Below are 72,089 nucleotides of genomic sequence, written 5' to 3'. Positions count from 1 at the left end.
TTGTTCAAGAGCCCTTACCTCCCCTCCCCTGCCAAGAAAGAAGGAAAAATCATATATACTTAACTATGTGTTAATGGTGTGCTTGTGGTCATGACCAAGTCAATTTTCAGTATGAGTGATGGGTGGAAATAGCTCTTATTATTACCAGTTACTATGATGCTGGTTTCAGATAGAGTATAGAAACACATATGTAAGGTGATCTAACCCTGTTAAGTCTATAATGTTTCTTTTATTCAAAGAAAATGCCAAATCCTGGGCAGATAAATGCATTATTCTTTTTTTAAAAAAATATTAGATTAGGTCATTTGAACCCAATTAAAATCCTTTCTTTCAAATCAGCATGGACTATTGTAATGAAGGGTCTTTTTATCAACGGAAAATAAGACAAAATTTTCAATAGTGTTTAGAATACTAGGTTCAGTATAATATACATAGTGAGAAGAGAGTTACTGCTGTGGTTGGGCTGTGTGTGTGTGTGTGTGTGTGTGTGTGTGTGTGTTAAGCTGTGCCTCAGTGTGTATGTGATGTCTTCCCCTAAGAGATAGGGACTTGGGTTGACTTGGTCATGGTTCTGATCCAATAGGAAAAAATGGGGTTTCTAGCATGAAGAGAAATGAAAGAAAAATATTCCAGATAAGGCCCACTGTTGTGGAAAAGGAAGGAAGGGAGAGAGTGAACATTAGACTAAAATAAGAACCTTTGCCTGATCCAGCCCTGCCAAAAATTTGCTGTGTGATCTCTAGCTGCTTACTTCTCCTCTCTGGTACCTCCAGGAAAGTTACATTAGAAAACCTAAAGGGTCTACCAATTCTAAAATTCTATGATCCTGGAATATATGCTGAAACAAAAATGATAGGTCTTCAGGAAAAGCCGTCTGACAAACAGAAGGTGGTATCCAATCATCCAGTTAGGATACTACACACGACATAGAATGCCTGCTCCCCGTACTCCAGGATCATACCTAGCACGCGCGCTGAACTCGAGTCTTGAACCAGACTCCTCATCAACTTGACCCTTACTTTCAAATGGATAATAGGAAATGGATACAGTTTAAAATGACAAGAAGCTTTCCTTTGAGTAGCTTTTCTCTACAGGAAACTCATGGCAAAGAATCCTCAGTGACGGTACAGCTGTCAGTGTCCCATGAAAGCACCTGCAAGTAGGCTGCTGAATTGGGGTTCCTCTCCCTTGAGGAGAGCCGTAGGCAGGGTTATGGACTCTCTCACCCGCCCCGGCCAAGATAACCTACCTGGAACCCAGAGAACCAGCCATGTTCTCTTATACCTCCATTCCTTCTGTCCACCATTCCTTCTTCCTCCCACTATCAACCCTCTTCACCCTCGTCCTCCCACCCAGACCATGTATCCCCCAGATCTCAGTTTGGTCATCACCAACTCTCAGGATCCTCCTTACGATCTTCAAGCCTGCGTTTGGAGCCTCTTGTAGATTTGCCTGCGCTAGACCCAGTGTATCAGCCAACTTTTGCTATGTACATAAACAGTCACAGAATCTCAGGAGAATTCAACAAAAAGGATTTATTTCCCCCTCACCCATCTGCAAGATGGCTGGGCGAGCCCTCGCTCCATGTCTCATTCTGAGGGGCAGTGGTCCACCAGAGCATGTGTCTCTCATGGCGATGCATAAATTCAAAAACTCAAGCCCAGCTGAGCAAGCCCACTTCAAGCACCGGCCTGTGTCCCATTAGCCAAAGCAACGTGCATGGCCAAGCCCAGAACCAAGGCCCAGGAAAGTACACTCGACCTATGAAACTCCGCAAAGTGTGAATGTATAATACTAATGCTACGAGAAATTGAGAAATTGGAACCAACAATTCAGTCTGCCCACCTATATTAAGAGCGTCTATCACAGCATATTGTCATGTGTATGAAGTCTCCCTCTAGAATGAATACATGGAGATAGGTAGTACCATATCAGGCTCTGTCTCTGGTCCTTCGTAATGCTTCTCCTGTGTACCTACTGAATGTCCTTACCATGGTCGCCAAAAAGAAAGCAAAATCAGCATCGATGAGATCTGGTTCCTATTGGGGTAGACAGTGAGGAGAAAAAGGACTTGCATCCTAAGTCACTTGACCTAGTTTGGCCCATGTCCTTGAATGCCATTGGCAGCCTCCTTAAAGTGAGTTCTCATTATGTCTAACCCAGTTGGGTTATGAGGTCCTTCAGGATGGCAGCCTAAAGTGGTGGGGCTCTAGAACCCGTTTTTTAAAAATATTTCAGAAACGGATCTGCTGCTCAGTAATTTGATTTAGAACGAACAGAGGAAATGGAACACGTTTCGAAGCAAATACTTCCCTGATTACTTACACATGCAAATTCATGGACTAAATTTAGATGTGTAATTAAGCATCTAGTTATTTTTGAGTCTACTCTTGTAGGCCAAATCAGATGCCCAAAAGAGGCACATGGTTAGTTTATTTCTGTGTATTTGCTTATACCCTCAATTCTGGGCTCTCACCTGAAAAAAAAAGATACATTGGCCCAGAGGTCTTGGTGACCCAGTTGTGGGCCGGAAGAATAAGATAGCTCAAGGGCATGCCAAATTTTGTGATTCTAAAATATACATTTGACCAGAATAATGCTTCTCTGGGCAGAGAAGTGCATGGTGATGGCCCTCTCTCAGAGAGTGGGAGACAAGGGCAAAGTAGGTGCCACTGTCAGCTGTCACTCTTGTAAGGGAGAATTAATGGTCAGCTAGCCAAAGCCAATAGTGGTTTCCCATGTTGCAATTAGCTTTTAAATGTACTTTCAAGATCTAAATGAAAATATTAATGCCATGCAATTTTGTGCCAAATGATGTGTTCAGAGGCCAATTTTATAAATCTAAAACAGATGAGTGGTTTGGAAAGTTTGTGTTCATTCTTATTTGTGAGTACATGGTCTTACCCCCTCGCCTCCTCGTCACGGTGACCAGCTGTTCAACTTGCTTTTTGCCTTCAGAGTTTCTTCCCAGGGCATCTACTCAGTGACACTTTCATGACAAACAGAGATTTGTGACTGGGAGCTTGTCAATGATGGTCATGCACCTGCCCCTCTGTGGGCCCACTGGTGCCAACTTTGCCCTGACTTCCTGCATCAACATTACGGAGAACGACTTCCTCCCTCAGACACCCAGAGAGTGCCCTGTTATCTACTCGGTTTCCAACTCTCTGCCCTACTTCTCCCACTCCATCCTCACTGTCAGCTCTACGTGGAAGATGATTCTATAGCCTGTTATCTGCTGACTAGGAAAAGAGGTCTTCTGTCTCTAAAGGAGCCCATGTTGCAGGTGTGGGAAATTTTAAAAATAATCTTCCTTGAGAACATACTATGTGCCAGGTACTGTGCTGACATTCATGAACATACTCTTGGGGAACAAATCTAACAGCCCTTCGAGCTAGACATTATCATCTCCATTCTGCGGATGAAGCAAAGCAACGTTTCCAAGTCCCAAGTAAACAGAAGAGCTGGGGTTCAAGCCCACGCCTATCTGAATGCAAATTCCGGCTTTTAACCAGTTACGGCAAGCCTTTTCTACTGTCCCCGTGGAAACCTAGAGAAGCCTTGTAAGTAAGGCCCCAGTCCAATTTCAAATCAAAGTAATACTTGTTAATAATGCCTTCCTTATAAGACATTTGATTTCTTCATTGTGAACTATCATTGCCCCAATGATTAAAAAAAAAAAAAAGCAATGCACTCAATTTGACTGGGATATTGTATGAACATATACTTTTCCATGAATATCCAAAACTAATATTGCAGACCCCTGCTTGCCTGTTTTCCCCCAAGGTAGCAATAGTATACCCAAGTTGAAATCTTACGCTGTCTTACCCACTTAGCAGGGCAGAAGCAAGAAATGTGAGAGCATTTGACTGTCATCTCTGTGTGGTATGGGGCCTATACCTCAAAAACATCAACTGGCCTTCAGACAGTTATTCTTAGTGTGTTGAGAATGACGCCACAAGCAGAGAAACATAGAATCTGTGACTTTTCAAAGCATGATCTAGTTACAGATAAGGAGGCTTGTGTTCGGTTTGCCCCCATACATTTTTGGGTCCCTGGTAACTCTGTTATCTAACATAAGGATTCTTTAGAGTTCCCAACATGTTGGAATAATGAGTAGGAGAGGCTGGCCCTATCCCCCTGGTGTGTCAGGAGGATTTGCCAAGAGACACATGATGGCGACTGTTCTTCCAAAGCCTCCAGCATCCCTGAGAGCCTACCATTTTGTATGCTATGCCTGTCGGGGAAAGAAAACCTCACATATGTCAACCGCACTGGCAAAAGAAATGAGAGGTGGAGAATCAGAGGCTGATGTCCAATGGAAATGGAAAACAGGAAGTGCTTGTGGCTGAAGGAAGCATTCCTTTTGTCTCCAAAACTCGGGAGCTGGAAACGGGTCCACGTGGGGGACTGTTCTTGGAACCCCGGGGAACAGCTCTATCTCCGACCATCTTCTGCAGTTCGCACACTAACAACCCTCTTCCTGTTGAAGAGAAGTGGCTAGAACACTTCTTGGGTGAGTATTTGTGTGGTTTCGGGCTATTTGCCTTCCCCAGTGAGTGTGAAGGCGCTCCCTCTCCCCCATAAAGGTGTGAGGAGCGCAGAAGTGACACACGGTAATCTGCTGCTGAAAACCATGGACATAAAATTAATTCACGGAATGCACACTAGCCCAAGTTGGCCATCACCCTGCTGCTGGGGTTAAAAGAAAAAAAATCATTTTCCTTTATCCTTGTGACTTTAAACTTGTCTCTTCAACACAAAGGTTTTGTACTTCTAAATTTCATGTGTCCAGAAAATTGGCGGGTACAATGTACGCGAGCTTAGCTCAAGACCCGCCATGATGGTGAAATCCTGTTGCCGCTGCTTGGTTTCTTGGTTTCTCGGTTCTCTCACTTTGCGCTTCTATAAAAACTGTTTGCCCTGGGGCCTTGTCCACTTATCGACAGCCTTTCTACCATGGGTGTTACAAGCTGATACAAGGAAGTGCTCAGGCTTGCCTTTCCCCCCGACACTCACCGGAATTTCCGTTGGCCCCGCAGCGCTGGTGGCGGACATGAGAGAGTCCAGAGAGAGGACCAGCATGATCATCATCACACGTATTTCTTTATCATACGCCCTTCTAATTAATTTGTGGCTTTTTCAAGAATAGGCATAAGAGGTAGGGTGTTGGGAAGAAAAAAACCTTCTGTGGAACATTCCTTCTCATTTATTTCCATTCTGAAATATAAAAGCCTGCACCTCCTTCAAGGCCCAGTTTCAAATGCCACCTCCATCATAAAAGCCTCACCGATATTAGGTCAAAAGTTACCTCTTCCTCCCCTGGACCTCCCCGGCCTTTGGAGGGCACCTCGGTCACAGTACTCATCATACCGGGTCTGAGCCCTTTATTCTTGAATGACAAACCTGTTTTGAGGCTGTAACCTCTGGCTGGCAATGGTCCTGTTCAAATCTGTATCTGTGTTGTGTATGCAGACTGATGCCTTGCATGGAATAGGTTTTCAGGAGGTGTTTGCTGAATGACTGAATCTACAAAAGCTTTTTGAAATACCGTCTTTCGGAGATGCTAAGATGCGCCATTCTGGTGATTCTGAAACTTTATCATGCTTCAGAACAACTTCTGCGGTGAGTTAAACCCAGATTGTGTGCATCCCAGATCTGGGGTAAGCTGAGTAATTTGCATTCCTAACAATTTCCCAGGTGATGCTGGTGATTTTTATCCAGAGGCCTCTTTTGGGGGAGCACTGAACTCTCTTTTTCACATTTCAGTATCTCTGATATCAGAATATGTCTTAAATTTGTTGACAATTCGGTTTAATTGACAAGTTTTTGCTTTCATGGTAGTATATAAAATAATGGTTTTACATTGACAGTATCTTAGATTAAGTGAAATGTGGTAAGTTTCAGATTTGAATTCACATTATAAAGCATAGCAATGAAATGTTTAAAAAATTTAGACCAATACTAATTCTAGAGAACACATGAATTTGATTATGGGCCTTAATTTTTACAATGGCAACAGAGTAAATCGTCTTCAGGGCTTCATATGGGATCCATAGAATACCAGATTAGTTAGAATACCAGCATACCAGGGATAACAAGAAATGAAAGAAGCCATTTTCAAATTCATTTTTAGTGACTGCTAAGGCCAGTCTCCCTCTCTGGGAGTTCCACAAGGTCAGAGTTTATATCTGGTTTTGCTCATCACTGTAGCCTTAGTTCTAGAAAAGCTTCTGACTAGCACTCAATAAATATTTATTAAATAAGAAATTTAATTTAAAAAAGCTAGAGTTTCTTACTTGCAATAAAAGATGAATTATAAGACATATTATGATTTATTGGCAGAATACTCTTAAACCAATGCCAGTACTTCTGACCTTCTCTCTTCTCCCATGCTAACAACAACAAAACAAATCCAGAGCAATAATGGCCCAGGAAACTTTGAAATTGAAAATATCCCAGTTGAACAAGTGTCCCAAGGTCACAGGAGCAGAGAACTGTTCCACTGCTGTCCTGCAGGAATGGGCCAGGTTTGCCATCATCAGGAAATGCTGTTGCTGGGCAGTGGTGGGAGCACTGAACCAAACCTCGGCATATCAAAGTCAAATTGCTGAAAACAAATTCTAAAAGCAGCCAGAGGAAAAAAGGACACACTCTGTGTAGGAGGAAAACAATATAAAGGAAGGTTGACTTCTCAGAGACACAGTGGAGCCCAGAGAGTATGGAATGGCATTTTGGCATTGAAAGGAGAAAACCGTCAGCCTCGAATTCTATAAAAATATGTTTCACAAATTAAAGTAAGATAAAAGACATTTTCAGAAAGGCATAAGCTCAGAAGATTCACCTCTAGCAGACCTACACTACAAGAAATCATTAAGAAGAAGAAAAAAAATAGAATGAAGATCAACAGACAGGTAAATACCCAGGTAAACACGAAAGAACATTTTCCTTTTTAAGTGATATATATTTATATAGCTATGTAGATGTAGGTGTTTATATATAATATATACTTACTTATACATACATATATGTAATCCTTTAAAAGATTATTGACCGAAGCAAAACTAACAATGGCTTATGAGGTTTATCACATAAATAGAAGTAAAATGCAAGAACACAATATCACAGAGGGTGGGAGGAGTCTAAATGAGTTAGACAGTTGAAAGGTCCTACCCTGATTATAAAGGTATTATTGAGGATAGATTATAATTTAAAGATGTATATTGTAATATCTAAAATATAAACAGATCACTAAGGTATTACAAAGAGGCGGAATTTAAAGGTCAATACAGAAGTTTGAGTGGAGGGGCACCTGGGTAGCACAGTCGTTAATTAAAAATAAGTAAATCACCCAGAAGGTAGCAGAAAAAAGGAAAGAAAAAAGATGGGACAGAGAGAGAAAAAAATAGCTTCAAAATATATGAAGCAAAACCAGATAGAAGATGGGGGAAACGGGCGGAAAAGATAAGTCTAAAATCATGGTTAAATATTTGAGCATTGCTTTCTCAATAACTGATTGAAAATGTAGGGAAAAAAGATGGTAAAGTTTTTGAAGGTTTGCACAACACTATCAGCCAACTCGACCTAGCTGGCATTTGCAGAACACTACTCCCAACAACAGCAGAATGTACATTATTTGAACTGCACGTGAGCCATTAAGCAAGATAGACAAAATATACTGAGCCATAAAACAAGATTCATTAAAATTAAAAGGATTGAAATAATGCAGAGTACATTTTATAACAATAATGATATTAATATAAAAATCAATAACAATAAGATATTTGAAAAAAATTCCAAATATTTGGAAGTTAAATAATGCATGTTTTTTTTTTAAGATTTTATTTATTTATTTGACAGAGATAGAGACAGCCAGCGAGAGAGGGAACACAAGCAGGGGGAGTGGGAGAGGAAGAAGCAGGCTCATAGCAGAGGAGCCTGATGTGGGGCTCGATCCCATAATGCTGGGATCACGCCCTGAGCCAAAGGCAGACGCTTAACCGCTGTGCCACCCAGGAGCCCCAATAATGCATGTTTAAATAACCTGTGATCAAAGGAGAAATCATAGAGAAAATTAGAAAATATTTTGAACTGAATGATAATGAACACACAACATACCAAAATTTGTGCAATATAGCTAAAGGAGTGTTTAGAGGGAAACTGCTTTTAAATTTCTCAGAAAAAAAGGAGGGTATAGAATAAATGATCTAAGCCTCCACATTAAGAAGCTGGAAAAGAAGAACAAATAAAACTCAAAGTAGAGAAAAAAATATTGAAGGTGAGAATGGCAATCAATGAAATAGAAAATTGACAAATAATAAAGTCAATGAATTTTTTTATCAGAAGATTAATAAAACTCCAGGCAAGACTGATCAAGTAAAACAGATAAAATATTATTCTCAGCATTAGGAATGAAAAAAAAGGGGGCATGTCTACAGATCCTACAATTATGCAGAAGAAAGTAAGAGAACATTATAAACAACTTTAAGTCAATATTAGATGAAATAGAAGATTAATTTGAATAACACAATTTACCAAAACAGATATCAGAATCTATAACAAAATAAATAAGTAAATAAATAAATCTATGTTGATTGAAGTAACTGAATTCATTAAAAAAAATCTTTGTATCATTTCTCAGTCTTGGCTAAGGTCAAGTGTAAAAAAAAAAATCTTTGTACAAAAAAAAACATTTGAGACCTAGGTGATTTTACTGATGACAATCTATCATTATTTAAGGAAGAAGTAATGTTCAACACAAGCTCTTTCAAAAATGGAGGAGGTGGGAATAATTTCCAACTCATTTTATGAAGCAAACATAATCCCAATATCAAATACTGACAAAGACATAATAATAGGAAACTACAGATAATATTCCTCATGAGGACAGATTAAAAATTCCTAACAAAATATTAGAAAAATAATCCAGCTATACATTTAAAAGGAAAATACATCATAACCAAGTGAGGTTTTCAAGGAATGCAAGGTTGGTTTGACATTAGAAAATTAGTCAATGAAATTAAAGAATGAAGGGGGAAAAGTATATGATCATCTCAGTAGATGCATAAAAAATCTTTGACAAAAATCAACACCTATTCATGATAATTCTGAGAAATTAGAAATAGAAGAAACCACCTCACACTGCTGAAAAGGCATCTCTAAAACTCTATAGCAGACATAATACTCAATGATATTTCCTCCTAGATCAGGAACAAATTAAGGATTCCACTTTACCACTTCTATTCAATATTTTACTGAAGGTTCCAGCCAATGTAATAGGCAAGAAAAAGAAATAAAAGGTATGGAGATAAAAGGCATAAAGAAAAAGGTAAAGCTGTCATTCTTTGAAAATGACATGAATATATATGTAGAAAATCCTATGGACTGTACAAAACAACTATGAAAACCAATGAGTGAATTTAGCAAGGTCAATATACAAAATGCAAATCTATTTCAATATACCAGCAATAAACGATTAAAAAAATAAATTTAAATTTAAATGAAAAAATAAAAAATACCATTTGCAATAATATAAAAAAATGAAATACTTAGGAAAATATAATAAAAGATATATAACTTCTCTACAATATAAACTATAAAACATTATTGTTAAAAAAATTAAGGAAGATTAGACAAAATAGAGGGACATCATATGTTTATGAATTGGAAGACTTAATGTTGTTAAGACATTGATCGGGGCGCCTGGGTGGCACAGCAGTTAAGCGCCTGCCTTCGGCTCAGGGCGTGATCCCGGCGTTATGGGATCGAGCCCCACATCAGGCTCCTCCACTGTGAGCCTGCTTCTTCCTCTCCCACTCCCCCTGCTTGTGTTCCCTCTCTCGCTGGCTGTCTCTATCCTGTAGAATAAATAAATAAAATCTTAAAAAAAAAAAAAAGACATTGATTCACCAAGATTTATTTATGGATTTAATACAATCTTTATCAAAATTACAACAGGCTTTTTTAGAGAAATTGATAAGTCAGGTCTAAAGCTGTTATGGAAATACCGGAATAATTTCGAAGTAGAATAAAATTGAAAGACTTATAATACCTGGCTTCAGTACTGACCATAATGTTATAGGAATCAAGACATTGTGGTATTGACATGAGGATAGGCAAATACCAATAGAACAGAATCCAGAAATAAACCACACGTATAGAGATAATTGATTTTTGAGTAAAAATGACTAGATAATTCAATAAAGAAAGGAAGACTTGTTAACAAATGGTGCTGGAAACTGGATAGCCATATGAAAAACAAAAATAAACTTGACCTCAATGTCACCCTATGCAATGAGATTAGTTTGAAATGAATCATAGAACAAAATATAATCTACAGTAATAAAATTTCTAATAGAAAACAAAATAGGGGCACCTGGGTGGTTAAGTTGATTCAGCATTGGACTCTTGATTTCACCTCTGGTCATGATCTCAGGGTCGTGAGATCAAGCCCTGCATCAAGCCCCACATCAGGCTCCCCACTCAGTGGGGCGTCTGCTTGAGATTCTCTCCCTCCCTCTGCCCCTCCCCCACTCACATGCACTTGCACGCATGCTCTCTCTTTTTCTCTCAAAAATAAATAAATAAATAAATTTAAAAACCATAAAATAATATATTTGCAATGTTGTGTTAACCAAAGATTACTTAGAAAGTACACAAAAAGCACTAAGTAATAAAAATGAGAATTGGCTTTCATCAAGATAAAATTTTTTGCATATCAAAACACCATTAAGAAAATGAATAGGAAGGGGGCGCCTGGGTGGCACAGCGGTTAAGCGTCTGCCTTCGGCTCAGGGCGTGATCCCGGCGTTATGGGATCGAGCCCCACATCAGGCTCCTCCGCTGGGAGCCTGCTTCTTCCTCTCCCACTCCCCCTGCTTGTGTTCCCTCTCGCTGGCTGTCTCTATCTCTGTCGAATAAATAAATAAAATCTTTAAAAAAAAAAAAGAAAATGAATAGGAAGGCCAGTCCATATACCTGGCAAAAGGTTTATATTCAGTATATATAAAGAATTCCTCTAACTCAATAACAAAACAATCGTAATTATTTAATATGGGCAAAAGATTTGAGCAGCGATTTCACAAAAGAAGATGTAAGTATGATCAATATGCATACTAAATGTTTTCAACATCATTAATTGTCACTAATATGCAAATTAAAACCACAATGAACTATCATTTTACACTCATTAAAATGGCTAAAATATAAAGTATGACAATACCAAAAGTAGATGGGGATGTGGAGAAACTGGAACCTTCAAACATGGCTGGAAGGAATGGAGAATGGTACAACTTAGGAAAACAGTTTGTTAGTTTCTTATAAAATTAACTTGGATAAATTAAGATAAATAAATAAAAAATTACCTCCTGTATCTATACTATAAATCAGAAATTCTACACTCAATATTTCTCAAAAGAAATGAAAATATATGTCCACAAAGAGATCTGTACAAGAATATTCAGAGACACTTTTTCACAATAACCCTAAACTAGAAATAGACCAAATGTTCATCAGTAGGAAAACGGATAGACATAATGTGATATTTTCATAAATTGGAATTGTACTAAAAAATAAAATAATAGCAACAAACACTGACGATACAACATATTGATGAATTTTAAGACTTCCAGTTATGCTAAGCAAAAGAAGCCAACCAAAAAGGCATATTCTGTATGATTCCATTTATATGAAGTCCAAAATAAGCAAAATTCATCCCTGGTGGAAAAAAATACATAAACAGTCATTATCTTTTTTTGGTGAATTCAATCGTCACGATGCATTCAATTGTCAAAATTGTTGAATAAAATATTTAATACTTTTTGATGGATTATATATAAAGGCTATGCCTCAATTTTTTTTTTAAAAAAGTAACTGCATCTGGTGGGTATCAAGTACGTAAATAATTACACAGGGTAAAAGTTCATTCACCCAACAAACATTATCAATAACTTATTATGTGCCAAGCACCATGCTAATCTCTAGGAATACCAAGTACTAGTAGACATGATCCCGGCACTGAAGAACACATGGATTTGGAAGAAAGGGAGTCAAATGATTCCAGAATGTTGAAACAAGTGCTTTAGAACAGCAACTGACTAAAGCTGTGTATAGGAGTGAGCAAGACGTAACTGAATAGGAAAATAGCCTCTGGTCTGACCCCGATGGCTAAACCATTGCTTGAGGAGGGAAAGTGATGTTGCCTTTTACCTTTGGTCTTTGGGACTTGGAGTGATGTTTAGCAGGTGTAAGGACTCAAAATAACAAATCCTAAAACTTAAGGACAAACTCCTTTTCATAGTGGAAGATTGGAGAGACTTGTGCATCTCAAGGATAAACAGAAAAGGGCCAAGCATTTCCTGAGTAGTAGGTTTAGGGGGAAGCAGGTCTGTCAAGCCAGGGTCCCTATGCCACGCGGCAAAGCAGCCCACAAAACACCCAAGAGGATGTGGCTTGCTGGCCACACCCCGTGGGTCATGACAGCCCTGCCAAAGAATGCAGGGGCCCAACAAAGAATGCTCTGAAAGCCATTTAAGAGCCTTCCAGGAAAACCACAGCCAGCAATTCACCACTTGCGATGTGTGTGGGCGGGCTCCTGCTTCTCCCTCTCTTCTTTGGCTCCCCTGAGCTCCTACCAAAGCCCAGGTCTGCTGAAGAGGGGGTTCAGGGCTAGGTACAGTTTGCTTGCAGGTGATGTAGAGGACAAGACATCTGTCTGAAAGTCTCTGAGGACAGCACTGGGGAGCTTGCCTCTGACTGCTTTCAGGTGTCTCCTCAAAGCTCCAGCTCCTGTAGGATTGGGGTGGTGACTCACAGATGGGCCGCCCAGAGGGAGGTGACTGTGGGGGAAGCTCCAATAGGTCCTTTCCAACCACAACTGCATTTGTTCTCTGTTGCTGACATAACACATTATCACAAACTCAGTGACTTAAAACAACACGTTTTATCTTACAGTTCTGGAGGTCACAAGTCTAAAATGGGTGCACAGGGCTGCATTCCTTCTGAAGGCTCCAGGAGAGAATCCCTTTCCTTGCCCTTTCCAGTTTCCAAAGGCAGCCTACATCTTTTGGCTCACGGCCCCCTTTCTCCATCTTCAAAGCCAGCATCTTCAAATCTCTCTGTCCCTTCGCTTCAGCCACCTCATCACCTTCTCTCTGACACTGACTCCATCTGCGACCCTCTTATAAAGGCCCTTGTGTTTACACCAAACCCCTCAGTAATTCAGGATCCTCTCCCTATCTCAACATCTTTAATTTGATCACATCTGCAAAGCCCTTTTGCCACAAAATGTAACACGCACAGGCTCCCAGGATTAGGACATAGGCAATCTTTGGGGGATCATTATTTAATATTATTCAATATTACTCAACAACTCCAAGACAATCTTACCTCAAGAACCACAATAATAACAAAAGCATCCAGCCATTGAGTGTTTTTGAGTGTTTACTATGTGAAGTAAGGATAGATGTGCAGATAGATAGAACTAGATTTACATACGTATATGTGTATACACTTAGGCCGATAGATGATTGTGTATGCATATATGCGCGCGCACACACACACACACACACACGCACACTCATCTATAGGTCTGTATCATGCATCAGTCTAAATCTCCAAAGCCAATGCTCTTTACCCCACTGTCTCTCATTGCTGTGCCATGTTTCAATGAGAAACTCAGACTAGGATTTCTTGTGCGTAATAGCTTCAACCTAAGTTTTGTCTCCAGTTTGGACTAGCCACATCAGTGTTTGGAAAGACTAGAAATGGGTTAATTTCCAGTTGGCTACATCTACAGAAAGCACATAAATTATCCATTTCTTCCCGTAAATGAAACTGTTTGTTGCTTATCCGTAGTGCCTTGTTTCCTTTCTTGCTCTACCTTCCTCGCTGTTCTTCCTTTCCTTTCTCATTTTCTAACCTCAACCGAGAACACATGTCCAAGCAGAACCATTCACCCACCCTCCTTCCTTCTTGAAACCTTCTTCTTCAAATAACCCATCACAAATTATTCAAGCATCCTGGAAAGTGAAGTCCAGAAATACCACAGCAAAGGAAGAAAAAAAAAAAGGGTAGAAATACATGAAGCCATGGTTTAAAACTAGAATAAAATAGAAATCAGAATCTCGTGAAACAAAGGCGAGTGGAGATTTATTTTAACGATGTCACCTGGACAGCACCCATTCTCAGAATTCTTCAGTGGGGTTTACTTTTAAATATTTTAATGTGTGGATTAAATCAGAATCATGAAATTTTTAGAAGGCAGAATCCCATCCTCAGAGACGATCCTTAGATGGCAAGAGCTGATCTATGTTTGTGACCGTCTCTTTGTCTCCGTGATAGTTACTATTGCTCTGTCGAGCTTTTTGTTGAGGACAAGAATGAAATATGTTCCTGATTTTTATATGCCTCTGACATTGCCAAAGCATGTGCTTTAGGGATTCTGGCTCATACTGCATCGATATATTTTTATTACTGCCTCCTCAACAAATAGTTCCTGGGAATTTATTGATAAGTATGACCTTGTTAAAATCTGGATCATGAATAAATTATTTCAAACAAAATTGGGAGAAACTAGAGCAGTAGGGGCAGGAAGGTAATGAATGAAGTTTGGGGACTTGAAGACCTAGACTACATCCTGGCCCAGGTAAGTACACCAAGGTGAGCCACGCTGAGTGCCTCCAGGCGGTCCTCTGGGGACCCCTCCTTGCCTGGCCTCATAAGGACCTTCTTTCCCTCCACCTTCCAGAGCAAGGAATGTGGCAGGACCATCTGAAGTTTATACGCCAAATAGTAGAAGCCTTCTGGGTGTCATATGATTGATTCACTGTAATTGAGATAACACTTACATGCTTGAAATGGATTTAATCCTCAGAGGATTACGTGATAAAGGAACATTTTTTAAGATTTTAAAGGGAACATCTGTGTCTGTTTCAAGATGATTAGAACCTGTTAATCCTCATAAAACACCATCTATTTTTACTTGAATCTTTTCAAATAGTTCTCCCTGCAACTTATTTTCTGTCTCCAACTTGTTTTCCATTCTTAGGTCAGAGGCATTGTTCCAAAATGCAAATGTACCCCCTCCCCCCACCCATCTCACACACACACACCCCTTCCCTGGTTACCTCCTCCTCCTCTTCTCTCAGACCCCAGTTCAGGCCTGTGCTTCCTCAGAGAAGCCACCTACGATCCCCTAAACTGGGTCAGGCCCCTGCACACATGCTCGCATAACCGGGTGGTCCGTGGTAGCTGGCATAGTGCAGGCACATGAGAAATGTTTTAGCACGAGTGATTTAGCCAACACATGTTTTCATCCCTGTCGAGGGATCACCAGCACAAGCCCACGGCGGGGCCATGTTTTTCAGCCCCGCGAGGGAGTCGGGGAGGGCGGAGGGTGGAGATTCCCTGAGGTAAATCTGAAAGAATGTGGGAGGAGTGCGAAGGTAGACGTGGATCTGTGTGTGAGCGCGGGTTATCTGAGGTAAAAGTCACTCCCTGAACTTGGAATGACCCAGGGAAAGCACTGGAGGCAGGGGGAGAGGAAGTCTCTTGTTCGAAGCAGCTTGGGGGTTTGTTGAGAAAAAGCAAAGCGATCAGGGAAAGGGGAGAAGCAGCAGAAGCAACCGACATTTGATAAGCTCTTTCTGCATTCCAAATCTCGTTCCCGAAGGTTTCAAGAACGCTTACAAAGATGCATAGGGGACAGTAAAATAAACTGCATTCCAGGAAGTAAGGAAAGTGAGCAAAACAACAGATACGCATGAGATTTACAGAGTCTGCAGTGATGTGTGCCACTATTTTAGCCAATATTTTAATTTGGAAATATGGAAAATATTTCATTGACTTCTGAAGAAGCTGTCCGCAAACGGCATGGAAGTCCATAGTAATTGGTACTATTTATGTGAAAACTGTGTCTATCTGTTTATGGATTTTTTTTAAGTATGAAAATGATCTAGAAGTTACACATCAAATACAACGGTGGTTAGCTCTGAGGAGACAGAGCGGTGGGGTGAGAGCTGGGACGTAAAAACAGGTGTTTTGAGGGTTTTTGTGGGTTTTTTCACCTTGTATGTGTCTGAACTTCTTGTAATTAGCCCACATTTATGTATGACTTTTATAATTTTTGAAGATAATAATAGTAATAAAGCCTCTACAAAAAATCCCAACAATATTCACCTTAGATACTGACAGATACTATATATGTATCCAGTCCTTCCCTGAGACCAAATAGCAACATTCAGAGCACTTGGCAGTATTCAGACTGTTCGCATCTATTACTGCATTGCTGTGGTCCATGCAGGCAGGACGAGGCAAGGCAAACCCCACTTTATTATCCCCACTTGAAAAATAAAGAAACAGAGGCAGGGAGCAGGTGGATGAGGGGCCCTGGCTGTGAGCCAGCAAGGAACAGAGTTTGCAAAGGAACCGGGCCTCCTGATTCCTTCCCCCTATGCTCCGTTCCCTTTTGTCCTTGGTTCACAGTGTGGCTGGAAGTCTTAGCATTTTAAAGCTGGAATAAGGAAAAATCTCTTGACTGTTGTGTTTGATTGCTCATAAAAATGCTTCGCTGTAAACTGTCCTATAACTTCTGAGTTATGTTACATAAATGGTTTGGGGTTTCTTCATTATTGCTGAAGAAGAAAATTTACTGCTTTCATTTAAAATCCTAGTACACTCTGAAGAAAAGTTGCAGGGGCTGAATATCTTTATTAGACTCTTGCCTTCAGAGCTCACGCCTTGAAAAAACCCCGTTGGGTGCAGACAATAGTGTTCAGGGTAAGGCGTTTCATGAATCAGAGCCTTCAGGTGCTAAAGCAGACATAGCGGCCTGATTGGTAATCGGAGCAAATCATATTTCAATTTATTTGCCTCCTTATCATAGCCTTGGACAGTGATGTTTGCCTTCAGCAGAGACAATTGCCTGGGTGTCTGCATCATACATATCTCCTGGTACCTTAATCAGCCAAGACACTAAGTACAGACAGCCTTCCTCCTTTCCTGTTGTAGTTTGCCTGCAGCGATTCTGTTCCTGTTCCATGTACACCACCACTTCGATTAAGAAGTGGACTCTATTTTCCCTGCTATTGAGCTGAGCTGACCTTGTGACCTGCTTTGATCCATAAGAAGTAATGAAGTGACACCTTGCCGTTTCTAGGCTTGGGCCTCAAGAGCTGGCAGTTCTCCCCTGGCCCTCCTGGTTCCAGCCACTATTTAAGAAACTCCGACGAGAGTATTGAATGATATGAGGCTCCACCAAGAGAGGCCCTGGAGGATGAGAGGCCATCTTGGGAGGAACTCCCCGCTGAGTGCAGCCTTGTGAGTGGCCCTGGCTGATGTCATAGGTAGCAGAAGGACTACCCAGCTGAGCCCAATCAACCCACAGCATAATGAGAAATTTACATTATTGTTGTTTGAAGTTACTAAGTTTTAAGGTAGTTTGTTACCCAGTAATAGAGAACTGAAACATGAAATATCCCCTTTCTTCACTCCCTGTGTCCCCGCTCACCAACTCAATTATCCCTGACCATCTCTTACAATCATTTTCTGAACTATCATTAGTGGAGGAAAAAGGAACATTCTTTCAATCATTACTCTTTGTCCAGGATGCACTTCTCAGGTCATTACTCTGAGCTGGGCACTGTGTGCGTCTTGGCCAACGTGGGGAAGACCAGGACAGAGCCCCTGCTTCATGTGACCCTTAGATCAGCGGAGGGGGCAGAGGCAAGAAAGTAAACCTTCTCACTAGTAACTGTCGTCTCCCAGCCCATGACCCCACAATGCTACTATGGGGTAACTCTAAAGTCCACTCTCGGAGTCTCCGAGACTCACACAGGTAGGCAGTAGCCAAAAGAACTATATTCATTTGAGATCATTCAAAAGTGATACCATTTATCTCTATCAGATATGAGGGTATCTTGTCATTGGGAACCTAATACATGAAAATGAAATCTGACAAAACAGACAAATGAGGGGACAATTGTTTACTTCATAAAACTGGATCTTGCACTTACCAATAAATTTTTTTAGACTACCAATTACCTAATTAATAAGACACGGGGTGGCATAGGGAAGGTGTTTTGAGCTGCAAATCAGGAAACTTGAACACGAATGCTAACTATTCCTAAGTAAGTGTCATTTAGGAGATTCACTTACCTTTCCTCTTTATTTTAAAATACCAGGAAGTCTGGCTCAATGATCTGTAAGGTGCTTTCCAGTCCGAGAGTCTATGATTATGAGTGGGTTTAAAGACATGGCTACGAGAGAAGCAGAAACTATGTCCAAAAGTGTTAAGCTCCACGGCGAAATCAAAGCTAAATTGCAACGTCAAGCCTCCCTGGAATGAAACTGAATCCAGGGGAAGGCACGACTGTATCTTTGGAGGCCATTCCCCTCCATGATTCCCTCTGAGAAGACAAGAGACGGAAGAGGAGGATATGAAGAGTAAGACTGAGGTTGAGAAGGAGGCCCTTGGCTCCAAGGGGCAAAGGACCTGGGGGCCAGCACCATGGCCAGCCATCCAGCATCATGTCATAATCAGTCATTGAAGGAAATGGGAACATTTCAGTCCCCAAGCTAGTGAGACCTGAACACAACAGGCACACCAGGTTAAGGCGTTTGGACTTTCTTCATAGACAGTGGAAGGGAAGAAGGTGTTTTTGAATAGGGGAGAGTGATTGTCAAGCCAGGATGTGGGCCCCAGCCCTGGCCTTCCCCACACAGCCAACGGCATACCCAAGCACCATGTCAAAGCCAGCCGGCCAGTGACGCCTGTCCCAGGCAGCGGCCCACCCTCTGCTCCTCACCCTGGCCTACCAGGCTTTCTGAATCCAGTCTCCACAGTCCAGCTCTCAAGAGATGTTGTTTCTCTTCGTCTTGAAGATGGACCTCGATGCCTTTCTCTGGTCCCTGCCTCTTCCTAGACTTTTACTCTTGTCAAGACTCAAAATGGCAGTATCCCAGCACCTCTGGGGGAGAAGGTTTCTCTGTTAGACTCAGAGCCCTGGTATTCACACGACAGAATAATTCACATACACCACGTGAGTGGAAGCAGAATATGCCAGGCCAGAGAAGGCCAAAGGAGATCATTGCTTTTTTGGTTTGTTTGATTTGGGGTTTTGGGTTTTTTGGGTTTTGTTTTATTTTAGGAAGCTGCAGATTTGTTACTGTAGGCTCGGAAATGTGGGGGAGGAGGCTGAAGATGGGTCTGAAGTAGACAAGCTCGTCCTTAACGGCAAGGATAGACGAGGTCCTAAAGAACCATCGTTTTGAAGATCGCAGGTGAGTATTCAAATGGAGGTGGTGCTGGTCACCAGCCAAGGTTGAGCAGGGGTCGAGGGTTAGAGAAATCTTGCACCAGGCATTAGGGATCCTACGGTTTAGGGACAGAAAATCCTGGTACTGAACGAAGGAGGGTAAAGCAAAAATATAGTCATAAAGGCCTACCTTTTATTTTATTTTTAAAGATTTTATTTATTTTATTTATTTGACAGAGAGAGACAGCCAGCGAAAGAGGGAACACAAGCAGGGGGAGCGGGAGAGGAAGAAGCAGGCTCTTAGTGGAGGAGCCTGATGTGGGGCTCGATCCCACAACGCCGGGATCACGCCCTGAGCTGAAGGCAGTTGCTTAACCACTGTGCTACCCAGGCGCCCCAAGGCCTACCTTTTAAACACGTACAGCTTTTACATCTTTCAAATCACTTTCACATGTATTATTTCCTCTGTTTGGACCAAAAACCTGTGGGATAAATAGGGCAGCTTTATTATTCCCACCTGGTGGATGAGATTAAAGCCAGATTATTGCAGGCTCTGGAAGACTGGAAGAAATGCTAAGACTTGGATACGGGAGGCTATGGGAGGTCATTGTGTGAGGTTACACGTGGGACAAGGCCATGAAACATTCCAGAAGATTCACCTCTTAAATTCCTGATGCTGTGGACCCTTTCCTATCATGGTACTCCTGTTACCTTTCTATTTTGAAGCATTTATCTGTTGCTGTACCTTTTAAATTGGTCAAATACCCATCTACGATATCCATATCAGAAGTGCACAGGCAAAAATCAGAAGGCCTGAGAGGTCCTTAGGAGCTGGAATGTATGAGGAAAAGCCATATATCTCTTCTAGAAACTCATTTTACTCTTGCAAATAACTGAAAACATTTCTGAGTAATAAAGCAGGAGTCGAGACAGTTTAACCTATGTGGTTCTTAGCATTTATATATTTTTTAGCCTCTTTTTCCCCACTTTGTCTCCATTACTGATGTAGAAGAAAATTTGAAATACTCTGACTGTTAAATGATATCTTCTGGCTAAATTCCTGGTTGATGTATACTTTTAGATAAAATCGCATATATAGATATGTTGGAGCCATTTTTTTGTCAGTCTGGCTTCCACTCACCACGGGGCTGGTAAAGTTCATGAAGGCCGTGCCCTGGAGGCCACCAGCACAGACTCCATTGGCACCACTGTCCCGTGAAGCTAAAATCATCACCACTATTCATCACTCCTGACTGGGGCTGCCCAAGGCCAAACCCAAACACTGCCCTGCCTTAAATCCCAAATTCCATAGAGGATTCTCAAGGCCAGCTGACTCTACCAAGCCTAAACTTTATGTCATCCTTGGTCACCTAACAAAATGCCACGGTTGCTCCCTTGACCCTCTCACACACTCCTCTCATGGGACTCTAAGCCTCCTGTGTCTGTCCAACCACTCCTCTCTGCCTCCTGCCCCATAGCTTCCAACTGTGCCCTCTGGAATTCCATTTCACAACCCAGCCACCCTATGTCTTCAGACTCTTCACAGATGCTCCTCTACTTCCGGACCTTAAACTGGGCTCCCCTCTGAGGACATGGCTCTCCCAAGTAGCTTTCTCCAGTTGAAGTAGCCCCTATATCCTCTTGACTATCCCAATGGGTAACTCAAAGTCAACAAGGACAAAATTGAACCTACCATCTTCCCTATATTATCCATTCTCTTCCCCACGCCTCCATGACACAATAACACAGAAGTTACCCTGTCACCCATGCCAGGCAACTGGGGATCCACCCGGACTCACCTTTCTCTTTTATCTTCCATATTCTGTCCACTCACCAAGCCCTGACCACGGGCTGCTAACTAGTGCTCTAACCCATTCCTTCTCTTGTGTTTTTCTTAGTAAAGTCTAGGTCAAGCCCTCATCTGCTGCCTAGATGGTCATACGCCTTTCCCGCTTTCACTTCACCCAAGACCATCCCCCACCCAGCCACCAGAGAGATCTCTAACACAGAGCTGACCATGTTATTCCAAGCCTGGCTGAGCTTCCTTTCAGGGAAAACAGGTCCTCCTTGATCTGTCCCTACCTACCACTTCATTCTTATCTCCCCCACATTGCAGCCTCCTGCTTTGTGCTCTAAATGACCAGGGTTTTGCAGCCCTCATCATGCTAAAATAATCCTGCACTTTTCTTTGTGTGGTTCCCCTTGCTTCAAATGCCTCTCCTCACTCTACCCCATACTTCGCCTCATTGTGTCTTACACACTAAGCTTTGACTGGTTTCATCTTACCCAGGAACCGTTTCCTGAGAGATCATGCCAGGCTCAGTAACCCTCCCCGGGCTCTCCCATCGTCCTCTGCCTGGTTTGTATTAGCCATGGGAGTGTGCGTGCATCTTTCCCCTGTATCTATTTTCTTGGAGGTCAAAGGCTCTGCATTTTTTACATTTTTTAATACATTATATTTTTACATTTCCATCTGTGGGTCTAGCAAAGTGACAGGAACATATTAGGTGCATAATAAATATTTGATGCCCCCAAATAATTTCCACTGAAAAAGGATTTGCCAAGTCCCAGTGGCCTCCATGCATGTAGGCATTCACTTACTCATTCAGCAATAAAATACCTACTAAATATTTATAACCTATTTATCTAGCATTCTTGACCTCTGCTGTTTCGATATGCTACGACTCCTTGAAGTGCCGCAAATTCACTTTCGCGTGGAATCGCTCTCTCATGTGAGCACCCCGGCTTATGCACAATAACTGATCTAGGCCATCTGGGAAGAGGCACGACTAAGACAGCCCAGGTCCTCGGGAGTTTTCAATCTGATCTGCCGAAACACATCTGCAGTACTTGGCAATACATAGTTGGTAAAAAACCTTTCAGCAAATGTAAATTCATAAGACAAAAACTGAATACCTACATGTCTAGAGAATTTGGAAAAAGAAAAAGAGTCAGAACTGGGTGAATTGAATGAGAGCTGGCTGCAGAAGGTAATGTTTCTCTTTCATGTAAAGACAACGAATGAATGGCCAAACGTTACTCTATAGAAAACATATAAACCAACATGACTTCTGCGTTATTCTGATCTATTCTTCTACTTATTAGTCATATATAAGGTGATCTGCATTACAGATACGTGTCGTTATAAGAGATCATATTTCTTTATTTCCAAGTGACCAGGCTGGCGTAAGTAGGTCAACAATATTGGGGAAAAAACCAGAATGGATGAATGAACTGAAGCCAGAGGTATGTAGAAACTGGAACACCGAGTTTCAAGGTTCAGCTAGCTGCTGATTGTAAAATGTAATACACGAAGCTGAAACAGAAAACACACAAAGTATCTAAGTGTTTGTTAAAATCTAATTAAAGGGGGTAAATCTGTAGGACTTTATGTAAAAAGAAATTAGCAAAATTGATAAGGGATTGGATGTTAGACGTCAAAAATCTCCCATGTTTTTGCTTAGGGAACCAGGAAAAGCCAAGGGGTCCTCTTGACATAAGACAAATTATGAAAGGTGAGTATTAGAAGAAAACTATATGAGTTTATTTAATACATTAAAAACATAATGTAAAGACTTTAAATGACATTGTCCTGCAGACAAATAGAGATGTGGGATTCTAGAAGGGGCATGAAATAAGAGTCATTTAAACAGTGGCGTTCGTGGGTGCTAGAGGTGAGGAAAAGCCCCCCAAAGCAATGAATCAGCATCTCAGCGATGGCATCTGGGACTGGATTAGGGTCCAATCCCCCTACCCAACAAGAAGAGGAGATTTTGATGGGGCCGACCTCCTAGGTACAGATAAATTACTGCATTTTCAAAGGCTGGAGGAATAAATGGAGCAAAATCCAAACAGAGATTGAAATCAACGTTTCAAATGTGATACAATTGAGACAAAATTCCTGGTCTTTCCCCTCCCCAAGTCTTCTGCCTGATCCGGTTGGAAGCATTGCCAAAACCTCATTCTGATTTTGCAGTAACAGCACTACCTCGGGCTCTATTTCCTCTTCCCACACCCCAAACTGTTAACATTTTATTAAAAATTTTTTATTATGTTGCGTTAGTCACCATACAGTACATCCTTAGTTTTTGATGTAGTGTTCCATGATTCATTGTTTGCGTATAACACCCAGTGCTCCATGCAATACGTGCCCTCCTTAATACCCTTCACAGGGCTATCTGGTACCCAAGATCTATAAAGAACTTCTCAAACTCAATACACGAGAAACAAATAATCAAATCAAAAAATGGGCAGAAGATATGAACAGACACGTTTCCAATGAAGACATACAAATGGCCAAACTGTTAACTCTTATTTCTTCAGCTATCCTGTCTCAAAAATAAATCCTTGGGGACCTCCAAGCTCCTGAAAAATTCCTCATCTAAGTCTAACACCCACCACAGAAATTCTCCCACAAGTTCTCCAGATGGTTTCACCCAATACTGCTTTTACTGGACTATTCTGCCAACAGCCCCAATTTGCCTTGTAACAAAATAAAGAACAGGTGCTTCTCTTTCCAACACTGTCCTCACAAGATTATTTTAAAACAAGTTTAATTAGGAAGCAGCGCAATAAATAGTATCCATAAATAGGAAATAGGAATGGCAATTCCTAGTCCTACCAAAATCCTACATCTTTATGGATGCATTTTTCCACCTCACTACAGCGACCAATGAGGTGAAACGATTTCCTGACTTGGCTTCCCCACTGGCCTCCATTAGGGTTCCTCTGATGAATCCCTCCTGGATCCCAGTTTCTCCATCCATCTTCAACCCTTCTAGAATGCATGTATAGTATTTCTGTGAAATCCTCAGCCGCATCTACGCTCAGCTCTCTGAGATCCTGAGGAATCTGCTCCATCAACATCTTAATGGAAGGGAAGATGGAAAAGCCTCCATTCTTGGATTTGTGTAATTCCAGGGGACGCTGCCCCCATTCAAGGTCATTCCAGTTCTTACCTACTCTTGAAGCGGTCCGGCATCATGGCTGCCTCTGCCAGCTACACCTGGAGCCTCTGGATACTCACTGGTCATTCACCACTTAGATCTCTGGGGCCACATCCCCTCCCCAGAACTCTGATGCTATCACACTGACCCCAGGAGAAGGTTACATTTCCCTCTACAATCATATTCCTTAATTCATACCATTCCATTAACCACACAAGGGTTTGGAGATGGAGATAATTTTAATTGTTTATATTAAAAATGACCATAAACATCACTGTTCCCAGGGTTTATGAAAAAAAATTAAAAATCAAGTTAAATCCTTCACACATATCCTGTCCTTGCGTTCTCTGATTCCTAGCCTTGGTCCCCTCTCCTTCCCCAGAGATAGAGAAAGAATATTCTTAAATCCATCATGTTGCAAACCTCTACTTTCGCCTATGAAAATTTATCCCTCTACTTTAGAAGGTCGGTCTCCTCCGTTGCTCCAATAAGGGCAATCCACGAGACGTCATAGTCACAGCAGGATCTGCCCCCAAAGGCAGGGTTGTTCAATGTGGAACAACACTTTGTACCTCCAGCCAAACAACATACACACTCATCTCTGGCAGAACAAATGTTATCAAAACCCATTTTAAAAGAGAGAAACATTTCCCTAAAGGCAACATGATCTGAACGGCTCGCCCTAGGTCACAAAGGAGGTGGCATTTTTACATTATTGACAAAGAGGTATCAATCCCCTGTTCCTATTCTCCTACTTCCAGACCTTTCCTAGGCTTTTCCCTTTGTAAACCAACTAACCAACCAACCAACCAACCAACCAACCAAGGAGCCCATCACAGCATCTTTGACAATAATGGAGCCATCAACTTCATAGCCACTCCATAGCTTTTCTTTACCTTTCACCAAGTCCTATTCTAGTCAAGATGTCCTCCATGCTAGTATTGGAAATAGGGGACAGACTAGCATAGAGATGCGTATCTCACCAAAGTCATCTGCTTTCTCTCTATAGGATTGCTTTCTCCTATTTTATTGGTATGGAGTAATTTCAGCTTCTCTGCCAGTCTCTTTCCCATCAGTCCTCAGATCTCCTGCCCTTCCTGGGCTGTACCTTGTCCCCCGTCAGCCATGATCCATGGCTAATCTGGCAGTCCATAGTGACGCCTCGTTGGTGTCAAGTTACGCGAGCTTTGTCACTGTAGCTTCTCCTTTACGACATTGCTCGAAACCTGACCTGGCACCATCCAAAGCCACTCAGAACCATCTTCTGCCCCAGCACCTTCTGTTTCTCACATTATAAGCCCCTCGCATCCTGAATCCACATGCTGAGCCCTTTTATTAGTTCCCATTTCTGTGTCGGATTTTACTTCCCATTCTCACATAGCTCTGATTTCTTCCAACAACTCTGCTCGCATCTCTTTTTGTTCTTAGAATTCCTCCTTTTTTCCTGCCCTTTTCCCCTTCCCCAGCAGCACATTTTTTTTTCAAGCCACCCGACCTCTCTAGAATACCTTCTCACTTCTCACCTGACACACCAGCTCTCTTAGCTACCAAAATTCGGGAAATTCCCCAATCACTCCAGAGCCAACAGTGGCAGAATCACCACTGCCGCCCGTAGACAGTTCTCCAGGGATCAAAATAAACATGATTTGGTTAATCAGGGCTTTGTTGATCATGTTGCCATGGCATAATCTAGGCATTACCTCAGCCACCTGATGAACCAGAAACGTACCTGAGCCACATTACTAATGAAACAGCCTTTGGGGGGAAACCCAAGAATCTAAACACCATTTATAATATTATCTGTTTGGGAAAAAGAGGCCTTCGTTCTGGATAACCACAAATGAATTTTTGGAATGTGACTGGTTCGTGCCTGGCCTCTGAACACATTATAGTAATTTCCCTTCCACTTGCACTGGATCATCCGATCTGGGAAGCAGCACCTTTTCTGTTTTAAAGACCTAGATAGACCCCCCTCCCCCAAATGCATTGTTGCCACTGGAGGAAGCCCACTTGCTGATGAGAATAATAATACAATATTTATTTCTGTATATTTTCACCTTTTCATCACGTCTTAAGATTTTCAGAGCGAATAACATGGATTTGGGCAAAAAGCAAGCTATCTAGAGACAGGGGACCTCGGTTAAGGTCTGACTTTACAGTGTATTAGACATCTAATTGGCCAAGTCACTTAATCCGTGTAAACATCAGTTTTCCTAACAGTAAAGCAAGAGTAGTAATAACAACAATATCCTGCTTATTTCACGATTCCTCAGAAGGCATGGCAGCAGGACAAGGTGTGAGCAGGGCTGGAGCTGCTGGGATAGGTGGGGACGAGGGGCACTACAGAAATTCAAACAAGCAGGTGGGACACAGCAACCAAGGGAATTAAGCAATGTCCCAACATGATGCAGGCAAAGAGCAGGTTAGAAGGAAGTCACAGGATGTCCTCACTCGTGGTCAAAACCTGGTGAGCAAAATTGAGTGTGTGCTATTCACCCTCCCAGTATTTCATGGTAGTCTTTACCAAAGCCGGTTAAATCTCTTGGGAAGAGAAGCCAGCATTCAAAATTGCAGGACGATAGACTAGAAACCCAGAATGGGAATCCAAGGAAGCAGAGGACACTTGGAAACAGGTAGCCAACTATCATGGCACTCTAGAGTGGCTTAACCATGATTCAAGACAAATAGAGATTTCTAGTGGTCATCTCTGAGACCCGATGCCCGGCGACAAAAGAACTTTGGCATTGAAGCTCACACATTATCAGGGCAAGGTGGAGGCTATAGGAATGTACATTGAGTTGGCAGAGGAAAAAACTTTTTCCAGTAGAATTAAAGTTGACGTATCAGGTGGCTGAGTCAGTTGAGGTTCTGTGTGCCCGGCTGGGCACTCGGTCCCAGAGCAGGTGAACCCCTCACCGCCTTGTAGCCACGGGCCTCTTCTTTGCTCCTGTCAGTTACCCTGGAAATGCTGAGTGCCAGAGCACCATGCGGGGAGGGGGATGGGGAGGAGGCAGACTGGCACCAAGCAGATGCTTGGCAAGAGTCGGATGACTGGCTGGACAGAGGATTGAACACCGAATACGAGATAAAGTCCACACATGACACGTGGGGACTCAGAGGCAGTAGCTTTTTGTGCAAAGAAGAGCCTGTACTTTTCCTCTCATGCAGAGGAATTTTAAGGATGGTGTCTCATCCGTCCACACACTCATAAGTAAGCCTGCAGACATCCTGTCCTCTGCTCCTGGAACTTTGGAAGAGAGAGGGCAGCCCTCTGCCTGCATTTTAAGAGCTGTGTAGAGGAAGACAGACATGCTTCCAAGAATTCAATAAAAGACGAGAAGCCAACTGTCAACAAATTCAGAGTTCCTATTTGAAGCCAGTCAGAAGTAATAAACAAAAAAAATTGTTAGGCAGAAAGAGTTAATCACTTAGTTAATAGCTGAATACCCATTTGAAGGTGACTGATTCATCCGTCCTGACATATGTCCTCTGCTACATTGGAGGAGTGTCATAGAGGATGGAATCCGAGGTGTCACAAGCTCAGCTTACTGGCGATTACGTGAGGAATGTGGAGGTCTGGATGAGGTCGGCCCTTAAGCCCTGCAGGATCAAAACCTGTGTGCGAGCCTCGAGGAGCCCCGTGTCGGGGAGAGGCGTGTGGACCTGTGCTTCCCCAGCACTCATCCCCAGCAAAGGGACCTTGGCATTTCCTAATTAGGTTATTTTCCGTGTTCCTGGGCTGGTGATGGATGAGATACTGAAGTGTAATCACAACTGATATTATTCATGTCCCAGGAATGTGCAGCCGGGCTGCTCTGCTAACTCCAGCAGAAAACAATGCTATCGGGGACAAGTAGCCTTTTCACGTTTCAGATCCTGGCTTGGATTATCCCTCTGTTTGGTCACGATTGCGGAACAGGTATCTAGAGAAGACACTTCAACAGGCTGTAAGGTGCATTTCCAGGTTGTTGGAGGCTCATTAAGTTGTACAAAGCCTGGCAGGGCCTGCCTTTCAGAATGGCCAGAAACGGGGCCAGCTAGCGCCGCCTCGGCTTCAGCCTGGACAAGCTTGGTCGCCCAGAGGCCCTAGGAACCGGCAGGGAAATCTTCTGGATCCATAGGTGGTGTGCCAGGCGCTGTGCTAGAATAAAGGATGAACATATGCTGCCTATTCCGAAATGGTTGTAGCAAGCAGGTGGAGAAGCCAGACCGGAACACCCAAGCGGGTAGCTACCGCGGTCCCCCCATCCGTGGTTTCACGTTCTGGTTTTAGATACCCTCGGTTAACAGCACTTTGGAGCCGATGACCCTCCTCTGACTTATGGTCAGAAGGTCAGTAGTAGCCTAGGGCTAGGTCACAAATGCCTACGCCATTCCCCTCGCTTCATCCCATCACTGGGCATTCTGTCTCTCACATCCTCACAAGAAGAAGGATGAGCACAGTATACTAAGATGTTCGAGAGACATCATATTTGCACAACTTTTATTATAGTATATGGTTGTAACTGTTCTATGTTATTATTAGTTATCATTGTTAATCTCTTACTTTGCCTAATTTGTAAATGAAACTTTATCATAGGTATGTATGTATAGGAAAAAACAGTAAATCTAGGGTTTAGTACTATGCATGGTTTCGGGCATCCACTGGAGGTCTTAGAACGTGTACCCCACTGATAAGGGGCATCTGCTCTAATGCACGTCAGATGCATCTCAGTACTGTAATAGAGGAATAACACCTGAGTAAGTCACTGGAGCAAAGGAAGATTAATTCTGACTAAAGGGAGGAGGGCTACCTCCAAACGAGGAGTATTAAAGAATGAGTACGAGCGTATGGGCAGGAGAGGGAGATTTCAGGAGATAAGAAATGAGACAGAGCCATGGGCAAAGAGCTATAGTAACACAGAGGAGGAACAATAGTCCAGACAACAGGACTCGAGAGCGTTTGACAGAGGAAGTGAGCCTTGAAGGCTATGGAGATGGCGGTCTGATGGAGGGCAGAGGGAAGGGCATTCCAGAAAGAAGCAACGGCACTGCCCAGAGAGGGGAAGGAACATAGCAGTTCTGAATACAAGTCAGTCAGTATGTTTGGAACCTGGGGATAGTTTAGAAGATGGGGCTGGAGAAGAAGGCAAGCACCAGGGCATGACAGAAGGTTTTTTTAGCCATCAAAGTGTTTTGTATTTTACCCTTATGGTTACGGGAAGCTTCATGAGGTGGTCCAATCTATTTGACCTGGTGCCTAACTGGATCTGGAGAGTGGGTACAGACGGAAGCTCCAGGGGAGACATGATGAGGGCTTAACCCAGAAGAATAACTGAGAAAGAAACGGTCTTACGCAATCCCACAGGTTTTACTAGGCAGGAGAAAAAAAATGAAATAACTTTATTCAGTAATAATATTTTCCAATGCTCACTGTCTACCTTGTTTCATTATTTATGCAAATGTTATCTCCTCTATTGGATTATCTGTTCCTTGAGGGAAGACCAGAGAGATTCACATCTAATTCAACTTTGTGCTATTCACACTTTCTGGCACTGACCTCACACATACTGTTCTCTAACTATTTGTTGAATGAACAGAAAACGCAGTATTTGTGTCTGGGACTGGTGGGGGAGAGAGATGGTGTCAGGGTTAGTATTTAAACAGGAGAAAATCCTTCAACTACTTGCTGTGCAGGGAGGTTAATTTCCCTGCCATTCTGCACTTCTTTCATACTGTTATGGCCATCAGAGAACTTCAAAGACTTCAGAGAGTCCCTGCTGCCTGTCTTCTTAGACATGATGGGCACTAGAGCCTATATAATTTCTAGAAGATTCCAAAGACTGGCAGACATACACTTGCCAGTACAAGGCAATAGTGAGCAGGAGTTTCTTGTCAAAATTTCAAGATATCCACTCACTTTTTTTATTGATACCTAAGGATTCGTGGTCACCAAGATAACCATTTCTAAGCCGTGTTCCAAAGCCAGCAGTATTTTGTGTACTGAGACCATATAGTGATATACAGTATAGCTGAATGTAAAGTTCACTTTTACATTTTCATTTCAGTAATGCAGATCAATAGTGCAATAGTCAACTTCTCAACAGTACAGAAAAAATAACAGTTTTATACTTTTTTACACGCATAAACTCCTGGTTTTGCTTGTTTATTTCTTTACTTCCAATTTTCTGAAAGAAAGATTTTCAGCTCCTTATAATGGGTTAACATTTATCCATGCTATTAGTTCAAAAGTTAAATTTCTAAGCTCTAAATTAAAGAACAAGGAGTTAAAGTCAGAAACCAACTTGAAGCAAAACGATTATGCCCAGATCCTCTTCCTAGAACTTTTAAAAATATAAACCTTTTAATTTTTTTAATGTTTTTTTATTATATTATGTTAGTCACCGTACAGTACATCCCCGGCTAAACCTTTTAATTTTAAAATAGTTCTAGACTTACAGAGAAATTGCAAAGATCACCCAGAGTTCCCATATTCCATTTCCCTGTTAAGGTCTTACGTGAAAATGGGACATTTGTGACAGTGAATGAACGATATCGACACATTATTTTTAATTCAAGTGTGAATAAAATACCTTATTCAGATTTCTTTACATTTTACCTACTACCTTTTTTCTGTTCTAGGATGCCATCCAGCACAACACATCTTAGTTAGTCGTCACGTCTCCTTAGGCTCTTTTTACAGTTTCTACGTCTTTCCTTGGTCTTGACCTTGACGTTTTTGAGAAATACTGGTTGGGTATTTTGTAGATTATCCCTCAATTAGCAAGTGTCTAACGTTCTTCTCATTATTTGACTCTGGCTATGAGTTTTAGGGAGGAAGACCACGTCAAGTCTTCATACTATCAACAAGATTCTATGACTGTTGATGTTGACCTTGACCTTCTGGCTGAGGTAGTGTTTGTCAGGTTTCTCCCTTGTAAAGTTACTTTCCCCCAACCTTGTATACTGTATTCTCTGAAAGGAAGTCATTATGTGCAGTCCACAATTAAGGAGCAGGGAGATACGCTCTACCTCACTGACAGGAAAATATCTATATAGATTATTTGGAATTCTGCAGGGGTGATCTGTCTATGGTACCCCATTTATTTCTTTATTCAATCATTTATTTATACCAGTATGGATTCATGGATTTTTTTTTTTTTTACCATTTCGGTTAAAACCCAATATTACTTTATTTTATTGCTCAAAGTGTTCCAGCTTTGGCCATTGAGAGCTCTTTGGTTGGTTCCTGTGTCCCTGTGATCTTTTGCCTACTTCCTTACTTTCTGGAACTACTAGACGCTCCAGGCTTATCTTGTATATTTCCTGCTCCTGTCCTAGAATCAGGCGGGTCTCCAAGGATCCTTGGTTCTTTTCTTGGAGAATGGTGTTGGAGATCATGATCTGGTGTGTTGGATGCTACTGGGGTGTCACTGCTTCTAGGACCTCCTGGTTGACAGAAAGAATATGTGTGTGTGTGTGTGTGTGTGTGTAGAACACATGCGTATACACGTATACCTATCAATATTTCTCTGTATCTCTATTAAGCTAAATACGGGTCATACTGATGTCTCCAACTGTAACCCAGTACCACATGGATCATTCTAACCTTGTTCCCTTGCTCATCGGCATCCCCTCCTCACAATGAGAAACCTGGCTCCCACCGTCAGCTATCCATGACCTAATTGCTCAGTCCCCATGTATAGTATTTACATCATTGTCAGCCCATAACCTCAGTAGAACATCATTTTATAAACTGGAGTGCTTATGTACAATTCCTTTTGCTTTTTTGTACAAAATCCACTTATTTCCAAAGTGACTTAGGTCAGCACTTTCCCCACCCCCTCTTCAGTGATGGTTCAGGCATTTCTAACACAGTTAGGTTCTTTTCTCATATTTTGCATTCCATCCTGGGATCCTATAACCTCCTAAATGGTTTTTAAATTTGCATAATTAAGGTTCACCCTGTGTGCTGAAAAGTGTTGACAAGAATAAAAAGGCATGCTTAATACACCCCATCTTGCAGAGTCTTTATTGTCGGGTCTATTTTCACTGGCATTGCCTGAGACTCCCTCCCCCTTGACCTCCCTGGTTCCTGAGGGCTGAGCAGTATAAGCCTCTCCGGATGCTTGGGGCAACATTTCCCTCTTCAGATCCTGGTAAGAGGAGGTTGCTTCTGGCACTGACGACCCGTGCACACCTGTTTTGTACTTCATGCTTTGCAAGGCATGTCAAATGCACCTGTTGTGTGGTTCCATGGGACCCTGGAGCTGGCGGGGATTTCTCTCTCCCTTTGACTGCCATTTGAGATTTCTCAAATCTTTCCACTTGCCTGAGAATCTAAACATTTATGGATCTCCTTTATCCATCTATGCTCTTCTATGTTCCTTTTGCTTTTCCCTGCTTTTTGTGCTATTGTTTCTCCTCGGCCACTCCTGATGCTTTACTCACTCAACACACAGTTGCACACAGGCTCTGTGACAAGGATTGTGCCAGGTCCCAGGGACACAGAGACAATCTTCCTACCCGGTCGGAAGGACAGGTCTGAATATATTTTTGAGATTGGAGAATGTGCCAGTCACATTCATAAGAACTATTTCACTTAATCTTCACACCTACTCTCAAGATGTGTTCCGGGATGACCTCCCCACCCACCCACCCACCATTCTTACAAATAAAGAATGAAGGTTTAGAGAGCGTAAGCTGTGGCCCCAAGGTCCCACAACTAGCTAAGAGACAGCCGGGGTCTGAATCCTGGTGTCTGACTCCAGAGCACACGCTTTTCGCCTTGCTGCCATGGCCCTCCCAGAGACATAATTCAGAGCACTTTCCCATTCTAATCCATGCAGGGATGAGTATCTTTTTTTTCAAAAAGAAACAAAATTATTTAGAAACAAGCAAGCAAGCAAACAAACAAACAAAGAAACAAAGTCCTTTCTAGACTAGGAGTCCCTGCCACTAACTGGATGACCTTGAGAAAATCAAACTTTTTCTCTGCTTCCGTTTCCTCAGCTGTAAAATGGGAGGGCAGGACTGGTGACTTTCTAAGGTCCCATTAAGCTCTGATGTTCTTTTAACCGACCAGACACATCTGCAGCACCTTTTTGGAGAACTGCCTGCTTTGAGGTTGAGACAAATGGGAGAAGGAAAGCCTTTCCTGCTCACCTGGTGACAGGAAACATCTCAAAATCTTCTTAGGTGGGGTTTCTGCCAAAATGTGTCTTTCAGTGTTGCGGACTCAGTGTATCAACATCCTTGTGTGCTCACACCAGGGCTGAACCGGAAGCAAGGCAATGCCTCTGTGCACACCCAGAGAATGTGATACCCCAGGATGAACCCTAATAGAAACTATGAGCTTTGGGCGATAGCGGGGAGTCCACGCAGCCTCGTTGACTGTAACAAATGTAGCACTCCGATGCGGTCGGTGTGTGTTTGGAGGCAGAGGGTAGATGGAAACTCTGTGCTTTCTGCTCAATTTTGCTGTGCCACTAAGACTTCTCTAGAAAATAAAGGAAATAACAGATACATGTTTTAATTGAATCGAATGTTCTGTGCAACCCTCACACATTTGTAAATCTGAGTTTGAGTTCCATCTTTGGGTTTCCAATAAACTCTGCTTTCTTTTGCAACAAACTAGGTCATTCCCCTGACAAGGAATAATAAAGCAATGAAGGAAGAAAATGGGGTCCCTGACTTGGTCATTCCTCCATGTTAACCCTAATTTGTAGGTCGTTCAGGACAGCATGAAGGTCAGAGTAGGCCGGTCACCTCCCAAGCAATGTCAGCTATACTCCAAGGTGGTATAAAACTTTGATCAGCCAGAATGCTGAGCTAAAGCATTAGGATTCTAGTCCATTGGTTCTGTGGCCCCTGAGAGGACCCTCCCTCCCAAGCCTGCCCTCCTTGGAAGAAAGCACAGCACTCTCTAACTATGGCAGTGTTCACCCATTGTTACAGTGACCTGGGCGTGTGCTTCTGGGGTCCACTGCTAAAGGAAAAAATGTTAGAATCCACTGTCAGTGCTGCTGCTGGTAAAGAAGAAATATCCAGAAGACGGGGACTCTAAGCTGACAAAGGGACACCAGGAAGTCTCTGATAGTGGGTTAGAAAGAAGGATGATAAGGAATGAGAAAGAGAATTTCAGAGGAGGCCAGAGATAAACCTCGGCTCCTTCCTCACCATGAAACTCACAAATCAAGTGTTGGATCCCCACTGACACGGTCTGTGGAGGCCATTTCCGGGGTCGTAAAGATCTCTGCAGTACAGGGACCCTCGGACCACGTGCCCCTGCCCCACACAAGAGAAAGCCAATGACCACCCTCTCCTACGGCCTATTTCAAATGCCGCCTCCTCCATCAGGCCAGCCTCTTCCCCCTAGCCAGAAGCAATCTCTGTGCTTACTGATCACCCTGCCATGGTTTCAACTGTGTTTCCTGGAGCCCAGGAGAGTCAGGAAGGAATTCAAGAAACTCCTTGATGAGAGGCTGGAAGGCTGGAAGGGTTCTAGAAGAGCTGCTTTTTCACCTGTCAGAAACATTGGAGTCCTGCTTACAATTCCATTTAAAAAGGGAAAAACTTTGAAACCACAAATGTATAATGAAATATCAATATTACTTGGTCATCAGTCCCTGATAACCCAGATGGCCTCAGTCGAGATAACACGTTGGCTTATTGTCAGATAACATATCAGAGTACGCGTCCTCATTTGACATTTGGAAAATAACATGGAGTTGATGACATTTCTCATATCTTGTCTGTATTAGTTACGTGTGCACTTGTTTTACCATCTCCATAAATTTTAAACTGCTTACGTGTCGGAAGCATGTTCTGCTTTGCACCCTTTAGAGTACCTGTCCCAGTGCCTCACACTCTGGTGTCCAACAAATGCAAGCTGAGTGACAACAAGAATATCAGATCATATTCACTAGCAAGCGGATTTACGGAATGAATGTGCTAAATTCTTATCTTTGTTTTTTAGACAGACACATAGTCAGAAGCAACTTAAAGATAGAATTTTACAAACCCAAAAAGAAGTCTTAGGCCACTGTAGGAACAGAGATGTTAATATTGTGCCATGAAGGAGACCCCTGCCTTTGGGGTATTTGTTTGTGTAAATTTCAGTGTTTCCGGGCTAAGGTGCAAAGCACGGCATCACCAAGTATTAACTCTTACGTGGGCGCCCAATTTGCCTAACGTGGCCTTCTGCTGAGACGGGGGACCTGGCCACCGAGATGTCTCTGGAGGATTCGGATGAATGCCTTTGGAATAGTTTCCACAGGAGTCAAGCAGGTTTGGAAAGACGAGAGAAATATAGGTCAGCCCGAGAGGAGCGCCAGCAGGACTGGCCCGAGTCCCTGGCACGGAGCGATACGTAACAACTATGAGTCGAACCTGTGAAATGGCCGCCCTCCCCTCCTGCTCCCACCTGCGCAGTCAGGAGTCAGGCAACTCCAAGTTCTCCCAAGGCCAACGCCTGCCTATCTCTTTTCTTTTTTGAGGAAAATACCAAATACCTCAGCCATTGTTTCTGGAGAGCTGATGACACACAGTAAGGAGAGCATCCCCTGAAGAGGAGGGAGAGGTACCCCCGAGAGTCTGGTGCACCCCTTAGCAGGGTGGGCTGCAGCAAAAGGCGCTGGCCTGGAGCGCACGTGACCTTGGGGACCTCAGACAAGGAGACTCTTGTCAGATTCGGCTTTCCAACAGCCCTGTGGAACATTCTCTGGGAAGTAAATGGAAGGACAGTCCCAGGTGTTCTCTCGCTGTGCATTTCCTGCTTTGCTTTGGGAGAGTCCAAATTCGGGGACCTGTAGTAAACCCCTCAGTAGAAGGTCTGTCCGTTGTGCGCAGGGACCTCTAACACGGTAACGTGAGACAGGCAGAGACAGTGAGGACATTTGGTACCTGTCAGGCAGGAGTATGTTTGGTTCATGGGCTGGGGAGATGTACGTGGGTATACGTGGTGTATGAATCACGAGGGAGAGCAGGAGAAATGGGGGTATCATAGGACCTCTCTCTTCCCCTGTATGTTTTCATCTTGTTTCTCACTAACCCAGAACATTAACTGAAATGATCAATTGCATTTCCTGCTCATCTTACAATCACTGAAATAGCTCTGTGATGTTCATTTGGGCAGGTAGAAATTGGATGAACAAAGAAACAAAAAAATTGAATAATAACAATGGTCGGGACTTGCTAGCAGGTATACAAATGAGGACACTGCAGAGAAAGAATTAGTAGGGATTGAACTCTTTATATATCAAGTTATCACTATCTGCATGACCTTGAATGAATCACAGACCTACCTCTAACTCATTCATGAAAATATTGTTTTATCCAACAAATACGCACTGCGTGCTATGTATCTACACTAAGCACTGAGGAGTCATTCCTTCATTCAACAAATATCGAGTGAGTCTACTATGTGCCAAGCACTCACCAGGTGGCTGGACGCAGCAGTGAATAAAATAGGCGAACTTCCTGCACGCATGGAGCTGACGGTGGAGTGGTGCGGGGTGGAGGAGGCAATCAGCAAATAAATATAAAGTATGTCGGGTGTGGGGTGGAGGAGAAAACCCACAAATAGATACACAATATGTTGAGTGATAAGCGCCTTGAAGAATAAAGGCGGTAAAGAGATAAAAAGGACCATGGGTGACATTTGACACAGAATGTCTGGGAAGGCCTCTGGGGAGCTACCGTTTAAGGGGAGACCTGAAAAAAGCTAAGGAGGGAGGCATACAGGTATCTGGAGAAAGAGAACATCGCCAAGAGTACCATAGGACTGACTCATTAAACATACAGGCCTTTTAAATTGCCTCAAGTCCCTTCTGGGACCAGGCAGAGTGTCCACCAACCACAAGGGCCTCACCTACCCAATGTGGACGCACGACCTAAGAGGAGGAAGAAACCAGATGAATGTAAAGGGTTTCGTAAAGCAAGGGAGGCTACATCAATGTAAGTAAGGCTATTTATTAGCCACTGGTTTCCAGGCAACAATCAAATATGCATCTATATTTGAAGGCCTTATCCACAAAGAAAATGTGCTGTCTGAGTTCAAAAACTAATTCAAATGCCAAGAGAGTCCTAGGATTGGGCAGTGTCTGAGAATGCCTGTCTAACCTGCCCAGAGCTGCACGCTAGGCCTGCAGCCTACATGCTGACGCAGTCTCCTCGTACACCGTTTCCTGCTGCATTTGATTATGCGAAATAGATGTGACCTGGAGTTCTTTATTTACAAGGAAATCCCTGGTTCGCAAACGCCTTAGCTTTCGCCAGTTGTTCAACCAAATTCATCAGCATTGGTTAGCTTTATTTCTGGGACTGGTGACATTCTGATTGGGGAGCAAAGAGGGGAATCCTCCAGCTACAAGGACATTCTCGTTCAAAATGTTCTAAGCTTCCAGCTTCTCTTACGTTTTGCTTTAAGTCTGACTTCGGGGGATAATCGAGAACATGCACAGAAATTCAGTCTGAATGGGGCATTTTGGAGGAAATCCCCAGCTGAGTACACAGGAGTGTGTTTCAGCTTTGCTAGAAGAGAAATAGTTATGCATAATGCACGGACTAGAAAGACATTTTTTGTAAGCCTGGCTTTTCAATGTTTGAATTTTAGAACTTAAAATGTTCCATGTGTTTAGTATTTCTTGTTCAGCTACAGTAAAGAAAAGTGGTCAAAAATTCGGTCTCCGCATATGTGTGGCATATTTCAGGAATGTTTAATATATTATTATTTCTGGAGCTATGGGGTTTGTGAACACGGCTTTTACATTCATTACTGGTTGTAGCCAAGAGGTCGTTTATTCGATGCACATTCATTGAGTACCTACTACGTGCCAGGGCCCGTTTTAGGTATGAAAGATACAAGAACCAAGTCCACACATCAGAGGAAACAGGCCATAAATGAATCTATAAGTAAATATAATGTAATGTCAGGTAATGAAGAAGTTCTTGCTTTAATTAAGCCCAGGATGGGAATGTGGGTGGGGCTGCTATTTTAGAGAAAAAGACACTCCCCTGAAGTCTCATTTAAATAAAGACCTTAATGGTTATCTGGGGAAGTGTCGGAGCAGATGGAGTGCCCCAGGCACCGCTGGCCTTCCTGGAAAAGCCTGAAGGCCACGTGGAGCGAGTGAGAGGGATGGCTAGTAATCGGAAATGAGGTCTTACAGGAAACCATATGTCATTGGGTTCCTGGTGTCCTCGAAGTGAAAGGGCCACCGAGCCCGGTTTCATTTCCTGGAGCTTCAAACGATGATAATCAATGACAGGGAGAGCCCTCTACCAAACTGCAGTCTCCTCATTAAGTTTCCCCTTACTGCATGCAAAAATGGATGTTTGCTGTTTTATCTCCTGGGCCCACTTATCTCTGCATTTCTCCCGCCTGAAATGCCCTTCTTGACTCCTCTCCCTATTTAATTTCTCCCGCATTCCAAAGCATAATTTAAGCTCTGCCTGCTGGAAGGATGCCTCCCTCACTGGGGACTCTGGGGCTGACAGTGAGAGTGGTTCTTCTCCTGCAAAAACTGGAGGCTTTTACTGAGGACTTCCTCACCACCCCCAGTCTGGTGTTCAGGACAACTGGGAAGTTGAGGGTGGAAGCGTTGGTAGGTAGTTCCCTGTGTGTCTTTCTCTGACAAGGGTATTCCTAAGTCCCATGAGATTTTAAAATGACTCTCATTTAAAAAGATTGAGAACCACTACACTTCCCAGTGCTTCTCAAACGTCAAACGTGCACACGAACCACTGACGTTTCATTAAGATGAAGACTGCATTCAGTAGCCCTAGCCTGAGGCTTGGTGCTGCTGGTCCCAGGGTCCCATGGCCACACTGGGTGGCAAAAAGCTAGAATAGTCTAGCCAGCACTTGCTTGCATACACTGGCATGTGGCTCTGCCCCTTAAGGAGACTGCAGGTTTCTGGACAGCAAGGGAAGCGCTGACACTTCTTGGCTCTTCTCCCGCAGTTGGGACTAATAGAAAAAGACCCACCATCGGGCCTGCCAGATGCCTGCTCTCTACAGATATGAGTGCACTAATTGAGCCTGATTAGAACATCTTCTCCATGCCCGCTTTCTTAGTCTCACTTAGGCCTCTAAGGTTACCCCCAAGTGTTCAAGGCTAAACTTTCCCATAATTCAGAGAAGAATCCCAGAACCCCTAACCTCTTCCTCAGGCAAACCTTTTCTCTCCCCATAAATGAAATAAAAATCCGCCAAGCCTAAAAGCCTTCAGAGTTACTACATGGAATGTACTCATTCGGAAGGATAATTCACTGTCTGTATGAGGGCACTCGCCCTCCCTGAGGTTGTTCAGTATCGAAAAGACCGCCCGGACAAAAAGTGTGGAGGATCGAAGAGACCAGATACATCAAACCAGCACCACCAGCCCTACAAGGAAGGGGCAGGTTCTGGATCAACTATTTTGAGCCCGGAAGGGCAGAGAGGGAAAGTTTCTAGAAGGTGAGGAATGGTGTAGAAAAGTGAAAATGGGGTTTTGGAATAAAATGGCTACCCCAAACAACCTGCCACTCTATATTTGCACAAGCTATAAAAAAAGCTATTTACTCAGTCATGTGGGGGGAAAAAGTGTTTTCAGCAGCAGCTAACTACAGAGCAAATGAAAAAAAATTTTTACACGTAAGACATGTGTAAAGAATGTCTTTGTGTGTGCAAAAGGAATTTTTCATGTGGTATTTAATAAATATATACACATATTATTTGTACTTATAAAAATACCACATGCAATGAAAGCTATGCATAAATATTTATAAAAATCCCTTTATCTAAGTAGGCCAGTAACATTTAATATTTTTCAATAAATCCATACATAAAATATATACATTCGTGCCAAATGGAACATATATTTTGAAATATGAACCCCAAGCAAAACTCTGAGGAATCTGGAGTAAAATCCAGGTATCTGCCAAAGGAAACTTTGGAGCCGTTGTCATTTGAAGAAAAGAAACAACGCTGGGTCTCTTATCTTCCTGGACTGTTTTGCTGGTCAGATTTCTAACATCTCTTCAGCTGAGTTTTGTATTTGACTTCAGCCTGACGTCCATTTGACCTGCCAACTAGTATTTTCTTTGAGGGTTTTACCACTCCACCCAAGTCTTCTGCTCTCCAGAGCAGTTGTGTGCGTTTCCTTTTTCCTTTTCACTTCACCTTAACGTCAGCCGAGGCTTACAACGCCGGCTCATTGTGCCTCCTGAAGGTTTCAGACCCGGGGGGCGTTGCGGTGAGGACCTGAAGCTGATGGCGCTCGGGAAAGTCAAGGTCCTCCGCAGGGTATCTGCTTTGTGCCAGGATTTCCGTCCAACCCGAGAGTCCCAGGGCCCGCGCCAGGCCCGGAGCGCCCGACTCCCCCCCGCCCCCCCGCCCCGGGGTTCCAGCCGCCTCCCCAGGCCGACCGTGCAGGCTGGGACCTCGCAGCCGGAAAACGCCGCCCTTTCCTGTCGCCTACTCATTAACCCAGGCGGAGGACTCGAGAAGGAAGAGACGGAGACGGATTAAGAAAATTAATTAACCGGGTCCAAGCTGGGCCTCCGGGCGGAGGGGCGGGGCGTGCCCCGGCGGTCGCGGGAATGACCGGCGGGCGCAGGTGCCTCCAAGGACGGAATTTTAGGCTCCCGGGCCCGCAGCTGCGCCACTTGCGCCTCGTCGCGCGTCGGGGACCGCCGCCACCCGCCTGCCCCAGCTTCAGGCAAGTCTCGTTAGGGACCCCGCGGGAGAGGAAACACCTCCCCCTGGACTGGAAAAACCTGCAGCGTCGGCTGTTCGCGTGCCCACTCGCTCGGCTCGCAGCCCCGGGCGTCTCCAGTGCACCAAATCCACTCTCCGGGTTTTGGCAGCAGCTCCAAAGGGAGCGAGCTGGAAACTGACAAAACACGACCTTTCCCCTGAGCCGGGGCCACGAGTGGCTGGGGGACCCGGGGCAGGGTCGGCGCGGTCAGGTGGCCGCCTTCCTCGAGAGTCACCCGTCCGCGGCGCCCGAGCCTCGCCGGGCTAGATCGGCTTGTTGGGACCAGGAGAGGTGGGCGCAAGAGGTTTAGTGCAGGTGTCCGGGTGCGGGCGGAGTCCCTTTGTCCTCAGGCACCCAAGGCGCTAGCACCCCGGCGTCCCTCTTTGAACCGAGTGTCTCCCGCGACCTCTCTTTGTGCCGAGGGAGCTGAACGCTGCGGCTCGGATCAAAGCCGCATCCCTAAAGGTGGCGCCAGGGCGGTAACGATGGGTGCCCATTGTACTCTGGGGGCCCGCAGGCGCTGTAGCGGCTGACCCCCGCCCGCTCTGCCCGGCCCGGGCACAGGTACCGCGGCGGGGTGGGTCTTCGGGGCCGCGCGCACCCTCCGGCCCGCCCAGGCCCGCCCCCTGCGCCGTCGGCCCCGCCCCCAGCGGCCCCGCCCTTCACAGGTTCAGGCTCAGCGTCCCGTCGCTGCGCGCTCAGTCTGGCTCGCACCTTCCCTCCCGAGTGTGGCCGGAGCGGTTTAAGGAGCCCAGCGGCGGGGCTGGAGCGCGGGCGGAGCCTGGAGACCCGCGGCCCTGGGGGCCTTTACGCCGACTCGGAGTGGATAGTGCTGTGAGGTGCCGCGCGGCCGAGCCGGCTGAATCTGCGGGTAACGGACCGGGACGGCGTGTGCCCTCGGGAGGCGTCCGTGTGGGGCGTCCCGCCGTGGGGCAGCGGCTGGGTTCGTCGGGGTGGCTGGTGAGTTGCTGCCTGCCCAGGGCTCCTTCCTCTTTGCTTGTGAGTCTGTCCGATCCGCGGTAGTGGCCGCTTCCGGCGTGCGCCGGGTACTAGGCTTGGAAACGCTTAGGGAGCGGGGATACCGAGAACATCGCCTTCCCAGCTGGTGTCCAAAGGACCAAGGGAGACCATAAAGCAACCCGGGAGGGGTTCGGGTGGCATGACCAGGACGCAGAGCTCCACCATTTGTGCCCACCACTTTTCAGGGTGGAGCTGCACGGCTACGCTGCACCCTCCGAGCTATTGACAGCCATTCTGGGCGCGTATTGCATTTTTCCATCCGAGAACAAACCGCACATGGCTACCGCTCCCCTCCCATCATGGGTTGGCACCAGGGCCGCACATGGGTGCACCGTGCGGATCTGCGGTGGCAGTACCCGCCGGGTGCCCTCTCCTCCCTTGACAGAGGGCATTGTGGCTGGAGCTCCAACCTGCAGATCTGGCAGTTTATAATGGGGTTTTTTGTTTTTTGTTTTTTTTTTTTTACTGTGGTTTCTGAACAGCTGAAGCGTTTTCAAGATTTTTTTTCTCCTTGAAACTGTCTTGACACAGACGAGTATCAGACATGTGAGGACGAATGGATCTGGCCAGTCATTTTTTTGTTATGAATTATTGTACTCCATCCCCCTCTCGACTTTGGGAGGCATGTGTTTCATCTTATAAATAGAAAGTAGCATATTTTTTGGCAGGACCTCCTTTATACTGTACAGTCTAGGAGAGGTCAGTTTAAAAATAAATATGCACTTGAATGTTGAATTACCGAGAGCCAGGCTGTGGCTGGGACAAGCTGCGTGGACAGCAGCATCAAAGCCCGGAGCGCAGCTGTGTTGAAAAGAGTAAAAGCCCCAGAGTGCAGCCCAGGCTGACAGTCAAGTAATTACATTTTGTTTAAAAAAAAAAAAGTGAGTGAATTAAAATGAGGGCGGGAATAGGAATGTCAGGAGGGTATTGCAACATGAATCCTTCCAGCCGTGGTATATTTGGGGGAGTCGCTGCTTGTGTATACTGAGGGTGTGTGTGTGGGGGGGGGTTCTAGGGAGGGAGGTGCTGGGAAGGGTGAGGGAATTGATGACTGTGTTAGGGAGACAAAGATTTCCTCCCAACCCCCAACTTTTAGGCCTCACAATATTCAAGAGTTTCTTGGGGGTGCTGCCTTTTAGAAAGAACAAGAAATTAAGAGTGCAGCAGATGTCCGTATTTGAATAGCAAAGCCAGTCTTGGAGACTTCCCCTTCACATCATAGGGAGACAAAAGGCTCCACGGGAAGCTGTGATGATGCCCCAGGGGTATCTCAAAGGCAATTTAAAAGACTCCTGTAATGTTCTAACTTAGAAAAGATCTTGCATGTAACAACCAAGAAACGCAACTTCTCCTTTTTTCTGGACACTTCTAGAGGTCTTTGACACCACCTGTAATTTGTATGAGCTCTGATTGGCAGTTCAAGAATCAGCTAGACTGTAGGTGTGTGACACGAACCCTTTTCCGAAGAGATTTAAACACTCAGGAGATGAGTTGGGGCAGCTGTGAAATGTTCAGCATTGTCACATGTGGAATCAGGGATTGGGCGTATTTGTATAGTCGAGGAATGGTGGAAAGTTCTTCATTAAGTCTCCCAAAGAATGTCGATTTCCCAATGGGCCTCGCTCACTGAACGCGACACTTGAGTACCAGCCTCTGGGCTCGCAGATAAGAACTTTACAGAAATTTGGAAGTGTTTCTGGGTCCATGGCAGTTTCTGTTTTCCAGTGGTATCATCTGCAAGAGATTTACATTATGAATTCCATGATTGGAACACGGTGCTGTGGCCGTGGCAGCGGCTACAGACATGAAATAAGATGAGCTCCCCCTTCCCTCCCAATCTGAGCAGGGAAATTCTGTTTTCTATCTGAACTTAACATGTAAAGACAGCTAAAGTAATGAGTGTTGCACTTTATTTTTCTTTTCATTGTAAATATAAATGTGCAAGAAGAGTAAATACAAAGCCCTAAAAATTATCGCGGAAGTGCTCACATGCGCTGGTTTGTCTGTCTGCTGTCCAGCTTTTCCTTTAATGTGGTGTTTTGTTTTATGTCCAGCATGCTCACAAAAGCTGCCCTTTTTTGCTTCTAGAATTCGTGGTATTCAACAGCAGTGGGGACAAAGTTGTTTTAACCTATATCACCCCCAAATTTTTACCAGGCCATCAATTTTTCACCAGCTCTGTGCCCAGTAGCCACGGTGTTTATCCAGTGCGTGAAGTACAGTTCATAACCTGAAGAGACCCTCCAGAAAGACCCCTCTGATGTTTTCTTTTTAATTATTAAAATTCTTATTATTGGTCCAATTTCATTTCAGCCTGGCCTAATTCTTTCTAGCCAGAATCCTGCGAACCTGATTATTCATTGATTGAAGAAGAACTTCAGTCTATTTTTAAATGCAGCATGTTTGCCAGAGAACAAGGATAGTCATTTGAAACTGGTAGATTCAGCCAGATACAAAATCTCCTTTAGCAAGCACTGAAGTCCAAGAATTCTGCTAATATATCACTTGTTCAGGACTTAGGATGATAAAGGTACTTCCTACATGGAGCCTGTCCTGAATGCCAAGCAATCTTCTCGGCCCTTTACCTCGATGTAACTCACTTATTTCTAGCAATCATGCCGTGGAGGAAACTGGTCATATCCCCATTTTACAGATGTGGAAGCTGAGGGCAGACCTGTTTTATACTTGCCCAAAATTACACTGAAAGGAGCAAACCTAAATATGCCTATGCAATGTAATTGGCATGCAGGAGTGGCTAATCCCGCCTGAGTGTCAGCACCTCTCCGGGGTAGGGCGATGGGGAAAAAGCCCTGAGGTTAAGAAGCCTCTCTGAGGCTGCCCTGGGCTCATAGCCTTGCTCTGGCACTTAATACCTATGAGACTTTGAGCAAATTACTTAGCCTGCATACCACAGCTTAGCAATGATAAAATAGGGATAATAATATTAACTCTGAGAATGAAATGAGTTAAAAAAAAAAAAAAAGTGATGCATTCCGAACAGTGCCCAGTCCAGAGTAAGCACAACAAAAGGTTGATGCTTTCATTGTTGCTTGTATTTTTTTCCTAGGTGCCTAATACTGGCTCTCTTGTTTAATATCCATAACTACCCTTTGAGGTAGATAGTATTGTTCTTATTTTCCGGATGAGAGCACAGCCTCAGAAAGGTTTGGTAACTTGGCCAAGGTCACACAGCTGAGTAAGTAGCAGAATCAGGTTTGAATTCAGGTCTAGTTGAGCTTGTACTGAACACCACACCCCCACCACTAGGGAGGAGCGGCGGGGAGGCTGTTCCGTAGGACTCTTGTGAGGGTTTTGGAACTCCTTTCGTAGTGCCCCATATTCAAAGGAAGCTGGCAGTAATTGCCAGCCTTGGGGATACCATGTGAACGATTTCAGTTTTGAAGATGGTCTCACTGGTATGGCAACAGTCTTCTCCTGCAGTGGATCCATCATCAAAGTGCTAAGAGTTAACCTGAGCATTTAATTTATACCATAAATGAACAGATGTGCCACGTGAAAATGTAGGATTCAGAAGTGAAAAGGGGAAAGAAAAGCCCGAGACATCCAGGAACGAGCCCAGGATGAAGTGGAGCTTAAGGTGGACCACATCCTCGCGTTGAAGTTCTGAGAAGCCAGGGGTTCCAGTGTCCCATAACCAGTCTGGATGGTCACCTCCTTCAGGCCAGTGACCACACCCACAGTGCCGGGCCCTTCAATCCCGTGGCACCCAGTGGACGTTTAATACATGTTTCATAAGGACGCTGCTTCAGGAGGGGCTAAGCAAGAGGCAGGAGCCACCAGTAAGCTGGGCAGGAAGGTTCTGTCCTTGGCGGAAGTCGGGTGGCATTAACAGTTTCAAGTTCTACACATGCCTGGGGCCCTGCCAGATAAGCTTCTGGTGTGACAGAGAGAGGAAGGAGGCTTGGGAAACCCACTAGAGGTGCCCTGGATAACCTGGGGTGGGGGGCAGCCTGGCCTCCGCTGCCTTGGACTTACGGGATTGTGAGTAGCTGGGGGAGGCTGCTCAGACCCAAGTAGGGGTTCTAGAAAGCATAGCTCGAAATAACTCAGGTTGCCTCAAAACCAGGAGCAGTAGCCTTCCAGTTGTCTGCCTCCATTTGGAATCTGCCCTTCTCCTGCCCCACTCTTTTAAAGGTTACAAAAGGAAACAGCACCCCACAAACCAGAATAAATAATATAAGTAGCCAAATAGTTTTACAGCAACAGTTGGGTATGTTTCTTTCCCTACCAAAAAAAAAAAAAAAATAGCCTTCCTTGGCCTTGATACATTTCTTCAATGCCAAGTTCACCAGTGTCTCATGATGATGGTCTGAGTTCAACAGTACCTCTGGTGGAAAAGCCATTTTTAAAATGAAACCACAGTTTTATAATATGAATCATGATATTGATATTTTAAAAGTTCTCTGTTTCTGAATAGCCAGGCAAACTTGGAAGCTGGTGCATTCCAAATTAGTATATGTTGAATCCTTGTTGCTTGCCCAAGTCATGGATTAATAGTAGAATCCTCCTCGAGTCTCAGATTTGAAATTAAAAGAACCTGATTTTCAGTGATTTCGGTTTTGTTTGCATATTTGAAAAAGTCATTATTCACCTTCTAGGCTTCGGTTCTTTGTTACACCATGTTGCAGTGATAACAGTCTGCAGTTAGCTAGGACAGCACCACCTACCTCGTACCCCGAGATAGGAATAGCATCAGGAAAGGATTCTTTGAGAAACTAGCTTGATTAAGGTCCCTTTCTGCAGGACTTTTCAGAGCATTTAATATGTCACTGTGTTTAGTGAATCTCCACAGGGAGACGGTGTCCAGAGTCTCTGAAATCATTAGCCCACAGAGCAGCTGGCAGGTTTAGTCGGGCAGGAAACACACTCTGGGAGCCATCGAGCCAGAGGCAGAAGCCACACACCGCAGTCTGCCCTGCAGAGCTGAAGGAACCCAAGGACTTTTTAGAGAACCACAGGGTTAGAGCCAGCCACAAGGACACACCGGAAGGTGTGAGCACACCTGTCATTCTGCTATTTGATCAAATTAGTGCAAGACTGATGAGAACAATCACAGAGGTACTCGACGTGCAGCAGCAGGGTCTGGCCTTAGCTTTGATCCAGATGAATGGACTCCAGGGTCTTTTTCTCATCTCTTCGATGAGGCGTTTGGTGCTAGGTCACCTCTAGCTGCAGAGTCCAGTGAGCCCGGAGCAGTGACACTTATCAGCATAGCTCTCTTACTGCTAATATTGTAAAACCCTGGGTGAAAAAACAGACCAGTGCGGATCTGCAGCGAGGCAGCCTGAGCCAGCGTGCAGGGCGGGGAACTTCAAAGCCAGGCCTCTATTTAGACAGCTTACACACTCGGGAATCTGTCATGTTCTGGTGACAACTCGAAGGTCATATTTGTGGACACATCATGCCAATGATAAATCGCTGTGTGTTTAGTTGAAAAAGACCTGTTCTGTTCAAATTCATTACGATCATTTAGGCTGCACACATTTTTTAAACAAGGCATTTTGGGTTTAATGTGGCTTTGCCATTTCAGGATGTATTTGATTTCTTACCCTTTTTATTTATTTATTTTTTTAAAAAATTTTTTGGAGTTTTTCTTTTTTCTTTCTTTCTTTCTTTTTTTTTTTTTTTCTGCCAAGGGTCAGTTCAGACATCTAACGTTGATTTTAGCACAGCAGGAGACGAGGCTCGACTGGCCAGCTGTGTCACAAGGCAAACCCCAGCCCTTCTCTGGGTAGGCTCTGCCCCCTCATCTGTGAAGCCATGGAAGGGGAGGGATGGGGGTGCAGAGGAAGCAGATGGATGCTTTTCGGGCTGTAGAGTACTGTCATTCTCTGACTCTTCCTCCCCCTTGTATCCGCGGCAGTTCCGCAGTGTCTTAACCTTGTGTTGTGACACTTCATTTAAGTGATCAGTTACTGACCCTCCTGGCTACCTAGCCAGCCTGCTGGCTCCCTGAAGGTAGGGCGGAAGCTCGTTTATAGCAGCTTTCATCTTTTTTTAACAACAGAACCTAACGGAAAAGCAGACAATCTAGCCCCAGCCTGTGGCATGATTCTGCCTCTGGCACCGTCTTCTCTCAGTGTTGTCGGGCCAGAGGTCAGGTTCACTTAGCAGCTTGTTCAAATCCTGCCCTAGGAACGTTACTGTTTCCCAGGCGACAGAACACGCATGTTCAAAGGGAGGCCACCTCCGGTCCTTTCGGTTCTAGTGGTAAGGAGCCCACAAGCCAGCCCCAGACCTTGCTGCTCGTCTTCTCGTCTTCTCGGCTGGGCAGCTGTCGGTGGATGCGAGTGACTAGCCAGGGGCTGGATGAAGGCAGGTGACCTCTCAGTCCATCCCCTCAAGCCGCGTGCGTGCGTGCCTGTCATAGCTCCAAACTGTCTTTCTTGCCCTCAGATGGCTTCAGAGTGAAGGGTCTTCCACAGTAATGTTGATTTTTTGGCTTCATGTAATTTTAGTCTAAGTTTCTGTTCATGGGTGGGTTTTGTTCTGTCTTCTCGTGGCGAAGCCTTCAGCCGTGGGCTCCCCTGTGGGACAGGTGGGGTGGGGCGCTGCCGACATGTCCCCGGGGCAGTGCGGGGAGGGAAACGGTGACTTCTTTCCAACTCCAGTTTTTTTTCAGAATGAGGAATTACGCTTGGAACCAGAACATGTGGGGTTTTTTTCACACAATTTAAAACAATCAGTTTATGCATGTGGCCAAATCCCAAGGTTTAAAAGAAATAAGGTTGGAGAAAAATCCTACCAGGGAACTTCTGGCCTGTTGTTACTTATGCAGCTCTGGTTTCTTGGAATAATTAGTAATAGTTGCCTCTTCCACTGATTAGTCAGCTCATTGCCTAACAGAACTTTGTCAAGCCCTTGACGTGTGTTGTCTCCTAAGAAGATACTGTTACTGTCCCCACTGTGCAGATGAGCAAACTGAGGCTCCCGGAGAAAATTACTGGCATTGCTTTGTACCTTTAATTTGGTACTAGGAAGGATGGGAAAAGATGAACGTTTTATAAGCTGGTAACCAATATTTTGATTCTAAGGATGCTCTTAACTTCATTAAAAAATATTCCATTTTTTCCTTAGAATTCCCTGGGAACTAGATGCTTCTGCAGAGGTAGAATCACAGACCCTAACATTTCACAGATAGAAGGATCCTTATTTCGGCCCTCCTCCCTCATTCTGACAAGATAAAACTAAGGCCCTAAGAGTTGAGAGACAGAAAACAAGTCCCCCTTCTTGGCCCAGTTCTCTTTCAAACTTTTTTTTTTCCTAGCCAAAGCAAAGAAAGAAATATAAACCCAGTCTATGAACAGATTTTAGAATTTTTTTAGTGGAAGAGGAGGAAGGAACGGGTAGGGAAGTTGGCCCTACTTTTCTCAGCCTCCCTTCCCTTCACCAGTGACCAGAGGTGACTTCCTTGAGCTCTGAGCGTTCCGGGGGACACGGGGTGAAGAACCACCATCATAAGGTACTTGTAATACTAAGGATAGATAAATCTTACACCCAGGTCTATGATTAGATCATCTCTGCGTGTCCGTAGCTTGCATGCACTTGCCAGGGACGGCTCCTCTCAGGGGCCTGGCCTAGAGGGTACGTACCCTAACTTCCCCAGGCAGGAATGCTTCCTCTCTCCCTCCCCTCTGGAATCCCCACTTGGGAACTCAGACTCAGCGGGAAAGCCTCTCCCTTTCTTCAAGCTGATTAACTCAAGTTGTCCTAGACTTCTTCCTCAGACACGGCCCCACCTGGCCTCGCCATGAACTTTTATCACATGGCTCCTTCTGTCCCTGGGACCATAGAGATTCCCTCTCACCTGACAGCGTACCAGATATTTAAGAAAATAACTAGAGGCCCTCACATTTTTCTTTACGTGATCAATAACGGTTGATTGTAATTTGCCCAACTCCCAAGAAGTCCCCTTCGCTCTCAAGGCTGGGAGAATTGTACCTGGAGAGAAAGGATGCGTGTACATTTGTAGGGGAAGTTGGCGTCCTCTGAGCAAGCTGGAGGTGGGAGTTGCAGTTGTGCAGAAGGTTCACACAGCGGACACGACCATTTTCTTGATGACCGCTACAGACAATGAAGGAGAAAGTGAAAGTCGTTATTTTGTCAATAGAATGCTTCCTTCCTGCATGTTGAATCTAGGAGATGCTCTGGTTTTTAGTTTGGTGTAAAGATGATGCTTGGTGTTTGCATAGCTCTCAGCTCTTATAAGCACCTTTAAGAGAAGCGGGTTTAGGGTAATTATGTCCATTTACGCAGAAGGCAACTGGCACCCACGTGTGTCCGGAGTTCTGCAAGGAGTTCTGCAAGGAGCCTGCGAGCCCAGCTCCAAGTTTTAGCCCAGGTGTCTTCTCCCCTAAGGCCTAGAACCGCAGTGAGAGCTCTGTCTACTGTTGTGTTTGCCAATATGTTCCTTCATTCGATAGGCGTTTTTCTTAAGTACCTGCCCTGTGCTGGTCCCACATTGCTATTCAAAGCAGCCATTTTCTGTAGAATGTCCATTACAGTTTCTAGAGGTTTCTTTGTACCTCTTGGGCCAAATAATCCAAATTTCCCCTTAACCCATTTCCTTTTGAAAGGAAAGGTCTGGAGAGCGAGCTCATTGTTTCTCCAGGGCCTCATTCTTTAAGATTGACTTAAATAAAACTAGCGAGTCTGCAGTCAGGGGAATGTATTGTCAATTTATTCTTGAGTCTTGCCTGTCTCTCTGAGACGCTATTTGCACGTTGCAGTCGAGGATAGAAGCCCTTTCCCTTTCAAATAGCACGATGACAAATATTCTCTGCCTTAATCCCAAAGATCTGTAAGAGCCTGTAGAATTACAGGAGCTTGCATGGCTAGCCTGTAAGATCTTACCCTGTGTGGATAGAGAAAGGTTAAAATGTCTTACAGATGGAAAAAGGAAAGAAAGCCTTTGCCACAAGAGGCCACAGCTCTGTCGTTCAATGATTTTATTTATTTTTTTTTCCCCATAGGGGTCCTAGAAAAACTCCATCTTGCATTTTCAACAGGACAGGCAGGGAAGGAAGTCAAGGCAATCTCATTTGTACATTCATTCAACAAACATTTGTTCAGTGCCAACTATGAATTAAATCTAGTTGTCTCCGCAGAAGGCAGCCCAGTGGGAGACCCAGTAGTGATTGCAGCCAAGTGTGATAGCTGGTGGGTTTGAGGGATAAACAAGGTACAGTAGAGGCTCGGAGTAAGAGGTCTTGGGGGGGCTGGCAGGAAATATTAGCTGCAAGAGTGGGCAGGACCCTGACCGCTAAAGTGGGCCTCACATGAGTTTTATGTCCAGGCTAAAAGGGTGGGCCAGCCTTTGAAGACCAAGAGTGACACGGTCACTTGGGCATTGTAGCTGGCTTACTCGAGGAGATGAGGTTGGAGGCAGGGAGACAGGTGGGGAAGCAAATGCTCTCGTGCAGGAGAGCGATCTGGAGGCCTAGGAAAGGCTGAGGCCTTGGGGTTGATCAGGGGCGACAGCAGTGGGCCTTGATGTGGAGAATGAGGCAGGGGAAGAAGTTGGGGGTAAGAGCCGCGTTTTGGATTTGGGTGACTTCCTGCCATTTACCGAGAGGAAAGTACGGGAGGCTTGTGCTAGGGAGGCAGAGAAAGGTGGCACATTCGTGTGGAACAAGTTCAACAGGAAGTGCCTGGGGGGAGCCAGCTGAAGTCTCAAAAGACTGGGGGGTAAAAGTCCGATGCTGTCTGTGCAGGAGCGGTGTTTTCTTCATGTCTGCTTTAGAATTTCCAATCCACTGTAGACTGGTACTAGCAGTGTGCACGAGTACCTCGGGCCCACACCCAGCTCCCAAACGTGTCAATAGCCCATCCAAGGAGAAAAAGCCACTGGTCCTGTCCTCGATGGTTACGGCAATGTCAAAAGTTTCTAGTAGCTCACTCTTGATTTCTTTACTCATCTTTTCATCCACTGGCCGTGGTCTGCAGAGCTATCTTGAGTAGTAACTTGAGACTATGTTATGTGTGGGCTGAAGACACTGATTTGGAAGTTATTGTTGGAGGGGATAGTTGAAGCCACAGGCAGGGTTGTCATTGCAGGGGGATTGTTAAGGTTTGGGGGATGAACAACAACCATCGAACCCTGTGGAAATGCCATAGCTAAGGCAGGGGCTCAGACTTTTTCTGTAAAGGGTCAGTTCATATCTTAGACCTAGAGGGCCACATAGCCTGTCCACAGCTACTCGGCTCTGACCTTGTCATGTGAAAGCAGCTCTACCAGGGTTTCCCAACCCCAGCACTACTGAGAATTGGAGCCAGATAATTCTTTGTTGTGGGGGCTGTTCTGTGCATTGTAGAATGTTTAGCATTTCCCCGAGCCCCACCCACTAAATGCCAGTAGCGCCACCACCCCCAGTCATGAGAATCAAAAACATCTCTGGACATTGCCAAATGTCGCCTGGGTGGGGGTGTGAAATCACCCTCAGTGGAGAACTACTGAGCTGGAGACAACATATAAAAGAATGGGCATACATGTGTTCTAATAAAACTTTATTTACACAAACAGGCCAATGTCTGGATTTGGCCCACTGAATATAACCTGCAGACGCAGGGACTAAGGGATGGACAGAGGGAAAACTAAAAGGGTTTCTTCAGTAACATTTGAGGGCCTCTGGTGTTCATTGCCCAGAAGGAGGCTGTCGGGAATCCATCATAAAGAGGAGATTTGTATCCGCAGTGGCTCTTACTCATGGCACGGTTGCCTACCTCCTTCTTACTGAGCTTAGCCCCTACCTGGAGATGCGGGACATAAAATCACAAAACAAAATAACAGAAACAAAATAATCAGAAAACAAAAATAACAAATAATAGCCTCGTTAGGAGTCCTCAGAAAGCCTCTGCGAGTGCAATACTGAGCCTGGATTACGTGAGGTGACTGAGGGAATTTTCTCTGGGAAGGAAGTGACTAAAGCGGATCTTGGGGGATGTTATAAGGAGGGGTTGATGGTAAGAAGGTGGGAGGACATTCCATGTAAGGAACACAGGGTTCTTAGTTTCAGAAAGTTGCGGGGGAAGTGAAGCGTCCCCAGTGAGGGAAGGGAGCCATTGTCCCCAGCGAAAGCCGTGTGGTGGCCGGTGCACGTGCTTCCTCTGGGAAGAGTTAACGGCACTGAAATGAACGCTGTTTTCTAGAACAGGATGTTTGTTTTTCTCCTCCAGCCTCAGGGGGCTTTTATAACTGCAAAATTTTAATCTTTTGGCTTTTCTTTTACATCAAGTCAAATTCCTTTTGAGATTCTTTTTGACAAAATTCTTTCAGCTGGTGTCTAGGACCATTTTATTCATTCTTGTTTCCTAACAAGGTGCAGTTACCCTCTCTGCCTCTCATTGATGTTGAGATAGTGTGTGGTTTCTTCTTTGTCCTGTCAGACCTGGAGGCAGGTAGCCTGCAGTGGCCACTCCATTCTAAACTCACTTGCGTGCCAGTTGTCACGTTAGCCATCCAGCAGCAAGTAAGAGCACAGACTGTGGAGTCCGGTGGTGGCTGAAATCCTGGCTCCTCCACGGCTTTGGCTGATTGACCTGAGATACGGGCTTAATCTAAGATTGTTTCCTAAGAGGTGTGTTGTAGTGCCCGCCTGGCCCAGGGCAAACACTCACCTGTTAGCCATTCATAGTCACAAGTGTAAATTCTCCAGAGAAACAGGCATTTCAAACTTGCCACTTCCTTGCGGAGCCCCTGGAGACTTGGACTGGGGCTTGGCACTCGGGAGCAAACCAACTCATCCCTCATGATGGAAGGGGTCGCAGGGGTTATGGATTTAAAACCTTCTTGGCTTGATGTTCCCTGCGTGCTGTGTGTAGTGGGAGGCAAAAAGAGAAGAGCCCGTTTGTGTCCGTAGAAGAGCTCTCAGCCTGGTCTGAGGGGACGTTCATTCATTTATTGAACAAATATTTGTGTACAGATATTTCTGTACAAATAACACAGGGGAGCCTGCCTTGAAAGTGGGTGGAGAATGGAATGGCCACTGCCGCTTCCAAATATACCCAGTGCTGGTATGAGGCGGAGAAGCCATGTGTCAGCCCATCCAATGAGAATGAATGATTATCAAGGGCTGGAGTAGGTTGGGAGAATAACGTGGAAAATCCCATATCTGTCCTTTTACCCTATTAGAGAAATAGAGTAATCAAGGGACCTAACCTTTGGGGGCCAAATTCTCTTTCTGTATTGATAATGTCGTTGCAGCTTTGCAGATCAGGTGGGATCCATTAGTTATGGAAGCACGCGAGTAGTTCACGGTAATGGGGTCATGTGATTCGCATCCCCCAAACTAGAGTGCTGCCTTGGTCCTTCCAGCCCTGAGACTGGGCCCCATGCAAAACTAGCTGTGATGAGTGAGTCAGGAGAACCTGTCCTCCTCCTGCCTTGCTACAGCACCCAGGGATCCATGTCCATGTTGCGTCCTCCCCAGTAACGGATTTTAATAGGGAGACAGGGTGTGTAATGGCCCATCTTCAAAAGTGGGGACTTTCGAGGTGGAGGTGCCGTCTCCCAATTTGGCTTCTAAAAAATCTTTCAACTAGTACAATTAGATGCTATAAATGTGAGGTGTGTACACGAGTTAGCAGTGAGTCTCCCATATGGTATTTTGTGGGTTTCTACAAAGCAGGTCATAAAAGAAAAATAAATACAAGCTGTTGCTGAATCATAAACGGGAAGTCCATTTATAAATAAGCGAAGGTGAAATGCATCAGGCTTTTTGAGTGGGTCCGTAAAATAGAGTCTGCTCAGTCTGGCTGTAAGGCCCTTTGCACGAGAGCTGAGCTGCTGGGGCTGGAGCTCGTGGAGTGCCCCAGCCTTGCAGCGGAGAGCTGTGTTGTCCTCAGTTTGGATGATACGGGAGAGGATAAGAATCTAAAAATAGAAACGGCATCTTCTTATCTTCTCATGGGTGGAGTAAATAGAATAAAAATATGAAAAGCATCTCTTCAGGATGCCATTCATTGGGTGTTCCTCTGCTTACATTTTTTTTTTTTCTGTCTTAGATTTTGATTGAAGTTCAATGTGAAGCTTCTAATACTATGACTTTTTTCCCATGAATTTCACATTCTTTGTCTGATTCAGAGAAGCCCTCCTACGGAGGTTTGCGAAAGGACTGGCATGAGTGCCCACACTGTGGTAATATTTTAGTGTTTCTGATCCAGGAGGTTGGCTTGTCATCCCTAGATTAGTAAAAACATGGCCATCTTCAAATGGAAAGTCTTCTAGCTAAAGTCCAGGAGCGTTTTCACAGGCGAATGTGACAGGAGGTCATGAGGAAATTGGCAGTAATAGTATCCCTGGGTAGGAGACTGAGAAGGAGCAGGGACCTGCCATGCACCACCGAGGAGGCCTGGGATCAGGGCTGCTCCCTGGGACGTCCCCAGACCTCGATCACACACCCCCAGCCACCTACTCCATCTTTGAGAAAACTGTCTTTTCCAAAATCTAGGTCCTTGTAGCTTCTGCCCAGTAATCCTAGGGCCTCAGAGAACAAATTAATCCCTTTTCTATTACAGTTAAATGAATCCTTCAGATTCCTAAAGATCTGTTTTCCCTCCGTCTGGAGTTTTTGTTCAGCTGCTCCCCTCCTTCAGCTTCTCACATGTCATGACCAAGTTCTTTGTCTCCCTGTTGGACTCCTCAGAACATACAGGAACATGTTTCAGGTAACGCTTATCCCTTCTAAAGTGTGGAGTCCATGGGGCACCTGGGTGGCTCAGTCGGCTGAGTGTCCAACTCTTGGTTTCAGCTCGGGTCGTGATCTCAGGGTCAGGAGATCCAGCCTCGCGTTGGGCTCCGCACTTCGCTCAGAGTCTGCTTGGGACCCTCTCTCCCTCTCCCTTTGGCCCTCCCCCCTGCTCTCTCTCTCTCTCTCTCTCAAATAAATAAATAGATATTTTTATCAATCAATGAATGGAGTCCAGGGTCAAATACAGTTTTCTGGGACTTATCACAGTAGTGTTATCTTCTTGTTGGCGGCAGAGAGAAGTGCCCTGAAGATGGCTGGGGTTGGAGAGGTTCTTAACTGGTTATCATCCGTCCCTGGGACTGATGGTTCTGGCTTGAAGGAGGACCTGTTTCATATTTCTGCTTGGGGCCCGGGTGGTGCAGCAGTGCTGGGTCTGGATGCTAGGAAGAAGGGAGGCAGGGTGAAAAGTGATCAGAAGCTAGGATGTCCTTGAAGGATGTGACAATGAAGCAAGCAAGGGGAAGTCCGCGCACACTGACTTCCCGAAAGCAGAAGAAAGGAAAAAGCCCGAAGGTCCCTCGGGATGGTTTCCCCACCCCCCACCTGCCCCTGTTTTTATACGTGTGTGTTTCAAATTAACATTGCAACCTGTTTCGTAGGATGCAAGAACTTTTTTACCCTCTCTCTCCACCAAGAATTACTCTAAAAATAATTAGTGGACTAACCAAACATTTCCTTTCTTAAAATAAATGGGATTTTTAAAATCTAAAGCTCTTTGTTCTTTTCAGATAAGTTGCCAGTCCCGTCAACTCTCAAGTGATTCAGGAACTGATTCGTTCATGTGTCACTTCTTAATGAACCCTGTCTTTGCCCACCTCCTGGCCACTGCCCTGCTTTGGTCTTTTTGGCATCATTCTATTTACCAAAAGGATGGTAAGGAAATGAATCAAAGGGCTGCTTCGGGGTTTTTGTTTTTTGTTTTTGTTTTCCATTGACTTATCCCTGCTGCGATGATTTCTCTTACTAACACTATCACTTATGCTTCATTCAGTCACCGGAAAATGAAATGGGCTAGCCTAGTGCTGGAAGGACGCCCCGACACTTGGCCGTTCTTATCAAAACCGTGACTTTAACTTCCCCTCAAGCCCTATTGAATCCTGGAACCCTTGGATTTCTCATAAATCCCTGGAAGCCGGGGCCTGTGCATTTGCAGCTGGGCTGTGTGCGGCCACATCTGCCGGACGTTCTCTCTCACCTTGATAGAGGGTGACAAGCCACTGACCAGGGAGTTGACCCCTTTCGTTGGCGAATCTATCCTCTTCCAGTGCCCAGGGACTGGGACCTTCGTTTTCTAAGGGATCTAATTTCCCAGATGAATATTATCTCAAGTGTCATCGAAGGGGAGAAAGAGGAGCAAATAGTGACCCAAGAGCGCACAGGTAGGGATTAGCGATCGTGGAGAGTTGAGATTTCAGGGTCAAGAGGAGGGTTTTTGAGAAAAGGCTCCACATGGGAAGATTTCTTTCTGTTTTCTGCTCTTTTTCTTTCTTGCCTTCCTGCCTTCCTTCCCTCTGACTTTCTGTCTTTGGATTTGAGGAAGACGGTGGGAGTAGGGGAATGATGGCAATACAAGAAAGCTGGAGAGCCGGGAGAGCCCCCAGGTGTGGGGGGGCAGCATCCTGTGGGTGGTCCTGTACCAGGGGGTCACGATGGTTGGTAGAGTCTTGCCTGATAGAAAAAGGCTAGCAGTTCTCTTCATTTGGCCTATGGAACACCCAGAGGGCCTGCTCCCCAGTCCTGGTGGAGTAGTTCACATCCGGCCTGTAAGCCCCTCCTTCCTCTCTCCCACCCCATCCTACATCCCCTCCCAAGCGATCCCACTTCCTTCTGGGCAGAGGGCAAAGCCTCTCCAGTGTCAGCCTGACTCAGGCTCTCCCCCTGGGATTCGCCCATGCTCTGCCGACTGCCCCACCGGTCAGCTGCCAGCAGCCTCCCGGAGCCCAGGTCTCCTTTTCTGAAAATGGTGAGCAGGGATGGGGTTTCGGGTTGGGCATGTAGAACCATCCCGTCGTAGAGCAGTGTCTGTGTCGCTAGCCGCCGTCTGGACAGGAACCGTATGCCCAAGCCCCAGGCCTCTTCCTGCCCATCCTCCTTCCACATGGACACTGGCTGCATCCTTATGTCTCTTGCCTCTTCTCATTTCTTTCTGACTAAAAACCTTTTCTTGTGAGATCTTTTCCATTCTGCCAGATAACATTGGTGCTGCCTCTTGAACGCGACTGCCTGGTCCCTGCAGGAGGGGGTGGTTTGTCCCTGGGCCACGCCCCGGCGAGACAGGGTCAGCCCTCTCATGAGGTCTCACCCACATGCCACCACCCTAGATTTTGGCTTTTGTTTTTTTGGTTTTTTTTTTTTAAGATTTTATTTATTTATTTGACAGAGAGATAGACAGCCAACGAGAGAGGGAACACAGGCAGGGGGAGTGGGAGAGGAAGAAGCAGGCTCATAGCAGAGGAGCCTGATGTGGGGCTCGATCCCGCAACGCTGGGATCACACCCTGAGCCGAAGGCAGACGCTTAACGACTGAGCCACCCAGGCACCCCTAGATTTTGGCTTTTGAACACAATCGCCACAGAAACATTTGCGTTAGGGTCCAGTTGGCCAGACGCAGTAGGCTTTCTGGGACCTGTATATAAAATTCGCTCCAACGTGCAGCCTCAGCCCTAAGCAGCACTTTTTTTTCCTTTTTTTTTAAATAGCTAATTGCTAATTCATTCACATGGTTCAAAAACCCAAAATCATAAAAGGATATACAGTGAGAAGTTTCTCGCCCGCCCTCGTCTGTCGTATTCCGTCCACTTCGCCCCGTGGGCGGCCCCATGCTTAGCTTCCTGTGTAGCTTGTGGAGAGGTTTTACAGACCTGCCAGCCCAGACAAGTGTGTCTGTATACTTCGGCACCTGTTTTCCCCTCGAAGATAGAGATCTTTGAGCTCTTTCTATATCGGCATACAAGGAACTGCTTCGTCCTTTCTAAGACCTGTGTGATATTCATTTGTACGGGGTGCGCCTTAATTCAGTGTAACCCGTCCTCTGTCAGTGGACAGTTAGGTCATTCCAGCTCCAGACCGTTGGAAGTTCCTGCGTGGACGGTCTTGTGCAGGTATTATTTCCCACATGGGTAAACCGGGTAAATCTCTGCCAGTGGAATTCTGGTGTCGAAGGCACGGGCCTTGCAGTCTTGATAGATACTGTCAAACCACCTGCCACCCAGCTGGGGTCCTTTGGGGCTCCCACCACGGTGTATGCAGGGCCTGACCTCCCCCTCATCAGCCCAGGGTGTTAGCACACATTTGTATCTTCAGCAGGCTCTGGGATGCACCCCCTTCCTAACTGGGCCGCCGACGGAACTCCCGGCAAGTATGCTCGCTCAGCGTCGAGACCTTCAACTCTGGAGCCCGGCCGCTCGGCTCGGAGCCTCGTAGCCACGTAGCCTTGGCAGAGGGACTCAAGACCCATCGTCCGTACCGCAGAGCCTCATTTGTAAAATGGGGCTCCTAACGGTAGCAGCCTGGTGGGCTCTGGTGCAGGAGCTGCGTTGGAACCGTGCCCGGAACACAGAGATGCCGTCAGTGACGCCCACTGGTGGCTCCCAGGGGCGCGAGCGTGCCCTCCCCGGGCCCGGCTGCTTTGTGACCGCTGAGGAAACCGCCCTTAGGTTTCCGTACTAGCGAGGGCAGAGGAGATGCGGAGAGAATAGTCCGGCCGGGAAGGGAAAGGGGCCATGGATGTACATCGGCTGAGAAGCCCGGGAGCCCAGAGTACCCGAAAAGGAGGGGAGGAAGCAGCCAGTGTAAGACAGGCTCCTCACCAGATAGTGATCTGCGGGATGAAGCGTGGGTGCCCCTGAGCTGGAGAAGGACGGAGAAGATAGGGGCATGGGGTCAGAGCCCCATTTCCCCAGCATTCCGTCGCAAATAGCTACTCATCTAAAGTTGTAAAACTGACATTTTCGTCCAAAATTCCTTAAAAAAAAAAACCCAAAAAACAATTTCCAGTGTATTTGGGAGCTCGTAGCACTGGCACATGGTAAAAATTCAATACAAATTATTGTTTGCAAAGTCCTGGAAGCCTACGTCCCTGTCAGGCAGTAAACACTGTGTAAATATTTATAGAAAGGAAAAGGCCTTTTACGGTATCTTCTCTCTCTCCCACTCCCGTCCCACTGCCCGCAGCTTCTGTGGCCCTCACTCACCAACCCTTTCCTTACTTTTTGTTGCCTCCTTCCCACCTTTGTGTCCATGCCACTGACCTAAAACCCAGCTTTGACCAGGCCGAGCTAGCCTCTGGCGAGGGGCTTGCAGTGCCCGTGGCAGTGGCCGTGGTCGTGGCCGTGGCCAGGGAGGGAGGGCTAGGCGTTCCTCACCTGAGCCTTCCGGGTGCAAGCGTTTCCCTTGTCCCCAGCTCACGCCGTCCTTGTTCCAGTGCAGGGCGATGGTGCGGGATCCCGTCAGCAGGGCGGCGACCCGTTCGCTTGGCTGCGTCTTCTTGGTATTTTTCTGCATAGTTTGAAGTGCTCTGCCTCGGTTTCTGGCCTCGCATGACCCTGACTCCACCAGCTGACCACGGGCAGCCCTCGCTTGCCCCTGAGTTGTGGTGGACACACTGTATCTTTCCATGGCAGCTGTCCTCCTGGCCGTGTGTGCTGAGGACACCGCGCCAGTGGGCAGCTGTCCCTCGGGGCTGTCTCCCACCTTCTGTGGGCTCGGCGCCCCGGCGGCTCCTGCAGGCTCTCGTCCACCACGCTGTGCCCAGAAGCGCAGGAAGGCAACGCCCGCTACCCTGGGTGACAGGGGCCCTGGGGTGTTAGACCCTTACCAGGAAGTTCTGATGTTGGGATCCAAGACTTTAGATTTGTAACATTGGTGACTGCCACCAGACTCAAATTCGAGTGAAAATTGAGAGAACATCTGGACCCACCAGCCTGGCTTCTTACACACACAGTGTCCCCTTCTTCGGTATCAAGCCCCTCTGTGAGTGACACAGTGTTTCCTTGGGATCCTCACCTCAAGTGGGAAGCAGAACCTCGGGACACCCTTGTGTGGCCATAACAGCAGCACCTCGGGGAGCTTGTTGGAGCCAGGGCCTTAGTCGGGACTGAAGAGAGGGAGAGATGGCAAGTGTGTGGTCCCAGGTGGCAGCTTCAAGGTCAGCTAACTCCGGGTGCAAATCCCCTCGTGCTGTCTGGGCCTCCTCCCCACACACGAAGCCAGGGCACGGTGGGCCTCTCCAGCTCATTGCTCCCTGCCTTGTCGAGCCTGGGTGCAAGCCAGTTCCCAAACAGAGCTAGTTGGTACCTCGCCAGTGGGTGCCAGGGCACAGTGCCTTCCACCTGCCACGGGGAAATGAATTTAAAACTCTCGCCAAAAGGAAAGAAGTATGCAGCAGATACGTACGGCCTCCGGCTGCTACAAAGCACATGTGGCTGGCTCTCTTCAAGCCACCACCCAACTCAGCCCTTGGAGTATTTACTTATTTATTTATTTATTTGCTCTGCTGCCAGTGGGAGGGGTGCCCGATGGGAGAGGTCTCACCGAGCCATTTCAGGAATTCCTGCAGTGGGAAAGGTTTTACCTTCCCCACATCAGCTGATGTGATTGAAGAGTTAGAGGGTTATTCTTAAGAGATGAAGAGTTTCTCTTCTGTAAGATGAGAACCTGGAGCCCCACACCACCTAGCTTAGCATGTGCAAGGGGGGTGTGTGAGTTTTCCATGCTGGTAACACACGACCACAAGCTTGGTGGCTCACACCACCATCTAGTAATTGTCCCACAGTTTCTGTGGGTTGGGAGTGCAGGCAGGGCTTTGCTCCAGGGTCTCATCAGGCTGTGAGCCAGCTGTCAGGGCTGCGGTCTCATCAGAGGCTCAACTGGGGGGGGGATCACTTCGCCAGTTCCCTCAGGTTATTGGCAGAATTCATCTCCATCGGCCCTCCCTCAGCGCGGCAGCTTACCTTTTCAAGGCCGTTGAAGGAGTCTTTCTCAGTCTGCTAAGATGGACTCTTTCATAATATAACCTAACCAAGGGGGGCCATCCCATCCTCTTTGCCATATTCTGTAGGTTAGAAGAAGGTCTTAGGCTTTGCCCACAAAGGCATTAACACAAGGAGCCACATCATGGAGGTTTCCTTGGGGTTCCTTCCACTCGAGGGAGAGGATTTGAGCTTTATCAGTAAATGTTTCAGAAGTATTCCCAAGTGAAGACCCAGCCTGTTATAGGTGATCACACTTTTTTTTCTGTGAAAAGAAGCAGTTTAGTTCTTTTCCTTCCATCTCAGAATGCCTCAAGTCTTGAAACCCTTGACAGCCTTGCTCTCTGTGCCACAACCTGATTCCAGCTACAGCTCTTCTGGCTCTTACAGCTCTCTTACTGGCTGGAGGTGACTGAGAAAGGGCGATTTATTTTTTGATACCCAAATCCCTGTTTTCTAATGTGTGCGAATGCAGTTTGCTAAGATTTTGTTGACCAGTGTCACTTAGTAAATATTTCCAGTCCCTTTGCTTTTATAGGACTATTCACTATGTTGCATTAATTTTATTTGGACACGGAACTCAACAACAAAATACTATCAGTCTTGCTAGTATGAACACCAAACAAAAGAGAAAACACATTTTAAAGCAAATCCTCTTGTATCTAAGGAGCTGAAATCACTCTGGTCATGTGCTGACAGCAGTTCTTATAATAGAGGAAAAATCTAAAATCTTAGACATGTGCAGAAAATTGTGTCCATGGCCATATTTAGAAAGTGCTGACGTCATAGGTATGAGGTTTCTCATCTCTTTCTTTCCTTTTTTTCTTTTCTCCCCCTGAAATAAGACTAAGATTAGTGGACCCCTAGTGAAAGACCCGAAGATTAAAGTTTTTATCCCACTTGATGGAGGGAGAAGACAAAATCAGGCTTGGCTCTGGATGGAACTGGGCCTGCCATTATATATAGGCTCTTGTGGAAAAGGCAGGCCCCAGTGACCCCCGCAGGGCCAGCTAACTATAACCTGCTTTGGTTTCCTTTCCAGGTTTCTCCCCATCGTGGAAGGGGTTGGATGATATGCCTGGCTCTCCAGGACACCGCACTTGGCTGTAACTTCAGGAAGGCCTCTTAAACCCCAGCTCATTTCAGAGACCACTTCTGGAAGCTACTTGAGAAAAAAAAATGATGTGACAGATCCTATCAGAAGAGGCTTTTCGGAAACAGAACAGCTGTGAAGAAAGTGGCCCTTTTCCCTGTCGCAAAGTAGACATTCTCCAATTCCAAAATGCCAGCCAAAACCCCAATTTACCTAAAAGCTGCCAATAACAAGAAAGGCAAGAAATTCAAACTGAGGGACATTTTGTCCCCCGATATGATCAGCCCTCCCCTCGGAGACTTCCGCCACACCATTCACATCGGCAAAGAGGGCCAGCACGACGTGTTCGGCGACATCTCCTTCCTGCAGGGGAACTACGAGCTGCTGCCCGGGAACCCGGAGAAGGCGCGCCTGGGCCCGTTCCCGGGGCACAGCGAGTTCTTGCGGGCCAACAGCACCTCCGACTCCATGTTCACCGAAACGCCCTCCCCGGTGCTCAAAAACGCCATCTCCCTCCCGACCATCGGAGGGTCCCAGGCGCTCATGCTGCCCTTGCTGTCGCCCGTGACGTTTAATTCCAAACAGGAGTCCTTTGGGCCGGCCAGGCTGCCCCGGCTTAGCTGTGAGCCCGTCGTGGAGGAGAAGGCCCCGGAGAAGAGCAGCCTGTTGGAGAATGGGACGGGCCACCAGGGGGACGTCTCGTGGGGCTCCAGCGGCTCCGCGTCGCAGTCCAGCCAGGGCAGGGACAGCCACTCCTCCAGCCTCTCCGAACAGTACCCCGACTGGCCGGCCGAGGACCTGTTTGACCACCCTGCCCCGTGCCAGCTCGTCAAGGAGAAGACGAAGTCGGAGGAGTCCCTCTCTGACCTCACGGGGTCCCTCCTGTCCCTGCAGCTCGACCTGGGGCCCTCCTTTTTGGATGAGGTGCTGAATGTCATGGATAAAAATAAGTAACAGACACCGCCCACTCTTGTCCTTTGGGGTAAAAGGTATCAAAAAATAAAAACTAAACCACAGTCGAAGAGAAGAGCTTCGCTGGCTATGTGTGCAGTTGTGTGTGATGGGTTTTCTAAACTAAGGTTCCTACGAAATATTTTTTGTACCTGTTATGCCCTGTTTGCAAAAACAATTAGGGAAAAAAACAAAACAAAACAAAAAAACAACCGTCCTGGCAGAAAGGAAGTGAGTCAGTCCGAACCCATTTTCGGCGGGTATTGCTTATGTTCAGCTCACCTTTTTTGTTTCCGGGCACGTAAGAACTCTGGCTCGGCCGGGATTGGCACTAGCTACGAAGGGCTGCACAAGTCACGTTAAAGAACTTGACAGAACTCCAGCGTTTTCTGAGCAAGAAGAAGTCAGAATTTATTTAACACCTAAGCCTTTTTTCTAGACTCTTTTCTATGTTACATTATTTGGGCTCACCGTAGCAAATTCTTCAGTGTTTAAACTGTTCTCTGTTTTCACATTTGAACAACTTGATGGGTTCGGGGGATTTTCTCGTAGCTCTTATATATCCCTACATATTATATCTATCTCGTGAAATTTTGACCGTCGGCTACATGTTGGTAAGACACGAGCAAAGTATTACTGTAACTAAGTTATTTTTAAAGTTAAAATATATTTTTATGTGCCTTTGGCTTTTTATTGCAGAGTCTACATTTTATAGATATTACATCAAATGTTGTCATTTGACTTGTTTCCATTGGGTTCCATTGTAAGCTGCGTCTGTATATGTTTGGAAAAGTGTATTCATACTTAGCTTTATTTCTTTTCCTTCGTCTGTTAGCATACTTTTCACAGCACTCAACAATGGATTGTAAAGCATAAAGGCACAGGTTACTCACGATGCTTCTGCAGAGACTGTGGGCTACACCATATAATGTTATTTGGAAATATAGGTATTTTAGTACAGTACATACTTGCATTACGTAGGTACTTCATGCGACACAATAAAGAGTAAATGTTAAAATGAAGTTGCTTGTTTATAGTAATAAACAAAAGTGTAAGAGAATAATAATATTTTACTTAAGTCCAGGGCTAGAAAAATTGCTTCTCTAAAGTGTACGTGAGCCTTTAAAATAAGAGATGATTTCCATCCACTCTGCAATTTGGACCTTTGCCCAAAGGTTTGAGATTCCAGAAACAGGCCCCTTCAGTTTTAGGAAAAATGAACATGTGAGATCAGAATTTCTAAGTCAACGCTGGTGCCAGCCTCTCAAAACTCATTTCTGTGAATCTCCTAACCCTTACATTAACACAGTCTGTAGCAAACTCTTGTAGCCCCAGTCCCATCCCTGTTGGACAGAGTTTCCTTGCTGCAGGTGCCATGTAAACAAGGGGAAGGAGGCTAAAAAGAGGGCAGTGGAGAACACCCCCCCCCCCCCCCCCGCCAAGGAGAGTTGCCTGGGGACGTCAGTTAAGGAAACAGGAAGAGGAAATGTACACAGCAGTTCCTGTCCTGCTGTCAACCACCCTTCCCCCCTTCAAAGTCAAACACTTGCACAGAATAACTTTCATTTCTCCTAGAACTATAGCCCTGAAATGACTTCCTCTCCCAAGTACGTCAATGACTGCCCCACCTGGTTTGGAGTTGTTGCAATTCTATCATCCGATGGCCTGAAACAACCTCTGCACTTCGTGGGGGAAACACAAGACAACTCACCAAGTAGAAGAGGAAACCAGTTTCCCTGGAGCACCGAGTGTCTGCCTTAACTTCCCAGCTGCATTTCTATCCCATGGTTTTCCAGCATTCTTTTTCTGTTCAACCAGACCCTTTCAACACTTTCCCCATCTTCATTAGCGGTCACGTTTATTGTCATTTTACTCTCCATCTGCAACATGACCTCAAGGAAAAGATTAAAGTATTAGGTGAAACAGTAATGTTTGCATATTTCCTCCACTTGGGTTTGTTTGATAGAATCTAAGTAATAAGGTACCCTCACAGGTATTTAACTATCGCACATTCTCTGGCCCCCTCACATGAGGCCTCCAGTTAGGTTAGGTGTAATTGAGAGGGCACAAGCATGCCCCTATTAGAGAGGAAACAGCCACATCCTGCTTATGATTTTAAGTCCTTTCTCCTGGGGCAGCCCTTCTGATACCTGGTTCCTTCTCCAAGGAGCAGGTGCAGAGCTGGTGGTGGCTTTTTGCAAAAAGGCACTTTCAACTTGCACCTGCTGAGAGCTGAATTGACGTTCTCAGCCTGAACGTTCTCCCACTTTTAACCTAATTTATCAAGATGCACTTAATTTGCAAACTCAGAATGGTGAGCCACCTGTGACCCAACAACCAGAAAAGAGACCAGCAGTTTGTGAAAGTAGCGACTCTTTGTGTCGTAGGCAAGGTTCTTGGAGGTGATCTTTTCCCTGGGCAATGAGACCTAACAAAGGACACGATACATTATTTCTGCCTCAAAATATTTGCTTAAAAAAAAAAAAATCAAAACATCAGAGTACTTAGCTCTTCACAAACATAAAGTCATTACGTAGCACATTTCAGTGAGTCAGGTCACTGTCAACAAACACAGAAGACTAAACCGGTCGGACAGAAACCGAGGTCTCCAGAATCACAGTCTTTATATTATTCAAAATTACAATTTTTCAGGTCTCCTCACAAAACCCTTGAAGTCATGAAATGGAGGAAGTCATGAATCCATTAACTTGATACATGTTTTTAAACAGACAAAAGTCTACACTCCATGATGGCTTTGCTCCTTCTAATACGAAGGCTGGTGAGACTGGATCATTTTACTGTGAAACAAACAATAAAACAAGTCGGCATGATGGTTTCTCTCCAATAAGAGCTTCTCCTTTGGAAACTGTTGCCAACCTAGTCCCTAATTTAGCAGTTCTAATAAATAAAGTCCTCGGACTTTAGAATTAGTCTACCACACTAATATGAATGATTGACTTTTTTTTTTTTGATAAGTCAATAAGCCACATACATAATTAGGTTTTTGGCTGATGCCCTGTGACTCCACCCATACTTTTCGGCCAGATCCAGCCACATAAGAAAATTTTCCAGATGCTAAATGATAAGCTAGCATTGACTCAGATGGGTCACCTTCTGGTTTATTTGGCTGTATGGGGCTTGAGAATGTCACAATACCCAAAACGATACTCACACATTAACTTATGTGTGGCTAAGCAATACGATTATTTTCTAAAGAAGAAAATGATCTCCCTGGTTGGTTGCTTGCTTGACGTGTTTCCTGATGATAGCTGGAGAGTTGCGTGCTTCGTTGGGATAGATAGCACGTGATTTCATCCAGTCAGTCTTCCATCCGAGAACATTGAATTCTCCTTATTCTTAGAGCAAGCGATTAGTAAGAAGTAGGCCTAACCATTTCTTACTTGAGTTGTAAGGGAGTCCTCGTTCTGTGGTAAAATGCTGCAAAGAAAGTCATGTGGAAGAATGGGAACCACGCTTATTCTGTGAATAGATGTATAACAGGGAAGTCTGTGTCACTACAGTAGTCCCTGTTATCCGCGGTTTCAGTTACCCATGGCCATCCGGCCTGGAAGCAGATGAACTTCCTGACCAATCGCCAAAAGGTCAACACTAGCCTAACGCTCTGTCACAATGCCTATCCACCTTACTTCATCTCGTTCTGTCGGCATTTTATCATCACACATCACAAGAAGGGTGACTACAGGATAATAAGGTGCTTTGAGAGAGAGAGACCACATTCACAGAACTTGTATTACAGTATGTTGTTATAATTGTGCTATTTTAGTATTAGTTATTGTTGTTAATCTTACTGTGCTTAATTTAGAAACTAAACTTTATGGATGTTTTGGAAAACATACATAGGGTTTGGTACTGTCTGTGGTTTTAGGCATCCGCTGGGGGTCTCGAAACGTATCCCTGTGGATGAGGGGACAACTGTGATATACTGCTTTTAATTGTCCGCCATTTGTACTTAAAGCAAATCTGATCGTGAATTCACTTCCATTGGCTTCCAAATGAGGTCAGTAATCTTTATACTTTGAAGGTCAGCTAAATGTCCTTCATGGAAAGCAGATCAACACTGGTGACAGATACGTAAAACATCTGCCCAAATCAAAGCCACTTTGCTGAATACAGTTAATATTCTAGAGTCTCCTTGTGCAGACAGAGATGCCTGCCATACATCAAAATTAGGGAGGTTGAATAAGGAAAGTAGGTATTATGTTTGCCATAAAGCAATTACTGGAGTAAGTCATAAGATGTGTGTGATTCATTGCCAAAGGTCATTGGGGAAAAAAAGACCTTTGAGTTCTGGGGAGGGAAAGATCTGGATGGCTTCACAGAAGAGGAGGACCCAGATAGATTTGTTTTTCAGGAGAGGGAGAATACTCAGGAGAGAGAAGATTATGAGCAAACTACAGGATACACTGCATCCTAGAAGGCTCTCTACTCAAAACAGTCCAGGAACAAGGATCAAAGTAGGAGATGCTCAGGTTCAGGCCTGGAAGAATTGGGCCCGTGCCTGAGAAGGGTCTCCCAGTGGAATAAGAAGACTCTGGAATCTGAGATTGCTGAACAGGTAGCTCCCAAGGTTAGAAATTTATATACAATAAGCCACCATCTTGTGAAAGCTCATGTCCAGTTTACAGTGCCTACACTATGACCCGAAGCCCAGCCTGGGGACACTTCAACCGTGAGGCCAGTGAGTGTTCAGGGAAAGTCATTCATGATGATGGAAGAAGCAGAAGGGGCAAAGTATCTCCTGAAATGGCACAAGATGAAACAAGTTCTTACAGTCCCTGGACTGAACCAACTTGGGCAGCTGTCCCACCAGCAGAACCTCCAGGTTGCTTCTTCAAGACCCTCTTAACCATCTTTTCCCAGCGGGGTTGCAATTTCTGGTTGAACATCCCCAAGATTAAGGGATAAAGCTCCTCAGGAAATAGAAAAGTTTAAATGTCATTGAAGAGTCTCGGCTGAGAGGAAAACCAGCTCAATGGAGTAGAAGCAAACAGCCCCTGACATTCTCACAAATTCCTTGAAGTCCACACTCACAGAACTGAGGCCCAGAAAGAGGCAGAAGTCCTGGACACCCAGACTCAGGATTCCTGTCAGTACCTGCCTCTTCCCAGCTGTGACTTCTGGGCTGCCCGCCCCTCAGGGAAGACCACATTCACTCATTGGATTAACCCTAACCCTACAAGGTACATCAGAAAAACAGTCATCTCAGCACAGCCCAAAGTCCCCAACATGTACACCACAAATAACCACCAGTGAGAAGTGGGAAGATCTTTCCATTACATTTGGGTCTTGAACAAAGACACCCTTGAGGTACTGTTTCCATGGAAAATTCCATCTTTAATTTGAGTCACAAAAAATGTGGATTCAAACCCCCAAAGGATGTGTTGTCCCCATACCCATGACCAGAGTTGTTTGTAAGTGAAATAGGCAGAACTCGAGTGACCCCAGAAAGACAATCCCGCTCAAAACAACTTCTCCTTTATGTAGCTACTGCAGGGCCCAAAATTCGGCCATTGGAGATGGGTTCTTTCAGATGAGGCATTACGCTAGGCAAGGAGTCCCCCTCGAATACTCCCTGGAGAATCAGCATCTTAAAGCCTTTAACAATGGGGTGTGAACTTGTTTATCAGCCATCTACTCTGGGAACACGAACCTCTAGCAAATGGACTGGGGCAAGGGACACACAGAGTTAAGAGGCACCGGGGGGAAAAGCATGAAGAGGGAGTTCACTTAATGCAGAATTTTGCCTGGAACCCAATAAAAGAGGGGGTGGGGAGACAGGCTTTTCTAAGATATATACCTGTCACGAAATGTGGCCTTCACCAGAAGAGGTAATAAAGGTTGGCTGGTCTCCCTGGTGCTAGAGAAGTAAATGCAACCACTGCAATTAAATCTCATTTTGAATCAACACAAATTAGTTAGTACAGGAAGAGATGAAAGTAAAGCTCTCGGTGATTGACATGGTTCCACTCACCCTACAGGCTACAAGGCATTAATGCCTTGATGCCGAGTGTGGATATTTCTGAATCACTGTCTGCTCTTCCCTCCGCCTTTCCCCTCTTGCCCCTAAACAACGGCTCTTTAGTGATGTGGCTTCTTTAAGGAGATCATGGTTTTCTCCGTAGTCTCCTTTACGATACTTTTTCTGCATTCTGAGGTCAACCATTAGCAATGCTCCAGAAACACATGAAACTTTGAAAAGCCTGGAACAACATTAAAATTACATATTGAATTTTTCAGAGTAAGCAGGAACGTTCAAACATTTCTCTGTAAAGTAAGCAGAGGCGTTGTTAAACGCAGGATAAGAAAATTGCTAATTGTCTTCTAACCCCTACTCCCACTGCATGAAAATGAACTTGGGATGAGACTAGACGCAAGAAGGAAAACATTTACAGTGTTCTGGCCTCGGATTTTTTTTACCATAAATGGCCAGAAGGAAGAGCAGACAAACATGAGCTTAGATAGGATATTAGCACCCTCGTAGCGGACCACGGGTCCTGTGACCAAATACAGCACTGTTTGTGAACATTCACTCCACGGTAACCCCCTTCTTAAAAAAAAAAAAAAAAAAAGCGGTGGCTTCACTGTTAGTAAAATTGCCAATTTTCAACACAGCTGGCCCTCTGGACTTCATAAGCACATTGAAAATTGATCAGGTGTTTTAGGTAATTAAGAGGGGAAATTGTGTCCTGATAGGAGAACAGAGAGGAGGGGTATCATGGTCTTCCTAGTGGAGAATCCACTCTCAGAGATGGCTTGAACCCGAAGTGAACAAAGTACTACAAGTGAAACAGCCCACCGTTCTAAGCATGAAACGGGGTTGCAGAGAAGACACTCTCCTTCCTTCCTACCCCTGGTCATCTGAGTGTTTCCTCTCCAGGGACACCCCCACCCAGCTCCCAGTCCCCAGCCCTCCCTTCAGATCCCCTGAGAAGGCTATGGGAGAGGACAGAGCCAGCTGTCTGGAGGATGCTTTGCAGGGTGTGATGTCGCCTGGACATGCCCAAGAAAGACATGTTCGGGTCTCTTGTCCTTCCAACAAAGGCTCCTCTCATAGACCGACTCCCCTCTGAAAACACTAAATGATGGCCTACGAACAGTATACCTGGGGTAGGCTGAATAATGGCCCACGACGATATCAGGTCCTAATCCCTAGAACCTGAAAATGTTACCTTATTCGGAAAAGGGATCTTTACCCATATGATGAAGTTTAGGGTCTTGAGATGGGGAGTTATCCTGGATTATCCAGGTGGTCCTGAAATGCAATCACAATTGTCTTTATAAGAAAGAGATGAAAAGGTGACTCACAGAAGAGGAGGAGACAATGTGACTACAGAGGCGGAGATTGGGGTGATGTGGTCACAAGTCAAGGGATGGTGGGAGAGGCAAGGGGCAGATTCTCCCCTAGCGCTCAGAGCTTCTGGAAGGAGTGTGATCCTGTTGACAGCTTGATGTCAGCCCAGGGATACTGGTTTCAGACTTCTGTGCTCTAGAACTGTGAGAGAATAAATTGCCACTGTTTAAGCCACCAAGTCGATAGAAATGTATCAAGGCAGCATGGGAATGTAACACCCGAGCACTGGACGGAAGGCAGAACAAGGGAGTGTGTCAAGGACAGAGCAGGCTAGGGACTGAATTGTGTTTCCCCTTAAATTCCTATGTGGAAGCCTTAACCCCCATGTGACTGTATTTGGAAAATAGGGCCTTTAAGAGATACTTAAGGTTAAATGAGGCCATAAGCGTGGACTCTGGCCTGCCAAGATGGGTGGATTTACAAGGAGAGGATGAGAGAAAGATCTCCACCTCGCCACACCCCCCGTCTCTCCACCCACATACACAGGGCAAAAGTCCTGTGAAGACACAAGAGGAAGCTGCCATCTGCAGGGCAAGGAGAGAGACCTCTGGTGAAAACAGCCCCGCCGGCACCCTGATCTTGGACTTCAGTCTCCGGACAGTGAGAAAATTAATTCCTGTTGTGTAAGCTGCCGTGTGTGATGTTTGCTGTGGTGGTCCACGCAGACCAATAGAGAGTTAACAAAAAAGACTCCCTTTAAGAGGGCTTCTTTAAGAGGAGAAGGCCAAGCATGACCCCATCTCCCTGGACCACAGTCTCACCATAAGATGAGGATTTTACGCCGACTCAGGGGTGCTCTGGCTGGTGGTGAACAAGGGGAGAACATTCCAGGCAGGAGATCAGCGGGAGCACAGTCTAGTCCTGCGTTACCATTTCCAGAAAGCTCCCCCACAAGTGCAGAGAAAGCTGCTTTCATGTGCCACATGTGTAGACGGGTAACACGGTGTCTAATCAGACCCAGGTGTGATGCCTTGGCCCGTGGGGCCACGGCGGCTA

General features: G+C 45.3%; 1 protein-coding gene across 2 annotated transcripts; it reads left to right on the top strand.

Annotated features, from left to right (window-relative positions):
- Window positions 1-41,188: 41,188 nt before the first annotated feature.
- Window positions 41,189-64,743, top strand: CDC42EP3 (CDC42 effector protein 3). Of its 2 annotated transcripts, none has more exons than XM_040623117.1 (2): window positions 41,189-41,210; window positions 62,720-64,743. In XM_040623117.1, exon 2 carries the CDS (start codon window positions 62,960-62,962, stop codon window positions 63,722-63,724), a length of 765 nt encoding a protein of 254 aa, XP_040479051.1. In that variant the 5' UTR covers window positions 41,189-41,210; window positions 62,720-62,959; the 3' UTR covers window positions 63,725-64,743. The 2 variants fall into 2 exon arrangements, with proteins under 2 accessions (XP_040479051.1, XP_040479050.1); XM_040623116.1 differs by lacking the exon at window positions 41,189-41,210 and adding an exon at window positions 41,583-41,879.
- Window positions 64,744-72,089: the final 7,346 nt, after the last annotated feature.

This window comes from Ursus maritimus, unplaced genomic scaffold (genome assembly GCF_017311325.1).
Source record: "Ursus maritimus isolate PB19 unplaced genomic scaffold, ASM1731132v1 scaffold_6, whole genome shotgun sequence".
Lineage (NCBI taxonomy): Eukaryota > Metazoa > Chordata > Mammalia > Carnivora > Ursidae > Ursus > Ursus maritimus.
This window is presented reverse-complemented; position numbering and strand designations above follow the sequence as displayed.

Excerpts from the sequence above, each read along its gene's own strand:
- CDC42EP3 (XM_040623117.1), top strand. The coding sequence starts at position 62,960 with ATGCCAGCCAAAACCCCAATTTACCTAAAAGCTGCCAATAACAAGAAA.